Source organism: Salvia splendens, chromosome 5 (genome assembly GCF_004379255.2).
Source record: "Salvia splendens isolate huo1 chromosome 5, SspV2, whole genome shotgun sequence".
NCBI lineage: Eukaryota > Viridiplantae > Streptophyta > Magnoliopsida > Lamiales > Lamiaceae > Salvia > Salvia splendens.
In genome coordinates, this window is record NC_056036.1 from 35189360 (window position 1) to 35259694 (window position 70335).

Below are 70335 nucleotides of genomic sequence, written 5' to 3' on the forward strand. Positions count from 1 at the left end.
TCCGCCAGTAAGTCGAGGACGTACTTTCTTTGGTTGATGAAGATTCCTCTTTTTGATCTCAAAACCTCTATTCCTAGAAAATACTTCAATATTCCAAGATCCTTCATCTGAAATTCTGAAAACAGGCTCTGCCTCAGCTGTTTGATTTATTCTTCATCGTCACCGGTGAGGATCATGCCATCTACATAGATGATCAGGCAAGTGATCTTTTCTTTCCTCTTCTTCAGAAACAAAGTATGATCAGAGTTACTTTGTTTATAACCGTACTTGTTCATACAGGGCGGTTGTGAACGCCCTAGCCATTTCTGTGAGATTGGCTTTAGCAAGATTTGCCATCGAGTACCTGCTCTTAGCTCCAATCTTTTCCGGACTGTATCTTTTTGGCGGAACCCCTCGAGTGCTTCGTTTAGGAAGAATATATCGACCAATATCTCCATCTATGGCAGTGACTTCATCTGTGCCAGGTTCGTCAGAAGCAATAGATATACTTTCAGGTTCTAGTTCGGGAGTTACCTCAGATATCACTAGAGGAGGATTGGACCGTAGCGTGGTTGGCTAAGGAGGGTGTACGGTAGACATGACCTGCTCGGCGGTGGCGCTAGCTTGTTCTGTTGGTTCCGCCTCGGAGTTGCTTGATTGAGGCACCACCCAACTTAGGGGTCCCCTTAATTCTCCTAGGTCATTCCTATTTCCACTACTATCCCCCTAACCGCTAAGTTGAGTTTGATAAAAAAATACTCGCACTCAAGGAAGTTACAATTCATAGTAGTGATTACTTTCCTAGATGACGAATCATAGCATCTATATCCCTTCTGATTAATCTCATACCCAAGAAAGACACATTTCACAGCGCACGCAGAAAATTTTGTTCGTTCGTGTTTCGGGACATGCACATAGACAGAGCATCCAAAAATTTTGAGCGGAAGAGTAAAGGGTTCAGGGATTTTCGTCAATTTTGAAAGGACTTGAAGGGGTGTTTTCATTTCAAGTATTTTTGTCGGAAGACGGTTTACAAGGTAGACTGAGATAGCGACTGCTTCAGGCCACAAAAATTTTGGGACATTGGAGTCAAAAAACAAAGCTCGAGTTATTTCAAGAAGAATTCTATTTTTTCGCTCAGCTACCCCGTTTTGTTCTGGTGTATAAGGACACGAGGTTTGATGCACTAACCCGTGTGATTTTAAAAAATCTTCCATGTCTCTATTGACAAATTCCCTCCCATTATCTGACCTAAGAACGGAGATAGTTTTTTGAAATTGTGTTTGAATCATTTTTAAAAAAATGACAAATTTTTCAAAAACTTCAGATTTGTTCCGTAAAAAATACACCCAAGTCATTCTTGTGCAATCATCAACAAACAATAGAAAATACTTAAAACCATGATCACCAGTAATAGGCGCAGGGCCCCACACATCAGCATGAACTGGGGAAAAAATATTTTTAACACGCGTATTACTGGATTTAAACGATTGTCTATGATTCTTAGCCAAAGCACATGATTCACAAGAAATGTCTTTAAGATGCGAAAATTTCAGAAAAATCAATTTAAAATAACCCGTAGACGAATGACCCAATCTTCAGTGCCACAACCAAGCTTCTCTATTAGCAGATCCGTGAGCAAGCATCGCGGCGCCACCTTGGTGAGCTATCTCGTCCACATAATAGAGGCCTTGACGCTCAGTGCCACGCCCAATTATCCTCCTCGTCCTGATATCATGTAATACACAGAAGTTCGGGTGCATCAATAAAGTACAATTCAGCTCCTTAGTCACATGCCTAATAGACATCAATTTGTGAGATAATTTCGGCACATAGAGACAATTTTTTAGTTTCAGACTTGGAGATATTTCAATAGTTCCGCTTCCATGCACAGATGTTAATTCACCATCAGCAGTTTGAATATGGCTTTTAATTGCCCCATTAAAAGTAGAGAAATCGTTCCTATCATAAGTCATAGTGTCTGTCGCCCCGCAATAAAAAATCCACTCACTTTCAGTATTACACTCCAAATTTTTTGCTATGCATGCAATATGGGTGTTTTCAAGGGGTGAAAATAATTAGGGCTAACAAATGAATTTCTTGTATCTAGGGGGTTAATTTTCGTATTTCCAGTTTTTAGTGGACTCAAACGCATAGTAACATCATGCTGGGGTAGGTTACGCAATTTATGGGATCTGGAGGGCTTATGTGCAACGGAGGTTATATGATGGGGTGACAATTGAGGTTCTATGAAATTGGGGGTAATTTGTGCAATTAAATTAGGACTAGGGTTAGATAACCCCAACCCTTTACCTCCAAAAGTACCGTCGTCTCTCCTGAAATCGGCAATAGCTGCTTCCCCGATTGCTCCGCCTCTGTTCTCCGGCCGTCCCTGAGCGTCGGCGACCTCCTGGTTGCCCGCTCCGGTCGCTGGGAATAGTCCTCCTCCATTTTCGGTTACACCGATCGCCAATTTCGCCTTGGCCTTTTGGTTCTCATCCCACCATTCCGGGAATCCAACAAGAAGGAAACACGATTCCTTGGTATGTTTGTGTTTTCCGCAGTGGGAGCACCAAAGCTTTGACTTATCGGGCCTGAATGGCCAGCGATTCGAGGCATTTGGCATCCCTGTCCGATATGGTGGCGGTGGTCCACTTCGTTGCTGATTTCGGGTCGCAAATCCGAGCCCGATATTGCCCGATGATGATATGGTATCGTTAGTTGCACCGGCTGGTTCGTTGATTGTTGCCGGCATGATTTTCAGCCGCGCGGCTTCTCGCTTAATCCAGCCGTATGCGACTTTCGCTGAGGGCCATGGTTTCTCTTTGAGGACCTCTCGTTTCATTTGATCAAACTTTGGATTGAGGCCGGTCAAAAATTTGAAAAGCCGGTGAATCTCGATGTACTTCCGGAACTGCCCTACTCCTTTGTCGCAGCATGTGACCGATTTTTCTTGACACCGGTCCACGTCAATCCAAGTCCCGTGTAAGTGCCGCCAATATGTTTCGAGGCTTTGTTCCCCTTGTTTAACGTTCTCTGCCTTTTCCTCTAGGTCGAATAGCAGGAATGGATCGTATGTTCCTTCGAAAGTTACGGCTAGACTCTTCCACAGAGCCTCTGTCGTTTGGTGATGGGCGAAATCGATGACAATGTCTGTCTCGATGTTGTCTAGGATCCACGAGAAGACGATTAGATCCGTCTCCTCCCACTCCGTGTAGTCAGCCGCCCCTAGTTCGGGTGGTGGCGTATTGCCGTTGATGTGGTGGAGTACCCTTCTACTCCCAATCTGGATCTTCATCAATCGTGACCATATTGAGTAGTTTGTGCCGTTGAGCTTTACGGCAATAGTCACGTTTTTGCTGACTCTCAACTTGTTGTCGTCTGAGATTTTGGGTTTGTCGTCGTCGGCCATGGCTTATTCTGCCTAAGGTCGAGAGAGGTAAATTTCTAGGCTATGATGAAATTTTTCTGAGCCTTTGCTCTGATGCCATGTTAGAATGGTTTGTTTCATTCAACTAGAATTGTTCATCGATTTACATCCATCTATATAGGAAGGGACTATACAAATAAGGTAAATATTCACCCTAATTCTAATTACCTTATTACACGGTAATTTCCTCAATCACAATCAATTGCATATATTCTTGATTATTTGCCTTGTGATTTGATTCCCTCTTGATTTCTTTCCAACAGCACCCACAACCGTGCTCTTGCCAGTGAACACGGTTGTGGGCTCGGTCCCACTTTTTCTGCCTGCTCTCTGGCAAGAGCACAACACCCACAGCTGTGTTCTTCCGCAAGGACGAGCACAATTCAATTTAAAATTCAATTAAACAAAAACATTTCCATAATATTAAAATTCATTAAAAAAGCCTAAATAATATTACATATGATAAATAAAATAAAAACGAAATAATTAAAATCCTAAAAATTAAAAATTACATAATTAAAATACTAAAAATAAAAAAAATCACTACTCGTTGCCGAATTTCGCCCACATGTGTTTGATTAGGTCTTCTTGTAGCTCAATGTGGGTTCGAGTATCGCGCATTGTGTGCCTTGTCTCAATCCTCTGGCCCACCGTTGTATGCACACCTCGGCGTGGGGGAGACCTCGCGGTAGAGCTTCCGGCTTCATCCTCGTCGTAAAAGCTAGCCGCCCTCGGTCCTTCGTCGGCTATGATCATGTTGTGTAAGATAATACACGTGTACATGATGTCGGCGATATTATTCACGTACCAGAGCCGAGCCGGGGCCTTCACAATGTTGAATCGGGCTTGAAGGACCCCAAAGGCTCTTTCGACGTCTTTCCGCGCGGACTCTTGACGCTGCGCAAAAAGAATCTGTCTCGGGTCGTGCTGGTTACTGAGCGTCTTCACGAAAGTCGACCACATTGGGTAGATACCATCGGCGAGATAGTAACCCATGTGGTATGTATTTCCGTTGATGGTGAAGTCGATCGCTGGTGCTACACCATTCATCACATCATTGAAGAGTGGTGAAGAATAGAGCACGTTCAAGTCGTTGTTGGATCCGGCAACGCCAAAATATGCATGCCAAATCCATAGGCGGTAGTCGGCGACCGTCTCAAGGATAAGTGTTGGGCCGCCGCCCTGTGACCGCTTAGGTGTTGCCCCCTCCAAGCAGTCGGGCAATTCTTCCACCTCTAATGCATGCAGTCAATGCTGGCAAGCATTCCGGGAAAGCCATGGACTGATTCGTGAAGACGAAGCAACCGTTGGCAATCATCAGTGGTAGGTACCCGAAGGAATTCATCACCGAAAGCTGAACGAACGCCCTCGCAAAAAATTTTTAGACAAAGGATTCCAGTGGACTCACCGATATGCAAATACTCGTCGAAGAGGTCGGTCGTTTGCCCAGTAGCGAGTTGTCGGATGGCACACGTACACTTCTGCAACGACGTGATACTTTGCCGGTTGGCTGCATCTGGACCTGTTTGGAAGAATTCAACACGTGCGGACAATGTGTTGACAATTCGCATAAACAAGCGCTTTGACATGCGAAAACGGCGCCTGAAGTAATCTGCCGGAAACCGCGGCTGGTCGGCAAAGTAGTCGGCAATGAGCCTTTCGTGGGCTCCCTCCCGGTCACAATGGATGTAGCGGCGAGTTGATCTAGGAGAAGGAGCGGGGGTATTCGCCGCGACATATGCTTCGTAAGCGACACGATGTTGTTCGTAGTATTTTTGTTCTTCGCGCTCCGCTTCCGCCATAAGATGGATGAAATCCATTTGAGGTTTTGAGTGAGAGATGAAGGTGTAGATAGTATGTATGAGAATTATGAATGAGAGATGAATGAGAGATGATTTGATGTGATAAATGGATGATGAATGTGTGTATTAATAGATGATTTTGGGGGAAAAAATCAAAAAAATCAAAAAAATTTAGAAAAACGGGTAAAAAACGGCCATATTTTTGGGATTTGGAATTTTTTATATTTTTTATCGATTTTTAAAATTAAATACCGAATTTTTTTAAAAAAATAAAAATATTCAAAGGCAACGGCTATGCCGTTGGCCAATCGCGTGCCGCCAAGTCACCTGCTCGCTGGCACGGACGTGATCGATGCATCGAGCAGCGCCGTGTCAGCGGCGCGAGTGCAGCAGCGAACGACCTCCTCCGTACAGCTAGCACGAACGGATGGACGGCGTCCGTTCACCGTTGCAGATGCTCTCAGGTAATTGTCAGAAATTATGCGGCAGTGTTGGTAATTTTTCCAAATTTAAGATTCTTATTTGATAACGTTTTTTTGGTTTACGTGTCTAGAATTATAATTTTACATGCCAATTTTCGTAACCAATGTAGGAATCTGAATATAATACAATATCTTAATTATAGGTTCAAGAAATTCTTAAACTAGCCTATTTGCTAAGACTATATGACTCTATGAGAACGTGATTTACTCAAGCCAGATTAATTTAAATGCTTTCCACTACACAAATATTTATTTAATTTAGTCAATCGTTCTAGGTGTTCAACTGTTCTTAAAATGTAATCGAAATGGCTATACTTACATATGTACGGCTATAAAAATGTTATGATGTGTAGATTATGTATAAATTATAGTGAGCACAACTCTCATCTAGATGTGCCATTTAAGTTTGGGTCGAAAAAATATGTATATAAAAATGTTATGTTATTGAGTATAGATTATGTACTCCTAGTAGGCACAACTTGAAAATAAACATAGGAACTCGTGAAGGAGAAAGTAAAATAAAAGTATTTTCATTGTTTCATTGATTGTGATGCAACAAGCTTCATATATTGTGAAGTTATAGCTAAGCTATGCTATAAAGGATCTAGAATCCATTACTAATTCTTACACAAATGGATTACGGAGCTTAGGCATATCTGAATCACAAAACTTTCTTCTTCGACATTCCTTTCATTCTTACGTCTCTTCATGTACCTTTACAGTCCTCACTCTTGTTTGTAAATGAGTAACAAACTCCTCATGGATGCAAGCTGGAGCACGTATTGCCTCGACCATCTCTCGTGCTCTAGCGGTCTAGCCATCTTCACATGACCACTAGTTACGTCCATTTCACGCATTTGAACATTGCATGCAACCTTAGCAAGATAATTGGATTACTCTTTGCAAGGTTCTCTAACACATTCCTTTAGAGTGAGGCTAAGGATATCACTCCATGTCTATTCCTGAGCTTCACAAAGGATTTCTACTCGCTAAAATAAAATCGTTTTATCTTAGGGATAATATGGCAATTCGAGAACAATAGATGATGTGTAATTTGTCTTGCGGTGATGATGATTTCCCTACTCGCCTTATAGTTTGCGGAAATGATGATTTCCCTACTCCTAAAGTGGGACGGAGGGACGGTCATCGGTTAGTCGGTTAACCAACGACCGAAACGAACACCTCGGTTCTCGGTTAACCGAGAACCGCCCCATTCGGTTATTGGTTATATTCGGTTTCAAATTCTGCATGTCTTGATCATTTATCGGTCTAACCAATAACCGATCAGTTTAACCGATTATAATTAAATAACCGATTAAATATTATTAAATTATGATTATTCTTTTATTTAATTATTAAAAAAATCATAACTTAGATTTTCAAGCCAGAAACTAGAAAAGAAACGGAGCCCTAATTGGCTAATTTGTTCACTCTCCTTCTTCCCACTTCCACTGCGGCGACTTCTCCTTCCCCACGAGTCAAAGACCAGAGTTTAAGCGGCGAGGCGAAGGCGAAGGCGAAGCGAAGCGAAGCGGAGCTACCGGAGTTCAAGCAGCGCTCCATCTTCACACTTCCACCTGCGGCGATTCCTCTTTCCCCACGAGTCCACGACCAGCGGCGCTGCGGCGGTTTCCGTCAAGCTCAGTCAGTATTAATTTTGGATTTTTAGTTGGTTTTAATTTATCCAATTTTGTGAAGCTTTTGTGAGGAATTTTCAATTTTGTGTTTGTTTATGTTTTGAATTTGATTCTGGGACAGTGGGATTATATAGTTTGCGTTCTTGAAATATTGTGGGATATTAGTTTGAGTTTCTATCAAGTATCAACTTTCAACTGCAGTGAGCTACCGATTAGTTTGAGTTTGAATTTCTATCAAGTATCAAAAAAGTCAATAACAGATGTTGTAAATAGAAAAGGCTAAACATAGAATACAATCTTTCAAATAGGGAAACTGTGGGGTTTCTTGGTTAGTGTTTGAATCAATGAATTAGACAAGATTGGTGATTTTTTGGTGAAGTTTGTTGCTGAGGGAAGAAGGTTGATTTATTGGAAAATTTTGAGTATTGAAGTTTGTACCAAACTATGATCAAAGTGGTGTATTATTTTTTTTAGCTCTGTTTTAAAAGTTTGTTTTAAGCTCTTCAATTAGATGCTGAAAGTTAATAGCATGTTTTATTATGTGAACAGCGTGAATTGGTAGAGATTGGTAAAACAAGGGTCTGCTATATACTCATGATTTATTAATATCATATTAGTGATTTGTGGCAGTGGGATGCTTATCAGAATGAGATTTTAAGCACCAAAATTGTAACAATTATCATCGTGCAGAGTTGAAGATGTCAAATTCAGGGTCTTTCACCCAAGACATAGGGAGCAGCCACTCAACGACATGCTTGAAGATATTGAAGTTGAAGAACTAGGGCTCGAGGGAGAGGGAGAGGGAATGGCGCCGCCGGCATCAAGAAAGCGTAAACACGTAGTGAGGTCGGATATATGGAAAGAATTTGATAGAGTGGTTGAAGATTCAATTCAAAAAGGAAAATGCAAAAGGTGTGAAACGTTGATAGCTGCTGATCCGAAAAACAATGGCACATCTGCTATGTGGAAGTATCATGCTTCATGTTTGAAGAAACATGAAGCGGAAAAGAATCAAACACCACTCAGCCAAGATGAATTGCGGCAAGACATCCAAGAAAGGGGTAGATATGCTTTATGCAGGATGATTGTTCTTGATGAACAACAATTCAGATTCGTGGAACGAGAGAGATTTCGTTTATTCTGCCGTGATATGTTACCAAACTTTAAGATCCCGAGCAGATACACGATAAGATCAGATTGTGTGGAGATGTTTCTAGAGAAGAGGGAACTATTGAAATTGGTTTTCTCCGGACCAGACATGAGTAGAGTATCAATTACCACCGACTGTTGGACTGGAGTTAATAATACAAGCTTTATTTGTGTTACATCACATTTCATCAACAAGGAATGGAGGTTGCACAAGAAAATAATCAGCTTCTTTGATATTACTAGTCATAAGGGGGATGATATTGCTAAGGTGTTGATAAAGGCTCTTACGAACTGGGGCATTTAGAGGCTTTTTTGTTGCACCATGGACAATGCTAAAAACAATGGTGTAGCAATCAAGGAAATGAAGTTCACCTTTAATGCGAGAGGTATGCTTGTTTCCAATGGACAATATTTTCATCAGACGTGTGTTGCACACATACTTAACTTGGTTGTCAAAGACGGCATGAAACAAATAGGCATGACTGTTGTATGAGATAAAGAAGCCGTGAAATGGATAAAGGATTCATCAGCAAGGTCTAAGGCTTTAAGGATATTGCCAAGGTATGTAAGGTTGATACTAAAAAATTCTTGTGTCAAGATGTATCTACTAGATGGAACCAGTGTTGTTAGGGTCGAGGGTCGCACCGGGTCGATAAGGTGAAAATTCGGGTCGACGAGTCGACTGGGTCGAGAGACCCACTAATCTAGGCTATTTTTTTTGCCTTTTAATATTAAATCAAATAAATATATTACTCTAATATTTATAATATATTAAATAATATAAATGTAGACGTAATTCATGTGAATAGAGATAAAGTGAAAAATAGAAATTATCAAAATATCAAAACAATTCATAAGTCATTAGTATAACACAAAATAAATAATTGAAACCATTGTCTGAATATGTCAAAAGAAAGTTATATATCATCTTCACTTAGATGATAGTCATCTTCTCCTTCATCAAATTCTGCTCCAACCAAGTTTATATCTTCATTCTCTTCATCTTCATCCACAAGAATACGAATAGACTTGGAGCTTGAGGCATGATCTCGAGTATTTGTGTTGCCTCTAGTATTGTGAGATGACTCCAACACACCAGAAGCTCTACTAACATCTTTCCATCTGAGCGACTCATTTTGGAAGACAAAATCATCACCCCCGCATCCTCATCCTCCCCCTCCATCCTACCCATTAACCATTCATTACTATCGTCAATGTCACTTAGGAGTATAGGATCAGTGACGTTTTGTATGTTGAATCTTCCTCAAGATCCCTGTTGTACTTCACAAACACTAAGTTGTTTAATCGTTCTTGTGCCAAACGATTCCTCTTTTTGCTATGAATCTGTAAATGAAAAGGTAAAAATAACATATATTAGCTTCTCACAAATATAAGCACAAATTTCAAGTCTTACATGTTGAAAAGTACTCCAATTCCTCTCACGGCCAGTAGCACTACAAGTTAGGCTCAAGACTCGAATTGCAAAGTTTTGCAAATTTGGTGCCTTAGACCCATAATGTTTCCATCATTCAGCTGAAGAAAACAAGATAGAGAAATATTTAGTATATCATTTATCAATCAAATAAATAGTTTAATGAAAAATATGATAATATTTACCTGGTGCCATTTGATTTCTATGTCGAATAGCTAAAGGATTTTCGAAACAGGAAACAACGTCCCGATACAAAGCCGTTTCCTTTTTCATGATCTGATCTTGCATATTTATGTCGGGAACCAGTGTTAGAATACACTCGTGCAAGCCTTCGATAACCTCTGAACAAGCCAAAATACCTTTCACGTCTTTATAAAAGACTGTTGGATTCAAGTAATGACCTGCAACATGCAATGGTTTGTGCAATTGATCATTCCATCTAGAGTCAATTACATCAAATGCTCTCTTATACTTGTCTTCGTTTCCTTTGAATGACTTGGAAATGGTCTCTTTACAACGATCCATAGCCTCATAAATATAACCCATCACGGGCTTGCGCTCTGCATCAACCATTCTCAATACCTCAATAAGAAGAGAACCCAATTTGAGTGCATGGACAATATGTCTCCAATAAGCATCATTCAACACAGTAGTAGTTGCCTGTTTTCCGGATGCCTCTTTGTACCACTGACTAGTAGTCCATTCATCACTGGTGAACATTTTTCTGAGATTCTGCCACTGGTTATGGATGGACCTCAAAGTGATGAAGGAAGTAGCAAATCTAGTGACTGCCGGCCTAAGTAACTCTCTCTTATTCGTATATCTTCTCATCATGTTCAGCACGCCCATCTTACTGTAAATATAACCGGTCAAAGCTATTGACTTTTTTATCACACCATTGATAAGCGGTATTTTACCAATATCTTCAAGCATCAAATCGATGCAATGTGCTGCACATGGAGACCAAAACAGTGAGGGTATCCTTACTTGCAGCGTCATTCCAGCTTTCTTGTAATTGGAGGCATTATCCGTCACGATTTGGATCACTCCAACATAATCAATCATCTCTTCGAACATTGCTACCAGAGCGTTTGCATCTTTTACAATGTCAGACACATCGACATACTTGATGAAAATTGAACCTTTTGGCGAATTCACTACGAAGTTGATAATTTCTTTATGAGAAACAGAATCACGCCACCCATCAGATATAATTGAACATCCATAAGTTGCCCAATCATCTCTATGCTCTTTTACGAGAGCACTCACACTCTCAACTTTTTTCTTCAGCAAAGGCACTCTCAGTTCATGATAACTCGGTGGCTTCATACCGGGACCATACTGTCCAACAGATTCAATGGCAATCTTAAAGCTTTCGTGCTTAGCAGCATTAAATGGTATTCCGGCTTCATAAAACCATTTAGCCAATTTAGTGCAAGCCCTGTCATGTAACTCTTTTCCCTGAACATCATTTATCGTCTGTTGTTTTCCCTTGCTCAATTTTTGTACTTGGACTCCTTTTGCTGGAACGCGGTCGTAATATACATCCAAAGCACCTTTCGTCCTCGGCTTCTTCGATTTAATTGTTGTATTACCAACATCATCCTCTTCGTCATCTCCAAAGGTTAAATCTTCAAAATCCTGCCTACCTTGTGATGCTGACGGAAGATCTTGATCCAGTTTAGCACTCTTTTTTCTTCATGAACTCTATAATCTCATCTCTCACATGTGATGGACATTTAGGGCATGCCGTGACATTTTTAAAACCACCGACCAAGTGTTCCTTGACCCTTCGAACCCCTAATGTTATATTCTTTGAGCAAAAATTACACGTAAATAAATATCTAGTCTTTGGATTTGGAGTTGCGTATTTTCTTGCAGGATCTTGAGCCATCTTATATTGACTGTGATAAAAAAAATATACATGTTATGATGTATGGATAAGAAAGCATGCATTTACTACTAAAAAAACATTTGGGAGTGGTGTTGAAGAATGCAGATATTCATCGTCACAAACATATGTTACTATGTCTTAGAAACTAAAACTCTCATTTTGACCAAAGAAAAACAACTAGCAAACTGCATGGTACAACAAACGATTCAGGCTTTAAGAAATTCTACAAGTACAACAGACGATAGTCATGATGAATCTATATTCCATAATTCAAAAAAATATTACGTGATCAATGATGTTCAAATAATTTTTGGCTGTTATTAATTATACAATATACATGGATCTACAATTAAATTTAATTATACAATATACATGGATCTACAATTCAATTTAATTATACAATATACATGGATCTACAATTCAATAAAATATTACATGATCTATAGTTCTATACAAAAAGTAGGAAAAATAAAGTTACATAAAAAAATTAAAATTAACTCCTCATCTAGACTCAAGTTTCAATACATATAACATATAGGTAGGCATGCACAAGGGTCGTAAACCGCCGGTTCCGGGCCTGAACCGGCGGTTCAAGGGTCGAGAAATTGCCGAACCTGAACCGGCCCGCCTAGCTCCCGGCGGTTCCGGTTCCGGTTCAAAAAATCGGCGGGTTACGCGGCGGTTCAAAACCGCCGGTTTTCGGCTTGAACAGCCGGTTCGGCGGTTCGACGAATTTTTTTTTTTTTTTTTTTTTTGCATTTTTCAACTTTTCAATTTTAATCAAATTAAATTACACTTTTCAAGTTTGTTTTTGTATGCAATGTGAGTAAATAAAATTGAAAAAAATACGGCTAAAGTTGCAATTTTATTGAAATTGCATGTTTACAAATTACACGTTACAAGTTACAACAATTACAAATTGAAAACATATGGCGGTCTTGAAGTCTTAAACAAAATTTAAATACAAATGAGACTACTAGTGAAGAACTAATTACAAATGACAAGAAATGACGTTGAAGTTCTTAAACGTATAAGTGTATTATATATATACTCTTAACCGGCGAAGAAGATCTTTCTACATAACTAAATTAAGGACACCTTTAGCAATTCAACTTTAAATGTTGAGTTTCGTCTAACAATCAACAATTATAGTAGAATTGTCAAAAGTTTCCCTCATTTAGCCGTATAGAGAAATATACTTCATCGACTAGAGTATATACAAATACAATTATGTAATTGTATTTGCATATTTTTAAAGTAGGAATTAATGGGAAAAAAAAAGAAATAAAAGAAAAAGGACTTGAGCTCAACTTAAATTAAAAAATTTAAGTTGAGGTGCCTACGTATCCCAATTGCTCATTTGCATTAGGGAATCAAAGTCCACGTAGTTCTCTTACCTTCTTGTAGTGTTTGATAAAAATGTCCGATTTCAAAGCTTTTGCCGTGTTAGTGGGTGCAGGGGGAGGCATCTCCTCATTTCCGCCGGTGCTAGAAGGAATACGAGAATGCGATCTATCCTCGTTGTTGTCCGAGTCCGACGATATAGTAACGTCGAACTCCTCATCTTGTTGGGAACGACCTCCCCTACCCCCACCTTGTTGCATTTCAGCGAGTAGCATGGCGGTCCTATGATCTTCTTCCATCTACAAATATTATGTACGTAGAAGTTAAAAGTATGAACGCAAAAAAAAAATTAATGAAATTTTGTGCATGTGAATTGGAAAACAAATTTTTCATTACTTACTTGCATGCGTTCGGCTGCCAATCGGGAAACCTCTTCCATAACATCTCGACGACTAGGTCGTCGAGATTTTGAGGGACGCGTAGTGCTTTGATCTTGGGCTATTCCCTTGCCCCGATCACCACGTCCCGATCCACCACGAGAAGAAGACATATTGAATATATTGATAAATGAAAAGTAATATTGACTTGGAATGCAATATGTATAAAGTATAAAAGAAGTGGTAAATTATGAGCACAACAAATATAGTAGTGGTCAGAAAGTGTAGAATTAAACTTGCGCAATTAGAGAGAATGAGGAGAGAATAGAGAAATGGAGATTGAGAATGAAATCCTTGTTAACACAAGAATGAGGTAAGGAAATATGAAGGAGAAGTGGGGTATGTATAGGAATAAAATTGGAAGAAATAAAAAAAAAATTCAAATTTCAAATTTTCAAATTTTCGGCCGAACCGCCGGTTTACCGCCTGAACCGGCGGTTCAACCACAAAACCGGCGGTTTTTCCACAAAACCGGCGGGTTGGTCCACGGTTTTCCGACACAAACCGCCGGTTTCTGACCTCACCTAGCCACTACGCCTGAAAAGCTTCCGGAACCGGCGGAAACCGGTCGGAACCGCCGGTTCTCGTCCAAAACCGGCGGTTTTCGCCCAAAACCGGCGAACCGCCGGTTCATACCAATCCTTACTTTGAACCCCTACGAACCCCTACGAACCCTATGCCGTTCGACCCTTTGAACCGGCGGTTCGAACCGCCGAACCGCCGGTTCACGGTTCAAGATATTGCCGAACCTGAACCGGCCCTTATGACCCTGCGACCCTTCTGCCGGTTCAACCCGCCGGTTCCGGGCCCAGTTCCGGTTCATGAACCGGCGGTTCTGAACCGCCGGTTAACCGCCGGGCCGGGTCGGTTTGTGCATGCCTACATATAGGTAGATAAAGTGGTACAAGTTGCAATCATTTGTAGGGTCCGACCTAAATTTAAAATTAACTCCTGCACACAAAATTCTAAAAGAAGATGAAAGTTAGAACAATACCTTGATTAAACAAAGGAATATATAAAGAGTGGCAGCAAACACGATCGTTGAATTGTTTATGTGTTTAGGAATGCAGAGGAGGCAGAATTATGAAGTGTAGAAAGTAGGGTTTGAGTTGAAAATTTTGATGTGTGCGTGCATATATAGAGAGATTATTGAATTGAGATTGAGAATGATCCGTGTGAGATATTTGAGATATCAAAGATTTGCAGATTTTTAGGTAAATTTACTTTTATATTAATGTTTAATTTAGTAAAAAAATTCAGCAGCAAAAAGGAAAAGATTTACATAAGAAAATATTGGGGAATTACCTTAAAATTTTAACTGCGAAGCATGTATTAGCCGTTAGGGCGACCCACCCGAAACGCTCGACCCAGCCGACCCAGCGCGACCCATGCATCTCGATCAACCCACCCATGTTGGGGCGGTGCTGGTCTCGACCCGGGCGACCCGAACGCCAAATTAACAAAACTGGATGGAACCCGACTTACTTAATGCTAGAGGCGGCATTGCCATATGAGCCGACTATGAAGCTGTTCAGCAACGTCACTCCCCAGTTTGGTAGGGATTTGAGAAACCTAAAACACAACGACCTCACAGTTGGCGTACCTAGAGAAAAAGATTGGATTGAAGTGAGGAAGATGTGTAGTTTTCTCCAATCGTTTTATGTTATGACTCGTCTTGTCTCTGGCACCACATGCTACATCACATTCATTTTTTATGGAGATGTGTGACATATTCCTTATCATTAAAAGGTTGGAGATGATGAAGATGCTGAGGTTAGATACGTGGCCAAGAAGATAATGGAAAAGCTTGGTAAGTATTGGTTAGAGCAAAATGAGCTAAATCCAAACATGAAAAAAATTCTAAACATTGTTGCAATGTTGGATCCTAGACAAAAGATGAAGCATGTGAAGTTTTGTTTGAAGAAGGTGTATGGTGACGCACGGGCAAATGAGTTCGCAGATTTGAGAAAGTCAATCTTTTGACTTATTTGAGTTGTACAAGAAAGAATTCACTCCAGTGGCTGACCAAACACAACCACGAACAACTTCAGCTAGCCAAATGTCAAATAGATCGACTGATCTGCGATTCTTGGTTAAAGTTCTTGTAACATTCTCTGCGTTGCTAGTGAGGAAGATGATGAAGATGGTAGCTCAGAGCTCACTCGTTAATTTGCAGAGAAGCAATATAAGGCAAATGAACATGAGCCTTTTGGCATTCTTTTGTGGTGGAAGACATATAGTATTTACTTTCCTATTCTATCAGAGATGGATAAAAATATCCTTGTTGTTCCTATATCAAGCGTTGCTTCTGAGTCGGCATTCAGCATGGGGGCGTGTGCTGTCGATATTTAGAAACTCTTTGGCACCCGAAATGGTAAAAGCTTTAATATGCTCTAAGGATTGGTTGAGGTCTAGTTCAAGTTCTGCCGATCTCATGGAAGAAGAAGGAGAACCAATACCATTTTTGAGAAAGCAATACTTTGAAAGTGAGTAATTCATTGCTATTTACTAATATATTTATTTATTCTTCATTTTTAACTTCTTTTCTTTAATTCAATATTTTTGATAGCGGTGGAGGCACTCCATAAGGATGGCAAAGTGACGTGGCCATTGGACGATGCAGAATTGGGAGAATTGGAAAGAACTTATTCAAGTGATCATGATGAAAGTTAAATTTATCGTGCATTTGTTTTGGAATTTGAAAATATTGAACCGGGAGGGTTTTTATTTTGAATATTTGAACTTTGAATGGTTTTTGAATTGAGTAGGTTGTAAACTTTGATGGATTGACCTTATTATTTTGGAATTTTTTAACTTGGAATTGTTTTTTATTAATATATCAACTTTTGGATTGAACATAATATTTGAACTTTTAGATTAAGCATATTATAAGTAGGTTGTATATTTTGATTAATTGACCTTGTTGTTTTGGAAGATTTGAGTTTGGAGTTATTTGAGTACTTTTTTAAACAATTTAATTTTTTGGATTGAATAGGTTGTAAACTTTTTTGTTTCGTCAGATTAAGCATATTATAAATAGTTAGTTTTTATTTTTTTTTATTTCTAATACAAAGTATACACATAATTCTTTCTACAAATTTAAATACCAAAAATGCAATGTAGCGCAAGTGGTGGCTAGGGTAGGAATTTTTCGTATGCAATGTCCAAGGATCGATACCTATGAACCACATTTTTTTTAAAATTCGGTTCCGGCTATTCGGTTAGGAAGTGCTTCTATCTCGGTTAACCGAGTTGTCAGTTCGGTTAGTGCCGAACCAACCGAGTTCCCATCGCTAGGAGGGAGTATATGTTAATATTAATGCCACATTTTGTTTGTGCTCTCAAAGAAAGCATTTTCTAGTTGTAATTGTTTTGTAGGTAAATACTCCTATATAATGATGAGAAGTCCAATGAACAACTGATGTGTAATTATTTGAATTATAAATGAAATGAGGCCGATTATTATGATTATGAACACCAAATGAACAACTTTTGGGTAATCAACTATGTGGTGTTCGGTTTGCAAGATTGAATATCTGATTAAATATGTACTCTTGTGTTTGGTTCATGAGATTCAATTCAACAACTCAATGGATAATCATGAGATAATTAGTTATAACTAACTCTCTATGACTTAAATAATCTCATAATTCAATTATAGATTATATCTTGATATTATTTAATCTAGCAAACCGAACCCCACTACTAGTGGTACAAAGTTTGGAATGAAATATAAGATGAATTAATTCCATAATATAAAGTTTGGAATGAAATATAAGATGAATTAATTCCATAATATAATTAATTTATTTCTATACGTTGATTACTAATTTTGCAAGACGAGGCATATTAAACACGTGCGTGCGTGCGTGCGTGCGTGGTCGTGAGGGTTGAGGTTGGAATCGGAATGCGCGACGCCGAGAAACAAATTCCGATGAATTCCCCATCTCTGGCCGCCTTGATTTCCTCCCTAATTTCCCAAATCCTCATCATAATCTTCCTCTTCTTCCCTCCCTCAAACACCCTCTCCATCGCCACACCCAATCCCTCACCTCACCACCATCCCCTCTTTCCCTTCCTCCACCACTTCCTCGCCGCCGCCGCCCTCTCACTCTCCCGTAAACGGAAGCGCCCCCTCCCCGACACAGACGACGGCGCCGCCGCCTCGCGCGTCGGCCGCAACCCCGACTCCTTCAAGCGCCTCTTCAACATGAAATCCGCCACTTTCGAGTGGCTCTGCTGCCTCCTCGAGCCTCTCCTCGACTGCCGCGACCCCGTCGACTCGCCGCTCGACCTCCCCGCCGAGACCCGCCTCGGAATCGGCCTCTACCGCCTCGCCACCGGGGCCGATCACCGCGAGATCTCCGCCCGCTTCGGAGTCCCCGAGGCCGACTCCAAATTCTGCGTCAAGCAGCTCTGCACCAACTACCGCTTCTGGGTCGGGTTTCCCGGCCCCATCGAATTGGAATCCGTCTCCTCTCAATTTGAAACCCTCACCGGCCTCCCCAATTGCTGCGGAGTCGTCAGCTGCGCTAGGTTTGAATTCGATATCAAAAAGGCTAGCAGAAATTCAATCCCTAATCATTGGAAACAGAGCATTGCCGCCCAAATCGTCGTCGATTCATCATCCAGAATTCTAAGCATTATAGCCGGTTTTAGCGGCGGTAAGACTGATTTAAACATCCTAAAATCGACCAATTTCTATAAGGACGTTGAGAAAGGGAAAATCTTGAACTCACAGAGGGTTGTTAGAGTGAATGATGTGGATGTGCCTCAATATCTAGTTGGGAGTGGGGAGTATCCGCTGCTTCCATGGCTGCTAGTACCCTTTGTCGATCCTAAGCCCGGATCAGTTGAGGAGAATCTCAACAAGGCTCATTCTTTGATGCAAGTTTCCTCGTATAAGGCGATGGCGAGTTTGAGGAATTGGGGTGTTTTGGATAGGAGGCCTATCAAGGCAGAGTATAAGGCTGCAGTGGCTTGTATTGGTGCTTGTTCTATACTGCATAATATGTTGATATCAAGGGAGGATTACTCTGCATTTTGCCACGAATGGGATGATGGCGCTTTTCTTCATGATCAAAATGTGGCTAGGCTCGAGGGGAACTTGGTTGAAGAGAACGCATTTGTTATTCGAAATGCATTGTCTACGAGAGCCAGAAGCTTAGATTGTTCGAATTGATTTGAGTTAGGTGGCAATGTGAAGAGCATGGCTGACATTTTTGGGTTATTCTTCTGGAAGAAATGGCAAAGTAGCTGTGGAAGAAAAGCTGTTTTCTCCAATTCTTGATATTGTAAAGTGAGCATTCCTTTTTCTTGGTTCCATTGGTTTATTGGTTTAGAGTAGGAAGATGCATGCTCTGTAAATGGTATAATAACTTCAATAATATTATTGGATCATTGTTGAAATAGGATTGTGGATGATTCCCTTTAATTTTAGTGATCATAACAGTTTTTTCTAGTTTAGTTAAATGGAGGGTCACATTGTCATCTTTGAACAATGTTACCTGTATGTGGTATTGGATAGGGAAATCAGTAACCCGAGAAACCACTGAGCAAATCTCTGTGTGTTTCTTTCCTTGCAATATAAATGGATTAGAATTGCTTCTGCTTGTATCGTTGGACAGTCAATTATATGTTGTGTTATCTATCTCTACAAGTTAATCGATTTAAAGAGGCTGCACTGTTTGTGGAACACAAATGCTGTTCAAGATTTCAGTTCACAAATGGCGAAAATATTGCATGGGGTTATTGAAAGTGTAACAGGAAGAACTGAAATCTTGAACAGCATTTACTGTGTTACCAGTTGTTTCCTGGATAAAAAACTTTCTAGCATTCACCTCTTTTACTATGCTATCAGAAAACCATAAGTTGAGCTGAAACAGTTTATCTGTGAGAGTGAACTTGTAGTGGGAATCTAGAGATAGGATCAAATGATCAATAACTAGTGTTGGAAGGCCTTCACTATAAGCTCATGAACTACCAGATGCTGCCTTGGGAGTTAGTGTTGCTTTTTAGCAGGTGACTAAAGTCACTTTCCAGCCACTGATTCATGATTTGCTCTGTGCCTTGTTTATATACATGATTCAAGACTGAGCAACTTGATTAACGAGGGCATCAGAATATGACCCTCGTTGATTATCTGACTGTCATGTCATGGTATGAACTCCTGCTTGAGTATAATCTACGAGTATGAAAAACAAGATATGAAGGAAAAGAAACAGCCGACAGATAGAGCACATGGATACACGAATGACTTGGACTAATAGCAGAATAATGCGATCTTGGCTATTCACCTTTCTGCTACTGATAGTAGAGCAGTAAGTTCTTCTGCAATATATATGCATACGTATCTGCTTTGCAGCCAGTCTCTCAAATCTTGCTGCTCGATTTTCTGGAAACAGAACTAAGTCAATCATGTATGTGTTGATATTTTACAGGGCTGTTTACTGTCAAAGACTTTGCTTCTTGGAATAGGTCCTGGTTTTGCTTTCCCCTGCACAAGTATTTGACATGGTTGATTATAATTATTTATTTAGTGTAAAAGGAAACGAGTAATAGTATGGTTCTACATTCTTCTACTTTTTTTTCTGAAGGATGGATAAAGAGAAATGGACAGGGTCCAATTCATATAGTCGAATCTTGTGCAAACTGTTGGCATGTTGGACTAGTCAAACTTGATTTTGACCGACATACTATTTTGTAATGTTTTTTTAGATGGGTTAAACTTATAGAATTTGATAAAAGTTTATATGTACATATTTGGTAGGTACTGTATTAATTAATTAACTGTTATAGTATTATATTTTGACATGATAAAACCAAAACGCATAGATAGTCTTTGTTGTATAGGTTGAGTTGATTAGGTCCACTGAATTTAGAAAGTTGACTTTGATGATTGGTAAGTTATGGAAGACACGGATGCTAGTCTAGTTTATGTAGTCTCTACGTCTCGTAATAGATGTTATATTTGGAAAATGACATGAAATTCTACGTCTCGTATTAGATGTTATATTTGGGAAATGACATGAAATTTTAGAAGATACAGTATTATATTGTTTTGTGTTAGGTGAAAAGAGAAAATAACATATTTATATCAATGGGAGAGGTTTTTTTTCAAAAAAAAAATTATGACATTTTTTTTGTGAAACAATTTTTTTTTAAAAATATGACATATATTATGAGACAAATGAAATAGTAATTTGTAATTGTATCGTCTTGTTGGTACTGAGCTTATATAGTGTGGTGAATATTTTGTTCGCCGGATTTGAGGTTTTACACTTGCATAAACACATAAATTTTGTAACTAAAAGATACTCCCTCCGTTCTGTGTTAATAGAGTCGTAGTATTCCTTTTCAGGACGTTCTAATTATATTTGATAAAAAGCAATTCTTTCATACTTTTTCATGTCTCTTATTTTGTTCTCTCTTCTTCTCTTACTTTAATCTCCCCACTTCACATGTACTATTAAATATTTATTCCTTAATCTACGTACCGAAAAGATATACTCCCTTTGTTCTATTAAAAATGAAACATTTGAGAATTTGCACGAGATTTTATGTAGTGTTCTTTGTAAGTTAATGAAGAGATGATAAAGTAATAGAGATGAAAAAATAGAGATAGAGTTGTTTCCATTTTAAGAAACATTTCATTTTTAATGGGACAATCTAAAAAATAAAACGTTTCATTTTTAATGGGACAGAGGGAGTACTACCCAAAGTGAACAGATAATAGTGATATTTTTTAATATATTTTCATGATTTACTCAAACTCCCCAACATATTTGCTTTACTTTTTCTTTTAGATAAATAAAATCATATGCAGCTTCAACTAAATTATTCTAATACTCCAGATACAAATACAAAATTCAAAACAATGAGAATGGTTACGCCATTCACAAGCTTTCCTTTAAATTTCATCTCTTTTTTGATGCATTAAGAAAGGCTCAAAACCATAAGAGGCGAGCAAAGGTCCAATATACACAGGAGAATCAATAAGCAAGCAAAAACAACATAATAACAACTAACACAAGAAGGCCTACAAACCACAAATGAGAAACAAACAAACCAAGCAGCAACACCCCAAAGACGCAACCAAAAAGAGAAGAAGAGATAGAAAAGACAAACCCCGAGCTTCACCAAGCAACAAACCTGCTACTTTAATCTTCATTCCAATATCTGATATTTCTCAAATCTTCAGTTGATGAGGTGAGTGAGAGTGCAAACCTTAGGCACCAACTCCTAATCCACGAGTGAAGTCGCAAGATTAACATTTTCTTCTTGAAGTCTCAATTTGGTTCAAAACCTTGAAATATCATTTTATTCCGAATAAACCAAATCGACCATGATATCACATAAATTAAAGAGATCCACAACTTTTTGTCAAACTTGTGGAAAGGAGTGCCCAACCAAGAAAGGAAGCATGCTACTGGTTCTTTGGGTAAGCAAAAGGATATATTCCATCTGTTGCAGCAGTAATACCATAGGCTACTAGAGACTCTGCAGCTGAAGAAAATGTGTTCTAAGGTCTCCGGCTCCTCCTTGCAAAAAGTGCATCGATCATCTTCAATTTCTGAAGAACCAAATCTGAGTAGCTTGTCCTAGTCATGAGTCGCCCCTGCAGAACGAACCATACGTATAGTTGTGCTCTCGGTGGTGCAACCTTTCTCCAGGCAAGACATCCATTTCTCCCGGCAGCATCGTCACTATCTAAATTCCGAGCAACCTGCAACACAAAGTTAGAAACAGAAAAGCTATTTGATTTGTCAAAGACCCACACTCTCTCAATCACTCATGTTTGCTCTCAACTTAGTTCGATTCACAGATCCCCAACTAGTTCATCTTCCCAAGCAAAAAGCTTCATTCTCCACCTGAATTACCAACTCCATGTTCCATTCTCCCACTCTCCCATCTCCACTATGAACATATCTTTCTGCATAGATAGCAAGAACAGCTTCAGGAAGAGGTTCTTGGCTCTCTTCCCCGTCCAAAAGTCATGCCAAAACCTCGTTTGAGCCCCATTTCCCACTCTCATGTCGATCCCCTTACTAGCTACCTCTCGGATCCCTGTATTGAAGCTCTCAAAGTTTATTATTTGCCTCCATAAACTTGTTTGTGCCTTCCCAACCATCCCGTGCAGATCTTCAAAGTAGTGATTGGATCTGACTATCGGCCTATGGTTCTCTGTAAACCTCCACCACCATTTATATAACAAGGCAGCGTTCTTGATGTATAGATCCCCTACTCCTAACCCTCCTTGATCCATAGGCTTCTGGATGAGATTCCAAGCTACCAGACTACTACATGCATTTCCTTTATTTGTCTTGCCCCAAAAAAAGTTTCTCTCCAACTGTATAAGGCGTCTTGCTATTTTCTTGGGCATTCTGAAGAGACTGAGGTAATACGTCGGTAAGTTATTGAGGACCGACTTGATCAGAACCAATCTACCTGCTTTTGACAATGTTCTCGCTTTCCACGTTGCGAGTCTCTTCTCCACTTGTCAATGATAGGTTTCCATGCTTCCATCTTGCGTGGATTAGCACCAAGGGGAATACCTAAATAAGTAATTGGCAGCTTGGCAACTTCACACTCCAAACTATTTCTTGTTCCTTCAATCCATTCATCCTCGCAATTAATAGGAATAATCACTGATTTTCCATAATTCATTCTTAGGCTAGAGAGCAGCTCAAAGCACTTCAAGAGTTTCTTATAATTCTCTAGAGTAGTGAAATCAGTCGGGGTGAAGATGATTGTATCGTCCGCGAATTGGAGATAAGTGATTGGGATATGTTTTATTCCCACATCAACTCCTTTCAGGATACCAAGATCTTTTCCTCTGCAGACAAGCCTACTAAAATCTCTGCCACTAATAAGAATAAGAATGGAGATAAAGGGTCTCCTTGTCTCAATCCTATCTGCAGATGAAAAGATGAAGTCGGCGAACCATTAACTAGGATTGACATAGAAGCTGTTCGAACACATTCCATGATCCAGATAATCCATTTTCTTCCAAATCCCATACCCACAAGAGTCTCTTCAAGGAAGTCCCACTGCACTGTATCGTATGCCTTTTGGAAATCAAGTTTCAAAATTGCTGCCTTTTGTCTTGTCTTCTTCAGGCACCAGACTACTTCGTTGGCAATCAGTGCCCCGTCGAGGATTTGTCTGTTCTTGACAAAGGCAGATTGCGTCTCACTTATCAACTCTGGTAAAACATTGGCTATTCTCTTAGCCAAAATTTTTGCAATGATCTTATAAATGCTCCCGATCATACTGATAGGCCGGAAATCTTTTATGTCAATGGCTCCATCCACTTTAGGGATCAGCGTAACCCAAGTGTGGTTGATCTCATTTGGCAGCTTACCCGTGTCAAAGAACTTCAGAATAAAGGTAGAGACCTCTCCTCCAAAATCCTGCCACATCTCCTTAATGAAGTTAAAACCATCGTAATTGGGTGCTTTAGAGCCATCGCAATCATCAAGTGCCTTATTAATTTCATCCACTGTTGGCCTTTTCTCAAGAGGGTTAGCCTGCTCCCTCGTGATCTTAGGTAACAGTCCTTCAACTAAGTGGATTCTCGGGGGTGACCTTTGCTTGTATAGCTCTTTATAAAATTTCAAGAGTTCCATCTTGATTGCTCTCGGCTTCTTGAAAATTCTGTTACCGTGTCTTATCTGTTTGATCCTCTTTAATCCATTTATCTTTGGCTAACTGTTTCCAATAGCTCGCTTTTCTATCCATCCACTTAGAGCTAACCGAACCGACAAGTCGGTTAACCGACCATGTTTCGGTTCCAAAACAAAAACTGAAACCGGCACCGACAAAGAGTCGATTATTTCGGTTAGAACCGAACAGTTAATCGCTAAACAATGGAACCGAAATTACATAAAAATTTTCACTAAACTATGTTGTTCATGAGATTTGAACTCAGATACATCCAATCACATTGCATCAACGGATTATTATTAATTTAAAACCTTTTTCCATTTTTCTTCATTTTATAATAGCCTATTCTCTCCTTTCTTTGTTGTTAATAACGACGTGGGACAATGGTAAGTTTATGCTTACATTTATATACTACTACTACAAATAAAGTTTTTGTACGAACAAATAGAAAAGTGGCATTATACTTTTACGAGTACTATAGAATTAAAGAAAAACAACATTTTTTTGTTTACCTTTTAGCAGTAATATTTGCGGCAGTGCACTAAATTAAATTAAAAGGCTATCACAACAAAATAAAATACAAAAATTATTCATTGTGTGTTCATCGTTATTGGGTGTATGTAAACTTTACTCATAGTTGTAAAAATCTTGACTAAATTATTTTTTAATCTAATCTACTGTACTAATATTTATAGAATCTAGGATTTTATGGAAATATTATTCCAAGAAAATAGAATAGGAAATTTAAAAATGAAAAAGAAATTAACAAGCAAGGCTGAAACTATTTGCCAACATCTCATAAAATAAAATAACAATGAATTTATAAACTATATAAAACAATCTTATTAATCTATTTGTATTATTTAAATAGAAATTTAAATTATGCCTCACCTTCGAGTTCACCTTCATTAAAAACATAATTTAAGAAAATTGCATAAACCCACAAAATCACTTATGTATCTTAAGATTATCCCACATCGACTTTTACATAAGAATACAAAACATTGTTATAAAAGATAAGTCTCTTCCTTAGTGAATTTAATCATGGCATTTGGGCTTATATGTGGCTCGTGGCCCATATAAATATGAGTCTAAATATATGTGGCTCGTGGCCTTTGGGCTTAATCGGTTATCTGTTCGGCAATCAGTTTAAATTGATAACTGACGTCAAAGCTGGACTCCTAACCGGGACCCGAACCGTGACCGACATTTTCGGTTATTGGTTAACCGAAAACCGACATTTTCGGTCTCGATTAACCGAGAACCGACAAACCGAATACCCAGCCCTACTTGATCCACTTGTTCAGCTGAGCTTCAATTGCCGTTATCCTGGCAATGTCACACTCGTCTCCTATTCCACAATCGATCTTATTTTGGGTACGAGCCTGGTCTTCTTCAAGCCTCCTTATCGCCGCGTCGATGTTCCCAAAACAATCCTTGTTCCATTTCCGTATCGGTTGCTGAAGTGCTTTTAGCTTTCTTGTAACAGGTTAGGTTCTTCCACTCCGATCCTCCCTAACGAGCTTGATGAAACCCGGATGAGAGAACCATGCATTGACGGATCTAAAAGGTCTAAATTCAGTTGTCCTTTTGATCAAAGAGAGTGACAACGGGGTATGGTCTGAAATGGAGTTTGGCAAGGCATGTAAGGACGCATCAGGGAATTTGGTTGCCCACTCAACGTCAAAAAACATTCTGTTCAATCTGCTTCTTGAGTTACTCCTTTTCTTCCAATTAGCGGCAGGTCTTCAATCATCATCTCGTTACTCCAATCAATGCTTTCCTCAATGCTCCTTACCTCATTAAAGTCCCCCATCACCAATAGAGGATGTAAAGAGTTGGTTCTGGTACTAATCAATTCTTCCCATAGCAACCTGCCACCCTCCTTATCATTACCAAAATCTCACACTCGAAGCCCCAATCTTTCAAAATACCATGAATCATAATGAATCTTTCTCCTTTCTTGCTTCCTTTCCTTTCAAATTTATTCAAATCCCAACATGTAATCACCCCTCCTGCTCCATCAATTGCCACTGCATCCTCCCAACCCACATCTGATCTAACTTTAAAGCTCTTTGTGTTTAGTTTCAACCAGCCCAAGGAAACCACTCTTATCAGGTCTTTATTAATTGCTATATCCTTCTTCCTATGCCCCACTCCTCTACAATTCCAACATAACACATTCATAGTTAAAGTACACAACCCAAGGGAAGCCTTGATTACTTGAAAAGCAGCTAAAGCTTTAATTTCCTGGGTCGACCCCTCTTTCTTGGTTTATCTGCTTGCTCCTCCATTTTCTAGCTCTCGAAATACCGCTTGCTCATCATCTGCTAACATTCCACATCTTTTCCCAACTGCCCAAGTTTTCTCTGCTTCCATCTTCTTAAGTTTTACTGAGCTTCTAGTGAGCTTCTAGTAACTCTTCTGCTGCCTTCAATGGAATGTTGTAGAGCTTCCGAAAAAACAAGCTCTTTTGACATTTGTTGATGTGGGCTCATGGCACTATCATGCTGTGGCTGTAGATCATTCTCTTCTCTATCATGCCGCATATGAGTCTCTTGTCGCGGCTCAAACCCTGGTGGAAAGACCGGATCACTCAAGTATCTTATCAACCTCTGGTTCAGATTCTATATAAGAATACAACAGGGTGGGCGGACCTATGTGAGAAAAGCATCTTTTGTTTCTTCCTCCCTTTGTTTTCGTTTGGTTCGTTGCCTCCATCAAACAACCTGTTGCTTTCGGCATCAACGCTGATAGACCCTTGATCTATCCGACTAGAGCACCGAAACGAAGAACATGATAAACCCTAGTTGAAGTGCTAGGGGGCGATTTCCGCCGGAACCGGGAATGAGAATAAGTTTATACTTTATTTCTCAATAAAAGAGTACATAGACCTCTAATTTATAGAATACTAACTAGACTCAATAAAGATAAAGATTGCATAAAAATAACTAACTAAAATAGAAGATATACTAAATAAATAAAATCAAGAAGATATGTTGGACGAGATATGCTTGACCTGATTCACAAGAACGAGGACCCTATCAAACCCCTTCAACCCAGGATTCTCCAATTATTTCATCTCTTTCCATTACGTCTCTCCATTTTGAAGCCACGTTGTGATGCTTTTATATATCCAAATCTCCTGAACTGTACCAAATGTTACTGGTTACCTAGCTTTGAAGTTCAAACAAATTTTTTTACCGTTGTCCACCCCATTAATTCTTAAAACAGTTATTTTTCAACACAATTTCATTAAGATTATTCAATAAATTCCACTCAACATAAATCATTACACTTTATATTACTGATCCGCTAGAAAGAGCGGTTCAGATCAATTACAACAAGCCCACACTTTATATAGAAACGAGCAACAAACAACAAACGTATCATGTACTCTCGTAGTAGTATTCTATTATATTTGACTCTCAAATATATAGACATATATAAATATATTGTGAGCGGGGTATGATCAAATACTAACTAATTTATAGTAATAACTAATATCAATTTTGTATGATAAAAATATCAACACAAAGACATAAATTTATCAATATTATTGTGTTGATAAACTTATGTCTTTGTATTGATATTTAAATTTACATGATGTATTGATATAATTATGTCTTTATGTTGATAATTTTAATACACATACTTGAAAGTTATTAGTTATTACTATAAATTAGTTATCATGCTAACGCAACCCGTGAGCATGTGAGAACATAAGAACCCAGGAAAATCTAGCATTAAGCTAGGAGGGGCTGCCCCTGCTCATATTTCCCTATGTATATATGTATGTATAACTTGCTATAAAAATTTATTTTAATTTTTCATTAAATGCTTCTCTTTCAATTCTTAAAATTTGTGTGTACATATTTTAACACTCATCATATGAATTCCTAGCTCCGTCCTTGGTAAGAACAATATATTTATTTGTTCATTTCCAATGGCATATTTAGGGGTGGGTGTGAGAGGATGCGACCAAAAGCCTAATGATCCATTAGAGTCAAGCCGAAAAATACCCTAGCGATCTAGACTAGTAATCCCCTTCGTGTAAACATATAAAAGTACAAGATTTGGATACAAAGGTCCGTATCAAAACGAACCAAGTGGATGCAAAGGTGTGCACCAAAAGGAAGCCTTCAAAAATTTTATGAGATCTAAACTTTTAATATATTACTTATATTATTTTTTATTTATTTATGAGTTGAATATAATTTTTTATAGTACTAGTACTCTATTTTACCTCTTATTTATCCTAAAATTCTTCATTTTTGTGATTCATATTGCATATTAATCTATGGGTACCTAAATGAATATTTAAAATATTTTATAAGTATAATCTGCACATTTACTTATATTGCTTTTTTTGTACTTATTTTATTTTTAATCAAAATCAATTCATATTTATATTTATATATTTTAGTTATTGTAAAATCGTATTCCATCTAATTATTTTCATTAGCAAACATATATGTATGATACGGAATATATTTATGCATTTCGATGATAACTCAATTATTATAATTCTTATGAAATAATTATGTACTTGATCTGACACTATCATCTCCTATTTATGCTTATGCACATTTGTCATTTGTCAACTTAAATACGATTTTCATTAAAACCGCTCATATTAGATACTCCTATGACATAACCATAGACACGTAAATAATGCATTTGCATATAACTATATAAGTAATAGTAGTATGTCTTAACAATGGTTGGTACCATGTAAAATGGTGATAGTTTAACAAAAATAAAAAATAAAAAATAGACAAAGCAAACTATAACATCATATAGAATACAAATAAAAATAAAAATTAAATTAAATATGATAATGACTAATTCATCCATGGGGTTGTTGGTAATGGTCTAATGGATAATGGTGATTGAGCCCACTCTCGATTTTATTCTAATTTTACCAACCTTTGTTCCTGTTGAAAATTTCCACGATTAGTTGGTAATGTGGTGGAACTGTTTTGCCAACCAATAACAATTGATTTCAATTTACTCTATATTTTGATTAAATTGCCAGCAAGTCAATTGTAAATTTATTTAAATTGGCGAAATTTAACAGCGCAACTATTTGTTTCTCTCCTCTGTTAACATTTTGAAAACTTGAAAATAATTAACATGCTTAAATTGTGTTGTTTTGATTCACTTTTTGAAAAAAAATGTACTCCGTATTAATTTGATCCTACCTCTTTTATTGTTTGTCCGTTTTATGCCGTTTGAAAATTTATTCATACTTGAGAGTTAAGAGGGACTGATTTAGACATTTAATTTTAATTTGATGTTTTATGTTCTCTCCAGTCTCCACTAGAAGACCGGGAATATGACAGTTTCATGAAATAGACTATATTTTTTATGATTATTTATCAAAAACATCTAAAACGCGAGAAAATCTTAAGTGGACCTCCGTGCCAAACTGATATTAAGAGCATCTGCAATAGCGGATTTCTCGGTGGACGTCCGCTATTGCAACGTTTGAGGCCGACACGGACGTTCCAATTTCCGATTTTATTTTTTTAAAAAAAAACTCTATATATATACGGCTCGTTGCAAACTCTGTATATACAATTTTTTTAAAAAACTCTAACGCATATATTATCGTCGAAAATGAAGGCCTAAAACAAAAACATCTGATATTAAAAACTTTAACGCATGTATTATCATCGAAAATGAAGGCCTAAAATAAAAACATATCATACTGTCGGGCCGGAGGCACTCCGCGCCCTCGGCAAGGGGGCGTCGCCCCCCTTGACCCCCTGACTGGGTAGCGAGACCCCCGTTCGGCTAGCGGCAAACTATACAGATTCAAGGCATAACATGTACTTTGTTTGAATCGTTTTTTTGGTTTATGATGGGTTTTTTTTTGGTGAACTATGTATTTTTTAAAAAAAATTAAATATATATGCTTTGTAGAAATTTTAATTCTGTAATTATTAATTTGTGAATTTTTATTATTGTGCTTGTCCGTCGGGATGTCCGTTATTGTGCAGTGGGATGTCATTATGACGTGGTAGAAGGTGTTTTTGGGATGTCCGTCACGACATCCGTATTTGATAAATAGAAATATATATAATTCACATTCAAGGAGAAAAAATTTCTTAGTCTATACATGCCAAATGACATATAATGAATTGATATGCCCAGTAAATAGTTAGTATTTGATAAATGGATCTCTAAAAAAGTTATATTCCAATTATGCATAACCATACATGGAAAGTAATGAATGTAAATCTAAATTTAATTATCACTTTAAATTATGGAAGTTTCTCCGACTCATTATGCCATTTGGTGTGTTTATACTAACAATTTTTCTCGTCACGTCTCTAGACATACCAACTACTAATAGAGTTATTTTTTTTAAGATATTCATTTAACCACTTTTATGGAATACATTATTTCATAATCTTAAAATATGAAAATTGCCAATATATTTTTCCTCCTATAAATACATTTACATACTTAACGAGGAATGATATGCTACATACCTTATGTTAGCTCCTTATGTGAGCACCACTCTTGATTGATGTATGTTTAACGTTGTTCGTTTTGATTTATATATTTAGTTTGATTTTAATACATTAAAAAATGATATTGAAAATTTTATTTACCAAAATTCATGAAAATTTATTAATTTCAAATAAATTAATAAAATAACAAATCAAGCTATGATTTTTATGAATTTTATGAAGTTAAAATTTTCTATATCATTTTTAATGTATTAAAATAAAAACGAACAACGTTAAACATACGTCAAACGAGAGTGATGCTCACATAAGGTATGTAGCATATCATTCCCTCCATATTTATATAGTTATAATTTAATTTATATTTTCATATTAAATTACTAAGTCAACATATAACCATTTAAATGCATTAAAAATAGAAGTATAAGCATTTTCATTTATAAAAAATTATCACCAACTCATTATTCATATACATTAATTTAGTTACAATTTATATTATTGCCACTATAATTCACTGAACATTAATAATAACGCGAGTTTCATTATCCACAATATTATTTTAACTATTTTATTTTCAATTCTTTTATATTATTAATTATATAGAAATATTATTTCAATTTTAAAAAAAGAGACTAGTTGAACAATTCATAAGGTGGATGCTTTTCAAAGCACCCACCGCACCAAATTACCACCTCCCATACTCAAACCCCAAATCCTGGCCGCTCATCTTGCCACGTGTAGCAAAGCATGTCTAATTTTGGTGACCCCACTCAACAACTTCAGTTGGGTCCCACTCAGGGATTCACCAACCACAGCCCGGCCCGGCCCAAAGCACCCACCCACCACCTATTATAATTTTATAAATAAACCTCCATCTCCCCACCTTCAAAATCAGGCCACTATTCCCAAAAAAAAACAAGAAAAAGAGAGAGAAAGATGGCGCAAACTGCTTCTGCTGCAACAGAAAACCATGCCGGCCGCCAGCATCAGGAGGTTGGCCACAAGAGCCTTTTGCAGAGTGATGACCTCTACCAGGTATGCATATATTCCATTTCCAATTCTATTTTACTAGTAGTAATAAAAATTGGTTGATTGATTGATAAGTGTTATTTTTGCAGTACATTCTTGAAACCAGTGTGTATCCAAGAGAGCCAGAGCCCATGAAAGAGCTCAGAGAAATAACTGCCAAACATCCATGGTTAGTTAGTTAATGACAATATTAGCATTCTACTCCATTTATTTAATTTTGACTAAAATTGTTGTGAATTGAAATAGGAATTTAATGACGACATCTGCGGATGAGGGCCAATTCTTAAACATGCTTTTGAAGCTTATCAATGCCAAAAACACCATGGAGATTGGAGTTTACACCGGCTACTCTCTCTTGGCTACCGCCCTCGCCCTTCCCGACGACGGCAAGGTACTACTACTACTACTACTTTATAACGATCTCTCCACTATTTTATTATTAATAGCATGTGAATTTTGTGTTCAGATATTGGCAATGGACATCAACAAGGAGAATTACGAATTGGGTCTGCCAGTAATTGAGAAAGCTGGAGTTGCCCACAAAATTGACTTCAAAGAAGGCCCTGCCTTGCCTGTTCTTGATCAAATGATTGCAGATGTAAGATTTTTTTAATCGTATAAACCAACTTTCTTCTTTTATAGAAGAAAATAAAATTGACGACCAAATTTGAAAAATTGCAATGGGCAGGGGAAGCACCATGGGTCATTTGACTTCATATTTGTGGATGCTGACAAGGACAATTACTTGAACTACCATAAGAGGCTGATTGAGTTAGTTAAGGTTGGTGGCGTGATCGGGTACGACAACACGCTGTGGAATGGGTCTGTGGTGGCCCCACCGGATGCGCCATTGAGGAAGTATATTCGGTACTACAGGGACTTCGTGCTGGAGCTCAACAAGGCTCTCGCTGCTGATCCAAGGATCGACATTTGCCAGCTGCCCGTTGGCGATGGGATTACCCTGTGCCGCCGCCTCACCTGATCTCATCACATAATTTGTTCATGTTGCCGCATTCAATGCAATCTACTCTCTTCTTTTTTTGCAATTTTCTTTACCATTTTACAAAAGTGAAAATGTTAGATTTGTGGCTCGCACTGGTGAGATGTGAACAAATCTAAGTATATTATATGCCCCTGAAATATGAGATATTGATTATTTTAATGGGATTGTGCTTATGTTAAGAAAGATGGATGTCAATTACAACGAAACAAGTGGAAAAAATAAAATGTGACGGAAATTACAACAAATATTTTACTCCAGTAAATGAAATCAACTATAAATTGTATCGATGAATAATACTGTTGGTACTCCTTCCATTCCATAATAATGAAGGCATTTCTTTCCGGCACGGAGATTAAGAAAATTTTTGTTAAGTGAGTTATAAAAGAAGAACAAACTAGACAATGAAAAAGGTAGAGAGATGAATAGAGAATAAAGTAAGTGAGAAAAAATATATTAACTTTTACTAAAAAAAAAGTGAAATGACTTCATTATTATGGAACATAACAAAATGATAAAATGACTCTATTACTCTAGAACGGAAGAGATATAAATTAAGCCATGATTGGTAGTTGAGACTATCCGAGAGGTTAAAGTTCTCGTCTAATGTGAAACGCTCTTTTCTCATGTTTATCAAACCAATTTAATTTCTAATTTGGGAAGAACCTCAAGTTGTCATTTTAAAAACAAATTTAATACCAATTCAGTTTTTTTTTGGGCAATACACGTTATTGTAGCTTTCCAAAATTTTTATTCGGTCAATACACATTATTGAAGATAAAATTGTAATGATTATAGAGAAAAGCTTTGGTAAAAGAATGCTCTTTACCGTTTATGCGCCATTAACACGGTAATAATGGCCTTAATTAATGACATTTTTAAAAATTAATTACAGTACATGGCTTAGTTTCCATGTCTGTCTACCATTACAAATTCGAAATACTTTCACAATTCAAGATATTTTTCAGGTTCTCTCTTGAAATACCATACAGCGCAAATTTTAATTTATTTTAAATAATTAAGAATTCCAACCTTTAGCCATTATAGTTTTGGACTTTTGGTCTTTAAAAGAAGTTTATCATTTTCCGTGTATTCATGCATGTCAGTCCAAATATTAACTGGATATTAATTCGTCCAGACTCCAAAGCGATACTTCTAAATAGAATTTGAAAAAATAGTCATAATATTTTATATACTACACCCTCCGTCACAAAATAATTAAAGTTTTAATTAGGATGTGGTAATCACAATCAACATGCTTAAGTTGGTCAAAATAGAGATTAAAATAGTTGACCGTTAAAATTGACGGAACAGTTAGTATATGAATGATTGTGATTCGAGTTAAAAATATTCGAGATGCAAAAATTCAAAAGATAAATTTTATAACTAAAATCGTAAAATAAACATATATTCATGATCAATTTTGACCTTATTAATGATAGTGTACACGTTTGAGGACAGCCTACGAAACACTACAACTAGAAATAGGGCCCCCCTGTAAGGCCCAGATAAAAAACGGCCCAGCCCAAATATTAACCTTATTTCTTCCCTTTCCAAACTTCTCTCCTTTCTCTCCGCCATTAGGGTTAGGGTTTCAGCGGCAGCCGGAGAGAGATAGAGAGAGAGCCATGGCTACACCGACCGCAACCGAATCTGTTCAGTGTTTTGGGAGGAAGAAAACTGCAGTAGCGGTCACGCACTGCAAGCGCGGCCGTGGTCTAATCAAAATCAATGGCAAGCCGATCGAGCTGGTGGAGCCGGAGATCCTCAGGTACAAGGCGTTCGAGCCGATCCTCCTCCTCGGCCGCCACCGATTCGCCGGGGTGGATATGCGCATCCGCGTGAAAGGAGGCGGTCACACATCGCAGATCTACGCCATCCGGCAGTCCATCGCGAAGGCGCTCGTGGCGTTCTACCAGAAGTACGTGGACGAGCAGTCGAAGAAGGAGATCAAGGACATCCTCGGTAGATACGACAGGACTCTGCTCGTCGCCGATCCCAGGCGCTGCGAGCCGAAGAAGTTTGGTGGTCGTGGTGCCCGCGCCAGGTTTCAGAAATCCTACCGTTGATCATTTCCTTTTAATCGTTGAATTAGTATGTGTCCACACTAAATTGAACTTGAGCTGCTGAGACTGTTTGGATTACTTCGTCGTTTTCTTTTTGTATCACAGTTTTGTTGTTAGTGAATCGTTCCTGCGTTTTACCCTTAATTTGGAGTATTGTTTCATTCCATTCCAATGTGCGTTTTGTTATTATTGTTATTGTTCTTTCAATTCTTTTATTGTCCTTGCTAATTGTGTTGTGTGCCTCACTTAGATGATAACTGTTAAATTTTAAATATACTTCGAATTATTATTGTTTTTCTAATTCTGTCGGAAGCATCGAATCTACTTCCAGATTTACATAGTTGGATAGAATTGTCATGAATTTGGCTGTAAAACAATCTAACAGTACGAGTGGTATATAAATGTGAAATGTCGATCTTCTTAACCCACAGGTTATTTTCTCCTAAATTATCTTAGGCTTAATGTATAGCCTTGATTTATCAACTTCATTTTTTGAAAATTTCGTGTTTTTAAACTGATACTATACAAAAGCAAAGGTTTAATCAGGTTGACTTTATCCACATTAGTTGTCATAAATCATGGGGTGATGATCATTCTTGCTGAAGCCAGAGTAATATGCTTAAAGAAATTAGTAGCAGTATTACTTTTTTTACATCTACATTAGATCATGCATTAGAAGCAAACGTAAGGCTGGAGAAAACCACTCGGAAATTGAAGATGTCACAAATTTATTGCAATATTTGCCTTGCCATCTCTAGTTCATTTACCAAAGTAAATAGAGGTATTCTTGCTGCTACTTTTCTTCCTCCGAATGAGCAGCTTCCTCAGTAAGCCAATTCCTCCGCCTCCTTTCTTCTTACTTGGGACTATGACTAGAGCTCCGGACTTGAGATATGTTGCTGGTGTTACAACTTGGCCATCTGGGAAAGAGATGGCCTTGTAGTTGCATGCAGACAGCACACTCTCCTCTGTCGTGCTGATGATCTGTTTCGTCTGAGGGGAGTCCTCGGTGTTGACCTGCCCATTGTCCTCTAACATCATCTGATCGCGCAGAGACGAGGGTTGCTTCGAATTTTGCTTCTTGCTGTCACTCATGTCTAATTCCTTTGCCGAAGTACCTAAGGCCTTTAGCCGTTTTCCTAGCTTCACTATGGTTTCTTCACACTCTGCTAACTTAGCAGATGCTTCTGCAGTAATCTCCATCCCCTGCCATATTCAAAACTATCTGTTTTAATCATTTCTAATATTAGTAACTACTCCATTACCACCTTAAAATGCTAAAAATATAAGAAACTTACAGTTTGCAGCAGCCCTCCTTGGTTTTCATGATTCTCTGCATATGGATTGTTTGCAATGCTGTTGATGGAAAAATCACAAATCAAACACAGATATTTACAATCTTATGTTAAAGGTTAGGATCATTCAAGAGAACACGAGATACCTTTCGAGTTGTAGTTGAAGCTCAAGGCAGGTTCCTTCTAGTTCTTGACAGCAGTGGCTTTTATCATCCAGCTCAACTTCTGCACAAGATAATTTCTGGAGAAGTTCATGAAGTTTGGCTTTTGTGACAGTGAGCTGCTTCTCGAGATCTTCGTTCACTACCTTCAGATTCTCTAGCTGATCCTCGCTCACCCTCTTTGACCTCTTTAGTGCTTCAATCTCATTTTGCTGGCTTCCAATGCCTTGTTGTGACAGCGCTAGTTTATGCAGCAGTGCCTCATTGCCCTTCCTACCCAACAACGGGCTACTAACTCGGCTTGATGATTTGGTGAAAGTCAGCTCATTCTTCAACCCTTTTATCTCTACTTTGCATGCTGAATGCATCTTCTCCATTTCAAGCATGAGATTCTGCACAGATTCGAGCTCCAGCGCCGTTCCTGGCCCCTCTCCACCGAGGTGCTTTCTGAATTCGTCTGTCACGGTGGAATGGTCTTGAATCGAGACACAACTGTTCATGACCCATTCAAGAATGTAAGCCAAATCTACTGTGAATTTCTCAAAACTGATCTTCCCATTTAGTAGCTTGTTGCAACTGTCGATAAATTCTTCCAAGACTGCAGTTAGATCACTCTTTTTCCATCTGAAAGCACGAATTTCGTAGACCCCGTCCACTTTTGATGAATTCATGTCAACAGTAAGCTCTCTCAATTTCGTGATGGATCTGTTCATGTCGGGTTGAAGGGAGTCCGTGCTCAACACTGCTGGGCTTGGAGACGAAGGTGGCGATTTCCATGTGATGCATCCACTGATGGGAAGCTGCTGGGACGCCTCAGGGTGTCTGATGTTGCGCGAAGACACCCTGATGTCTTCAAGAAGCTCATCAATGCTTCTTTTCGAAAAAGAAGCATTGTGTTGCTCCAAGATCATGTTAGTCACATTCTGTAGCCAATCATCATCAATTTTCTTGCAAAATGTATCTTTGGCCTTGATTAAATCATTACTCGTTTCACTATGGGTGTCACACGCCTCCAGAGCAAGGCTGTTCGACTCCACATCAAACGACCCCCCACATGGAGGTTTGACGGAAACTATAGCAAGTTTCTCCATCTCCACAAAGTCATCCATTAGGCTCATTTCAGAAGCTCCAATCATTTGACAATCAGAAACTAATGCAAGAGCCCTCGAACCGATCTCATCTACTTCAACAGTATTCTTCACCAATATATGTTCAAATTTCTCATGAGACTCAGAATCCTTTAGTTTTCTAAGATGGAAGATTTCCTCATCTTTCTTGGCCAAAAACTCCTTGAAAACCGTGTTCTCTTTCTGCAAATCCTGCACCTGATCAATCAAGAAACGGAGCTGCTTACTTGTGTTTTCAAGGTCAAGGCCGTATACATCACCGTGGCCTTGCAGAGGTGAACCCCCACATGTGGCCTTCCTCCGACTACTGATCTGCTTTCTTCCTTGTGTCTCCATATCCCGTGCCAACATAGTCGGACCTTTACGTATGAGGCCACGCAATCTTTGGCATTCCACTTCCAACTTCTTGATTTTCTTGACATTCTCCATATGCTGCTTGAGGGAAGATTCAGCAGAACGACGGCTGTATTCTATTTCCTTGTTCTTGAGCTCAAGTTCCTTCCCAACACTCCGATTCTCATATTTCAGAAAAGCATTTTCCTTTACGACAGAATCCAATCTCGCCATCAGAGCCTCCAACTCAGCCTGTGTCTGAATCTTGACACTATTGATATCCTCAATCAATTTCTCCTTCACAATTACAGCCTTGCTGAGATATGTATTCTCAGAAGTTAGGCTTGCTAGCCGCTTTCTTGTCTCATACAGCTTCTCCTCGAGCTTCTTGTGTGATTTCTCAAACTCCTCAGATGTCTGCATCACAGCATCACGCATTCTCTGCTCCTGATCTTGCCGAGCAAGATTGAGCTGCTCCATGCAGTTCTTCAACGTCGAGTTCAAGTGGCCTAATCTCTCATTTGCAGCTGACCTCTGCTGTTGAGCCTCATCGAGCTCTTGTCTCAGATGGCCTATTTCTTCCTCCGCCTTACGCCTGCCTGGAGTAGGATAGATTCAAGTGCAAAACCACTTCATTCAACACCAGAAACAACAAAGACCCCCAAGGCTGCGAAAGCAATGTAAAACGCGGAATATATATACCTGCTGCAGCAACCTCAGCCTCTCTTTTGTAGCTCAACACAAGTTCATCTTTGGCTGAGCACTCATCAGCAGCAGAAGCCAACTTCTCATTCAACAATTTCAATGAATTCTCGAGATCTACTTCTTTCTCAATCGAAACTGTTTGTGCCTAAGTAAATAACATGTGTAGAATCAATTAGAGTAATATAGCATGTCTAAGTAAAAAAAAGTGTGCCTTACTTCATCTAAACTTGCAAGAATGGTCTTCTCAGATGATTTTCTCCTCCATAGCCATGTTTTCTGATCCATTATTATTCCCTCTAATCAAGAACAGAAATTCTAAAAACCCCAAAAAAAATTAAATGCTGAATTCTGCCATAGCGACCCTTTCCTGCAAAAGCTGTTAAAAGAAACACAAAGTCTTGAGTATTTTTATGTAGAAAAGTTCACTTCTATTCTGAAAAAAAAAACATACTAGCAACTTTTGCATCAGGGAACAAGAAAATCATCTGAGTGGGTTAAATTTGTTGAAAAAAAAGAGCAAATGTTATCTTAGGGAATAAATCTGTAACAACTGAGCAAGTGGAATATGAATATGACAGCTGCATTTTACAGTTATAACAGAGAAGAAAATTCAAGAAATTGAAAGAGATAGTGCATGCTTGCAGTATGGTCAAAAATATTATTGAACATGGCAAGACCATAACACATGGTAGTGAATAGAGGTGACATAAAAATGCAGACAAAACTCTTGGATACAAGATTTATGTCCGAAGCCTAGAATTAGATAGCTTGCAATAATGTGTTGGTGCAAATACTTACTTGAATTAGAACTGCAAATGCCTAATCTCACTTCTCTGCATTCATACTTTGCTCACCACTCACATTATGCATATATATGATTGAGTGTGTGCAAATAAATTAAAGCATGAAATAGTAGTAATAAATGCAGCTGGTGCGCAGGCTTGAATTCTGCAGATGAAAATAAAGTGGTGGAATTTTTGGAGTTATAAAACCACCAATAATATCAAACTTTGAACAAGAAAAGAGAATACATGGATTTAATTTTAGTAAATAAATGCTACAAAGCTCCACCGACAAAACCCTGAGCTGTAAAATAAGTCTAACCAAGAGTGAAACAATAGTGGTATGTGCATCAAATGCAAAGACTATGCATTTTAATATAAAAAAATCATGAGCTAAATGGGTTGGTAAAGAAAGTGAGGAAAGCATCTCTATTAAGGAATTGACTGACCGTTACAAAAATATTATAGAAATTAAATAAAATATATATGAGAGATTTTAAATTAACTGTATTTAAAATAGGAACAGAAAATCATTTTTAATCCTTTAATAATAAATTTATATATGTTGGCTGGATATACATCTCCATAGTGGATGAGTGCAATATCAGAATGAATTCGAAAATTTGTTTTATTTAATTTTTTAGTACAATCATTAAACATAGTATGATGTTGTGTTAGAATATTTGCATTGATGGAAAATAGAAGCGTTACAGCCTAACAAATTCAAAAAAGACATGCATGATGCAACGTGTTGAGAGGTTTGTTTCATTTCCGATTTTACCTGGATCCATTGTATTCATAGTTTCCTTCAATTTTGATGGTAATGATTATTTGCGATTAATTATGTTACCACAACTCTTTGAATAGCAACATGTATATAGTCTATGTTTGGTTCTTTTCATTTGTGTTTCTATTTATTTTGGAGGAAAAGAATTGGAAAAATGCTAATATGTCTTTTACAATGCTTACTGCCAATATCTCTATTAAATTATTAATGCATATTGTATAAATTCTAGCCTAACCTTGTCATATAATATATGTGCTATCAAGAAACAAACTAAATTACTTTCGTGCATAAAGTAATCTTTAGTTTCTATTGTTCTACCAAAACTATGTAAGGCAAAAACTAAATTGCTATTCTATTTAATGTTATGAATAACTTATATTTAAAATTTAATTTATAAAACATAAAGTTAAGTATCACCATTGATAGATATGTTTATTGAAGTCTGGAGCCAACTATAATCATATGTTAGATTTAATTTCTCGACTGTTGAAATCCTAATTAAATTTCCCGATAAATTAAGAAAGGTATTTGTAACCACATCATAGTTTTAGATTAAGTTAAGCTTTCGAAAGTCTGAAAAAATGAGGTAAATCGAAGTATTAAAAAATAAATAAGCAAATAGAGTAATTGTATTTGTAGTAGACTTATAAACAAGAAAACAGTGTAGAGTATCCCAGTAATAATGGACAATGGGTAGGTTTTTCTTTAATTTTAGAAAATGTATTTCTGCATTTATTGTTGTGGACCTGGAAGGCCGGCACAAATGTTTAAATTCAGCAAATAATTAAATAATCTCAACTAAATTGTGACATTGTAATTGACGACCATGCAAAATAAGCTTTACTGATCAACAATGAGTCAATATTCATGCGGTTATTGGCAACAATCGGGCATTTTTTTTATACATCCGAATATTTTATAAGATATCGAGGACTCCCATCATTTTATTGGATAATCACAAATCTTTTAATCAATTATACTTACTTCAAAATTTATTTAGTTACGTAAGTAATAAATTATCAAATTACTAAATCATATGAAGAGAAAATATCACAAGAAAGCAACTAGAGGAATTCCGAAAATTTGATTTATTGTCTAAATCCAGATTATATAATGAGTACTCATTTTTAATTAAATTTATTTTCTATGTTTAAAATGTTTTATATCCATTAATTATCACATGCTTGTTGCTAGCTCAATTTAATTAATTTCATTTTACTATTCTGGAATAAAATTTTAACTTATATATAAACTTGATCATTTAATCTCTTGGAGAAAATATAAACTCAAGCATAGCCTTGACACGATTCTATAGAGTAACAATATTAGTCATTCTCACGTGCTGATCTCCACCACCTAAGATAGCAAGGTATTAGGTTGCAAAAAAATCAGATATATTGACAAATAAAAGTAGCATATAATTAACATTGTATGCTTGATAATCACTAAGACATCAGACATCATGCTTGGTTAGCTAACAAGAAGTACTTATGTCAATGTGGTGCATTTGGTATTTATTATACCACATGCTAGAGTATCAGTCATCATCTAAGATAGAAATAACTTTGGAGAGACACTAGCAATCATTTACGATAGATGTTCATGTCTATTTTGGCCGATAATATCGATTACTTACTTATAGCAACGCTACACGGAGGACTATATATTTATGATAGATACCATTAATGATAATTGAAATTATAAAATCTAAGTTTATTTTAATAAATTAATAATTAATTACCACCCAAACATTCTATTCCAACCCAATTAAAAAATAAATTAATTCATCATCCAACTTTGGAATTTGTAGTTATAAACGTTGAGTCAGTTGGGACCAAATAAACTGGGTCAGCGTCTTCGATCGGTTCTTCGCCGGGAGAGAACAGTAGCAACGCCGTCGGGGATAATGCTAAGAGCAGGCTTGATTTGTTGGATGATGATGAGGAGGGGGATGTTTGCCGGATCTGCAGGAATCCTGGCGACGCGGGTAATCCGCTGCGAATCAGATGGCGGATCCAGGAACAAATTATCGTGGGGTCGAACAAGATAGTAAATATTTATTTAAAATAATTGTTTAAATTAATTATTTTTATAAATATATTTTTTAATATAAATAATTCATGCGAGTATCGATATTCTTAAAACAACATACTCCACTTTCTTCGTCCCGTTATAAGCGAGACTCTTCTTTTGGATACAAAATTTAAGAAAAAGACGTTTATGGAGCTAACTGAAGAAAGAATAAAATATGATCTTAGATAAAACAAAGATGCAAATAAATAATAAAGTAAGAGAGAACAATTATGTTATATTACGTATTTTGACAAAAAAAAATGACATACACATATCATAATTTTTCTGTAACATACCATATTTTTAAAGATTAAAAAAATTGAATATGAATAATAAGGTTGAAAATTTAAATTATAAAACTAAGAGTAGAAGAAATTAAGAAATATTTACTTTATATAAGTAGGTGGTTAATTTAGATAAGTTGATTTTGATATACTGTAAAAAAAATTACTACTACTACTATTTAACATTAATTGATAAGATGAGAAAATATTTTTAATGGACTTCTAAGAATTAATTCAAATAAAGAAAATATTTCAAAGCCCATTTTACAATTAGATAACATATTTAAGATATTTAATCTTTTAAACTTAGTTAAATTTATTGATGCCGGTTTATTCTATTTCACGAGTGAATATAGGGATGAGAAAACAATAATGACATCGCCAATACCATTCCTCTTTCTCTTCGAAAACAAAAACCGCGTTCTCGACAACAGTCTACCCATCCGGCTGCCTCACTTCCTTCCTTTCTCTCTGATCAGTCTCCTCATCATCTCACACAGCGTGAGGACGTGAGGTGGGGGCGGAGACGTGAACGCCGTAGGGTCGGAGGCCGAAGAAAGTAACTTTCCGGTGCACTCCGTGGCAGGTGGTGGGGTCGGCCGACCCCGCCCGACCCCACCTGGATCCGCCCTGCGCCTGCAGTGGCAGTATCAAGTTCGTTCACCAGGATTGCCTTCTTCAGTGGCTGAATCACAGCAACGCTCGCCAATGCGAGGTTTGAGCTATGAGTGCCGCGATTGATGCATTTAATTTCTATCGAGCTTTTATTTTCTTTTTGGACGTGATTTTGTTCTTGTGATCTCCTGAATCGATTGATTGATTTGTTTGTGGAAATAAAATGAGCTGACTTAAGCGGAGTTTCTTATGATTGGTTCATTCGAAGGCAAACCTTAGCTGAATTAATATCTTCAAGTTATTCACTTTTGTTCTATCCCTGTGAATCATGTTTCTACCTCTCATTGTTTTTGTTTGATTGTCGGTTGTTTCTTTGAAAGCGCTAGACGGTTTTAGAACGTGGTATTGGAACTTGTAAGAACTAGTATAAGAATGACTTATAGAAGTGTGGTTGATGCCTAGGCTAAGCTTATACGAAGTGAAATGCCATGTAATCTTCTCAAAGTTATTGAAGAGTTTGTCAAATTCCGTCCTCCAACATGCTTGAATCTTAACAGCCTCTTGCGCTCAAAGTATTTTATATGGCGATTGTTGTTTGGACTCTTTTGTTTCATGAATATCAAAATTGTTATAGTCAATATATTTCCTAACACTATGCCAGAGCTTTGCTAACCTTTTTCTGCATGGCAGGTCTGCAAACATCCATTTTCATTTTCTCCAGTTTATGCTGAAAATGCCCCCACGAGACTTCCGTTTCAGAAATTCATTGTTGGAATAGCTATGAAAGCCTGCCTTGTTCTGCAATTCTTTTTACGGCTCAGTTTCGTACTTTTTGTTTGGCTTCTCATCATCCCATTCATCACATTTTGGATTTGGAGGCTGGCATTTGTTAGAAGCATTGGAGAAGCCCAGAGATTATTCTTGAGCCACTTATCTACAACAGTCATTCTAACTGACTGCTTGCATGGATTTCTGCTATCTGCTAGCATTGGAATAAGGAAATTAATTAATTGGAGAACAAGAAGGCAAGTGATGAAGATATGGCAAGAATAAAGAAGGAAATCAATGAAGATTATGGAAAATCAAATAAAAAGGATATTAGTATAATTAGAATATATTTTCCATGTTTAGCTAGAATTAGAGTCTATATATAGTTGTGTAACCATGGAGAGAATAGAATTTAAGTCATTCACAATGTAGTCTTTAAAGTTCTTCCCGTCTTTTACTTTCCGCAATAATCTTTTATTTTCCGCATTATATTTTCTAACGTGGTATCAGAGCAGGTTCGATCACTAGGATCGATCGCTGCCTCTATAGCAAAAAAAAAATCCAAAAAAAAACCCCTCAAATCCCTAATTCCCTTTCTAAAGCAAGAAACCCCTAATTCCATATTTCGTATCATTCTGAAATCCGCAATGGGAAGAATTTCCTCCGCCGTAGAAATCCCCGATCGTCGCCGCCGCAATGGTGGATATTCACCGGACTCCCGCAGCTATCCTTGGCGCAATCGAAGCTGCAGCCCTAGCCCTATCCACAGGGGAGGTCCGAGCCGCAGCGTTCGTTTCAGCCGGAGCCGGAGCCCCACCGGAAACGGTCATAACAGGTACCGTCGTTCTTCTCCGGATTACTCTTACCCTAGTATCAAAGGCACCAGAAATTCGGGCGAGAGAAGGAATTATAGCTATGATAATAGGAAAACATCTCATCTAGATCGAGATAATAGAAACGAACAGCATGTTGAATCTGATTCTGATGAGGAATTGAAAGGCCTCCCCTACGAAGAGTACCACCGGCTGAAGCATCAAAAATTGAGAAAGTCGCTGAAAAATTGTATTTGGAATTGCACTCGGAGCCCCCCTAGGGGACCAGATGAAAATTCGGATGCGGATGCAGATCCGGAAGAGGATTTTGGAGGTGAAGATGAGAAACATAGTAAGGTGTTGAAAGCGGAAGTTAAAAAACCGAGAGAGAGAGTCAATCTGAATTGGATGTTTCTGCATCTGAATCCGATGATTCTAGGTCGAGGAAGGGTAGGAAATCTGTCTCTGGGAAGAAAAGCAGAAGATCTCCATCGTTATCTGAGAGTGGAAGCGAATCCGCATCAGAATGCCGATGAACAGGCAGGTAATTGGAGTTGGAAAGAAGGTGAAACCAAAGAGGCCAGATCGGCCCTGTTGGAGAAGGGAAAGGTGGCTGCATGCCCGACACCTCTCCTCGATCAAGTTAAGAAAATAAAAAAAAGAAGTTCACGGTTTGTCCGGCCGAGGGGGAGAGGAAGAATGCGACCGAACAACTCCTCTCCAAATCTATAATAGTCGTGAAGGCCAAAGATGACCCAAAGGCGCAGCCCATATTCGGTGGAGCCAGGAAAGATTGGTAGCAAGACAACCCGGAAAGGTAAAGCAGTCAAAGAATTATCCGGCAGAGGGGGAGAGGTTAGCCCCAACCGGATAATTATTCGAGATGATTGGAGTAGCGCCTATGCCAGAGAGGAGAAGATAGCTTCAGGCAGAAATGGTCCGGAGAAGAAGAAGCAATCGAGAAAGGAGAATCTACTGCCGAAGAGGTGGCAGCCGTGAGAGGCTGCGAACTCATGTTATAATGGATGAAGCGTTTGGCTAGGGGGAGATATCAGCCACTGCCAAACGATTCAATCTCCGAATCAAGGAGATAATTGCCGAGGACGAAGGCGGCGCCAATGTCTGCGCAACGAGGGAGAGAGAGCTAATGTCGCCGCCACACAACCACTGTAAAGAGTTGGTGGGAATGAGATGTCGCTAAGAGGACGTTGAGAACCCATTGCCATGAGATGATGTTAAAGGAACAACCGCGGGAAAAGCCAAAGCCAATAAGAGAAGATGAGGCCTTCTAAAGATGAGGCCTTCTTAAAGGAACGCACAATGGGAGACAATAGTGTCGCCACACATAGATGGGGGACGCACAATGGCCGCGAAGCGTCGAAGAATCAGAAACCAGATTGAAGGAGTGACGGGAGAATTCTCACCGTCGAGAAAGAGCAGACTTTGGATGGACGACCAAAAGTATTGTTAGAGAAGTATTCTCACCACGGAGTTCGGCAATAACTCGGTGGAGGTGGCATGGTTTGAGAGTATGTCACCGGGGGAAAAAACCCATGAAGAAACATAAAGGAGACTGATGGTTTCACGTCTTCATTTTTAGAGAAGTAAATTTGGGCCATGTGGTTATTAGGCTCAAGAAAGAAAACAAATGAAAATAATGGACTCATAGTTTGAGTTTGGAATGGACCGAGAATGGTCTGAAATGGCTCCTAGATACGAGCAAAAACTGTCAGATAAGCTCATCGACAAGAGTCAAAACTGTCAGAATTAGCTCCTCGACAAGAGTCAAAACTGTCTAAAATGACTCCTAGATATGAGTTAAAACTATCTAAGATGGCTCCTGGATACGAGCTAAAACTATCTAAGATAGCTCCTAAATATGAGTAAAAACTATTTAGACAAGCTCCCGGACACGAGTTAAAACTGTCTAGATTGCTCCTTGACACGAGTTAAAACGGTCTAAATTTGCTCCTTGACACGAGTTAAAACTGTTTAGATTAGCTCCTTGACACGAGTTAAAACCGTCAACGAAAAATTGAAGAACTCCTTGAAACGAGTTTAAACTTTCAATGATGAATGAAGAGCTCCTTGAAACGAGTCTAAACTTTCAATGAAGAAAAAATAACTCTTTGATACGAGTATAAACTATCAATGATGAATTGAAGAAGCTCTATGATACGAGTCTAAACTTTCAATGAAGAAAAAATAACTCTTTGATACGAGTATAAACTATCAATGATGAAATGAAGAAGCTCTATGATACGAGCATAAACTGTCAATGGAAATTGAAGAACTCTTAAATACGAGTATAAATTATTTATCAAATTAAAGATCGTGCAAGTTAAGTGTCGAAAAACTCGATACTTAACTTGAGGGGGAGTGTTGGAATAAGGAAATTAATTAATTGGAGAACAAGAAGGCAAGTGATGAAGATATGGCAAGAATAAAGAAGGAAATCAATGAAGATTATGGAAAATCAAATAAAAAGGATATTAGTATAATTAGAATATATTTTCCATGTTTAGCTAGAATTAGAGTCTATATATAGTTGTGTAACCATGGAGAGAATAGAATTTAAGTCATTCACAATGTAGTCTTTAAAGTTCTTCCCGTCTTTTACTTTCCGCAATAATCTTTTATTTTCCGCATTATATTTTCTAACAATTTTCATTTTTCTTGGAGCAACTTCCTTGAGAGATTACTTTAGACATATACGAGAGCTTGGTGGGCAAGATGCAGACAGAGAAGATGAAGGAGATAGAAATGGAGCCCGTGCTACAAGAAGGATTCCAGCTCAAGCAAATAGAAACATTCCTGCTGAGGGGAATGGTGAAGATGCTGGTGGAGCCCAAGTAATTGCTGGTGCTGGACAGTTGATTCGACGAAATGCAGAAAATGTTGCAGCTAGGTTAGAGATGCAGGCAGCTCGGCTTGAGGCCCAGGTTGAACAGATGTTTGATGGTTTGCATGATGCTGATGGGGCAGAAGACGTACCTTTTGATGAACTGGTTGGCATGCAGGGGCCTGTGTTTCATCTGGTTGAAAATGCATTCACTGTGAGTCTTATGACTTTTATTTTCATTTGATCTGTTGAGTTTTGAGGTCCTAAATGGGCCCTAAAGGTCTCTGACTGGTATGCTCTTTGTGGCTTACGATTTTATTCTACATATTGTTATTTTCTTTCTAATTGTGTCAATGCTTTTGGTTCCCTTAGTAAGCTATGATTGGCTCATTAAATTTTTTCACATGCTAAATCATCTGCTGCATTTTTTCCCCTAATATATAATGCACTATGTAATCAACTGTAACAAGAAACAAATGTGTATTTGGATATGTTCCCATGCGGATAAATATTCAAATTTACTAACTGTGTTTGGTTTTTCGGGAATCAAATTGTTTTCGTGTTTGGTTTCAGTATTTTAGTTAGTAGTCCCCTTGTCATCGATTCATCTCCAAAATTTCTTATTTGGTGCTGTTATTTATTCATGAGATATTGTGAAAATACCTTCCGTTTTCTTGTATGCAGCATGGTTGAGAAAATCAAACTTTTCCTGCCTGAGTACTTTGAATGGGATATCAAGAAAGTCTTCATGTTTTCTCTATGCAGCATGATTAAAAAAATTAACCTTTTATCCTGTGTGGATTTTATGCATGACCATCGGATACTTTGGATGTTTTTGTCTTTTATATGCACCACCATTGAGAAAATTAATGTTTGCACCATTGTCTCTTGCAGGTTCTTGCAAGTAATATGATATTCCTTGGAGTTGTAATCTTTGTACCATTCTCATTGGGACGGGTTATAATATATTACCTATCTTGGATTTTGTCATCTGCTACCAATCCAGTATTATCCACAGTTGTTCCACTTTCTTTGGCCAATATCACTCTGAAAACTGCTCTGACTGCTGTTGTAAATCTGACGTCTGATCATCAAGACCATAGGATGCTTGGCCAGGTTGCAGATGTACTAAAATCAAATGCAACGGGACAAACTATCTCAAACAACATAAGCTCTACGGTGGCAACAGAAATCTTGAAAGTACAGTCAGTTGGGGCATCACGTCTCTCTGATGTTACTACACTTGCTGTTGGCTACATATTTGTATTTTCTGTTGTCATCTTCTACCTTGGGATTGTTACCTTAATCCGGTACTCAAGGGGAGAACCTTTGACAATGGGGAGGTTCTACGGTATTGCTTCCATTGCTGAAACTATTCCATCTCTCTTCAGGCAGTTTGTGGCTGCAATGAGACATTTAATGACTATGATTAAAGTTGGGTTTCTCCTGGTAATTGAACTTGGCGCTTTCCCTCTGATGTGTGGTTGGTGGTTGGATGTTTGTACTATAAGGATGTTTGGGAAGTCAATTTCTCAGAGAGTTGATTTCTTCTCAGTCTCACCATTAGCAAGCTCCTTGGTTCATTGGGTTGTGGGAATTGTTTACATGCTGCAAATAAGTATCTTTGTCAGCCTTCTTCGAGGGGTATGAATCGTGCTCGACTTATAATTATAATTTTTCAGCACTAGCTCTTTTTTTGTAACGTCTAAATGTCCATATGCTGTAGGTCCTGCGCAATGGGGTTCTTTACTTTCTACGAGACCCTGCTGATCCTAATTACAATCCATTCCGCGATCTCATTGACGATCCTGTACACAAGCATGCTCGTAGAGTTTTGTTGTCTGTTGCTGTATATGGGAGTTTGATAGTCATGTTGGTATTTTTGCCTGTTAAACTTGCAATGAAGACTCTTCCTTCCATTTTCCCTCTGGATATCTCGTAAGATTGCTTTTGACATTTCTCTGCAATCTTCTGTAGTCTTTTTGGGTCTTCATGTTATGTACTGTATCTGCTCTAATTTACGGACACGCACTTTCTTTGGCAGTTTATCCGATCCATTTACTGAAATTCCAGCTGACATGCTCTTATTTCAAATATGCATTCCTTTTGCTATCGAGCATTTCAAACTACGCCATACTCTCAAATCCCTTCTCCGGTATTGGTTCAGTGCTGTTGGCTTGGGCTCTTGGCTTAACAGATTTTTCTACTCCCAAAGCCGGAGGATAATGGTGGGCATGATAATGGGAATGCTGATATGGGCAGACATGAGAGAGTACACGGACAGGGAGTTGGTCAGGAACAAGTGGTAGCCCTTGAAGATGTGAACAGGCCCCGATATTTGGCTGCAAATGCTAACTCAGCTGAGGAGCTTGATGATGAGCTAACTGACACAGAGTAAGTTTAATAGTTGTCAGGTTATATTTCAGCCACCAAAGGATAAAGATAAACCCAGTAGTTCCCAAAATTCAGGAGGTACGTACTGAGTGAGAGATTTTTTGCCTTGTCTTGAGTGGTGCACCGTGCACATATAGTTCTGTCTTGAATAGCTCTATTGTCACTCTTGTCGTTTTGTGTGCATCTTTGAATGATGTGGCGTAGCCGCCTAGATTGAATAACACTAGGCAGTTTTGGAGTTTTTCATTGCGCAGCCATGTTGTCACAAGGTTGAAAACAGTCATTATTGTCTGTGTCTGAAGCTATTCCTTCTGGACATAGCTTCTTGGTAGCTGAATTTTGGTATATATTTGTGGTGTAACTGTATCATCACCTTATATTATCTAGTTATTCCTTCAGCAGGTGGGCTTTTGTATTTCGAATTGTGCTATTGTTGGTGGTTGCTTGGATGACTTGATAAGGCTTATTTCATGCATTGGTTTAGAGGATAAAATGTAGGCTACTTGATCAGTTTTAAACGGAAAGCGAGTGTTAATTGTACAGGAATACCGCTTGACCAAGGGCAGCAAGGCCAAACTGATCATGCTGGCGCATAAGGCAGAAAATGCTAAAAAGAGTGTGGGTTGATCAAGTTGACGGTCAAGCAGCTAGCCGGGAGACCACTGCGAAACTGAAAGAAGGCACGTATATCCGATGCGCTGGCAAGCGAACCTCAATCGGTTATCAAGGAGCACTACATTCTAGAAGGACGACACGTATCGACGGATGAGACGCGCAATTCGAGCAAGGACGAAGATTTGCTGCCAAATTTGTTATCACAGCTGGAGGTCGTTACGAAGGGCCTATAAATAGAGGGCGCATCGCCATAACTGGAAGTAGTTTTTTTTTATCTTCTTTCTTCTTCCGTTTATTTCTTTTCTTTTATCAGTAGTTTTAGTTCCGTTTTCCAGTAGAGAGTTAGAATGGTTAGCTAGAGAGTAGAAGGGAGCGCGACAGAAAGATCCAGATCCGTTCGCCGCCGTTTCAGTTTCCGACCGAGGATCTCTCGGATCTATCACTTTCTTTCATTTCAGTTCTAGTTACTTAGTCAAATTTCGTGTTTGTTAAGTAGTTGAAAGCAATCGCTCTTGTTTTGTATTCCGCATTTTCCAAAATCTGTTCTGAGTTCTGTTTTAAATCAAAGTTGTTTGTTTTCGGAAATCTAGTCGACTGTTTGAGCTTAGTTTAGTCTTAAATACCCAGATCCAAAGTTTGAGCTTGCATAATGTTGAATGGAAAAGTGTTTCGTAGATTCGTAACATGTTAAAGTAGCTAAGTCTTTTATTTTCAGTATGTCGCTTACCTGATCAGTTTACGGTTTTCAGCATGATATGTTCATTGATCAAGTAGATAGTTACATTCTACCTAGTTTAATCCAGTAGTTTAAAACTCCCAACTTAAAGCGTGGCCGCAGCCAAACCTTGTTCACTAAACACATACCCAACGCACCAGTTTCTCTGTGGGATCGACCCGGTACTTGCTGCTTTACTGTTAAAAGTATGAGCGCCTTGATCAAGTCGCAACGATATTACAAACTGATCCACCCAGTCGGTTATTTTTCCATATAACTTGATTTGCGAAATTTTCATCTTCCACCATGACTCTACTTATGTTCAATTCAGCGTTGATAATTGTACCAATATCCCTGGGGAGAACGCTCTTCGATTCCCTCCCACTTCTCCCATAGACTCATGGCATCAGGTGCAATGGTAAGAAAATTGTAATGAAATATAATGGTGACTAAATTATGTTTACTCCAGAATGAAGTGAAACTTAGAATTTTACACTTGGATTCTTGTACATATATATATGCTTTTGTCATTGGAAGCTATGTCATTTGGACTGGTTTGGCTGGAGCAAGATACTGTGCTGACCTAGTTAGAACTAAGACAACTAAAGTATTGCTTTAGTTGTACGCCAGTGGCCGGGATTTTTTGGCCCTATTGCGGCTGGCCTAAATTCGTCCATCCTGATCCCATAAATAAACCTACTCCATGTTCAATTTTCACAAATATTAACAAAATATATTTCGTATTTTTTAAAAGTATAATTTATTATGTAATTGATTTATTGTATTGATTCATACTTCTCTTCACTATATTCAATAATACTCCCTTCGTTTTTTAAAAATAGGAACTATTTCCATTTTGGGTTGTTCCTTAAAAATAGAAACTTTAGAATCTTTCTATTTTAGGACATAGACCCCACAATCCACTAACTCTACTTTCACTATTTTTTCTCTTCATCTCTCTTACTTTACTCATTTTTCCTTTGACCTCTCATACTTTACCAATTCTTCTCATTTACTTTACCAATTGTGCATTAAAATTCGTGTCGTTTCAAATGTTTCTATTTTTTTAATACGGAGGGAGTATGAATGTTTTTAAAGAAGATTTTTATGATAATGTGGGATGCTAGAAATAGTGTAATAACTAGGTGGGAAGTGGGATGAACGGGGTACATAATAATTAAAAATTTTATAATTAACGGAATTAAATTGTAGTATAGCTTAATCAGGTCCAAAATTGGGACTATGGCATTGGTTTCGAAGATGGAAGACCCACGTTCCATCTTGTATTGTTTAAAGAGTTTTTATAATCAAGTGTCCATTTGAAATGCCTATTCTTTACAACTTAAAACATATAGTAGTAAAAAAAACTACATTCAAGAATATCATGTCTTTCATAAGTTTTCAATTTGTTCAAAACGGCTGCTAGACCGTAATGATTTTTCAGCATAGATATAGATTAAAAAAACACTATACTTAATCATTTTTAGAAAATGGGATTGAAGTATTACTGTATAGAAATATTATAATCTTGATCTAAGCATAAATTAGCACTTGGCCGAAAGAAAATCATTTAGTTACCAAAAGTAATAAAAATAGTTTCCAAAAATAAAGAAATTGAAAGGATGGATCCACCAATAGTGATGAGGGAATAACAATGAGTTAGTATATTGGATGTGAACGATTCAATTGAAATAACAGAGTTTATGGGCCGTTAATTATACAAATGAAATAGTGGTAGTCCATTTCGAATAAGGCCTTAATATTCTCTAAATACAACAAACGATATTTACAAATTACAATCATAGTAAACTCGAACTTATACATGTTATTTGATTGTGATTGACGTTTACAGCCCACATTTTATCAATAATATTATTAATTATGCAGATATGGTTAATCACGCGAGCTTATCTTAGTAAACTTACATAAATTAATAAATCTAGTTAAAGTTCAAATATTATTTAAATATTCAATTATAATAATTTATCATTATTTAAAATTTAAAGTTTAATTATCTGTCATTCGTTTATGTAGAAAGATATATTGTGATTGTGTATCATTACTCTGCACTTATATTTACAATTGAATTACACACAATTAACACTTGGCGGTACTAGAAAATAAATTTTCTAAAATTTATAATTATGTTCTGATAAAAAAATTTAATATAAAAATTTTCTATTCATTTATTCAGATAAAGGGCAAAATCCCCCTAGACGAAAAGAGAGAGAAAACTCAAGCCTTATCACATGTGCATCGCCATGCATTTTGATAGTAAAGCATGACTATGTGAGGTAACGAGCACGCGGTGCTCGTACGCCTGCACGTGCTTGAGCATGAGAAATGTGTAAAACTCTATACATCCATTTCTATCCATTAATGAGAAGATTTTTTTGTCACACTGTGTGTTTTGCTTATCGACATATATTTGTCTTTTTTATAAACAATAATGTGGAGTAGTATTTACGTAAGACTCAACTAAGCATTTTGCATTGTAATTTGAATGATGGAACTTGTCATCGAACTCAGATAGACTTTGACTACCTATCATAAAAGATATAGTGTTAATCCAAAAAAAATTCTTATCTAAGAAAACTAATGGACACTTATGTATATGATATAACAATAGATCTAAAGTTAACAATAGTTGCTATTTAAAGAAACACAAAGTCACATTTAGGGAGTAGTATTATTTTTCAATCTTTGTTACATTGAACAACTTAAACTTTTCATTAAGTTTTAACATATTATTGTAAATCTTCGGATTCAATTGTAAAATTGCAAAATGTATTTTTCTTGAATTTCATATCTTCTAGTGTTTACTTTATGATGATTTTGGGATATTATATTGTTACAAGTTCTAAATAAAACTTTAATTAAGTAAAAATCAATTAATTAAACTCTTTAAAAAAATGAGATTCAGCATGTATCAGTCCTAAATAAAACACTACAATAAATGAAAATATCAATGCTTGGTTTTTTGAGAATCTTATAAAAGCTGCGCCTAATTAAAAAATAAAATCCCTAAACAACTCTGCTTGATTTTGTAGTATACTCAACTTGAATTGTTATATAAACCTCACCTTCATGCATGTAGATTTAGATTCAAGTATTTTGTTTTGATTCGTTAGATATGGAAAAAATATAAATATTGAATGTGCGGTGGACATGGAGGAATGGATCAAGGCATGGGCATCAACACTTCGCAGTCATATTTTTGTATCTACAATCACACATGTTAGTAGAATCTATTTTAGGTAATAGCAGTATCTATCATCTAAAAAAAATATAAAAAAATTCCTATTTGTGATTTACTTTTTTTAGTTGTTTGTATGTAAATTACTACCGTTTAATCAATTTTACAACTTATCAATCAGTACATTACTCCAAAATTGATTTTAACAGCAACCACAAAGGATTCTCATATATACCATGCCATTATGGATAATAGTGGAAATTACATGCATAATTGATGATTAATAAAAAGGATATTGGCTACTAATTTCATGGAATTTTCAAAAAGTTGGGTTTTTTCCCACGAACTTTCTACTTAGCAATTATAATATCACGAATTTTATCCTAGTTTGTTATTTTCCAACGGTAAAAAAAAATTCTAGCAAATAATATCAAGATACAAATTTTTTTTCGTTAACAACAACTTTGAGAGCTTCAAGTTCTTCAATCTTTGATGATAGTTTTTCTTGAAGCACACCCTCCAAAATTGTTCTGCAATCTAATATAGTCAAAATCTTTTGTTAGTGGAAAATAACAAACTCGGCTAAAGTTCGTGATATTATTAATTAAATTTGAAGTTTGTGGAAAAAATCCAACTTTTAAAAAGTTCCATGATACTAGAGGCCAATACCCCTTAATAAAACGATTCATGTCAGTGCGCATCAGATCGATCTCCTTCCATATCAATTTCTCATCTATACTCCTTTTATATATGTAAGCACAAACATTAACCTACTTATTAATTTTTCATTAATTAATTAAAGACATTCATTAGAACGTGTGGTTATTCCTGGAGTTTGTAAGGTATATAGTGTCAAAATGAAAATATATGCCCATAACTTGAAATTTTCCTTTTATGGAGTATATTCTTAGATTCTATCTCCAGAGCCAGAGGGATCTAGATTGGTTCAGACTTCTGAATATCCCAACAAATTGGAAATTGGGCACATTATAAACAATATCCTCTTCGAATTCTGAGTCAAGAGATATTATTTTCTACAATCAACTGGCAAAGAAATTGTGTAACGATTAAAGAAAATTTAGCAATTAGCAAACAAAAATAAACTAGTCTAAACAGAATCCTCATGCATTAGCTTGTTTTTCTACTTCTATTTTTAGCCCGACTATTTTGACTCATAATTTTCACCCTAATTGGGAAATATTGTTGTTCAAGATGTCTTCATATTAGTATATCTTTGCTTTTAAAAAAAAAGGCCACATATATAGTTTCAATTTCTTTTAAAGATGTTTTTAATGAAAATTTCTTATAGGAGTAACTGTTAACTCAACATACTACCAAGGCACTAGTGACGGATGCAGTCAGAATAAGGGAGGAGCTTAAAGTTCCTATCATTTAATTTATTTTTGTTTCTAAAAGTTTTGGAATTGAAAACTATCTACCATCCTTACTTAGCTATTGTTGAAGACTAAATTCATCAGAAGTTGACTGATAAGAAGAGGCTGAATTGAATAAAAAAATCGAAAACCATCTTGGATGCTCCAACAAAAACCAAAATAATAATATGGTAATCGTTAATTAATTTACTCGTATGTCGAAGTTACATAACATAACTATATGCTATGCTTTGATCCCCACAAAGATTATAGATTTATAATGGATTTCCGTGTAATTTTATTATGCACGAATTAATAAAATACTATTATGTGATAATCCTGAAATTATTACTAGTATATATTTTGAAAAAGATTTATCTTCAAACAAAAATAGCCAACCAACTCTACAACAGAAGTTGACGAAGCTCTGAAAAAGTGAAAATGCCACAACTGTTCCCTTCTCTTTCGCAAACGCTTATTGCTAATCTTCGTCGTCGTCGTCGTCTCCACAATCCACCAAAACCTATCTCCATTTTTCTCAAAATTCATATGATTTCAGCCCATCCCCCATAATTAATCCACCCCATTCCCATCCTTTTTTTTCCTATAAGAATCCACGGAACCAGCCTCTTCTCTCCCGTCTCCAACAATGGCTTCTCCTCTAATACTTACCATTTCCCTCTCTCTCTTCCTCCTATCCTCCGCCCTCGACATGACTATAATCCCCTACGATCAGAAGCATCACACGACTACTTCACACGAGAATCTGGTGTCGGTGTACGAGTCCTGGCTTGCGAAGCACGGAAAGTCCTACAACGCCATTTCCGAGAAGGGTGACCGCTTCGAGATCTTCAAGGATAACATGAAGTTCATCAACGAGCACAACTCCGTCGACCGTCCGTACAAACTGGGGCTCAACCGCTTCGCCGATTTGACAACGAGGAGTACCGCTCGATGTTCGTCGCTGGGCGGCTGCACCAGAAGAAGCGGGTCATGAAGCCGCAAGCGAGTCATCTCTACGCCGTCAACGCAGGGGAGAAGTTGCCCGACTCTGTAGACTGGAGAGACAAAGGCGCCGTTGCTCCCATTAAAGATCAGGGACAGTGCGGTATGTTTTTCTAAAACCCTAAATTGAATTGTTTCTCAGCATCATCACCAAAAGCCCTAAATTCGAATACTATCAATGCGTTGCAAAATTTGAAATTCATTGCTTTGGAGCTCTAATTTTAAGAAAGTTTTTGTTTTGTTAGATTGGGGCTTTTCGATTTTGGATAGTTAGTTGATTGTGTTTATTTGATTGAAGGGAGTTGCTGGGCTTTCTCAACGATCGGTGCTGTGGAAGGGGTGAATCAGATAGTCACCGGAGATTTGAACGTTCTGTCGGAGCAGGAGTTAGTTGATTGTGATACATCAAGCAATCAGGGTTGCAATGGTGGATATATGGATGATGCTTTTGCTTTCATCGTCAAAAATGGTGGCATTGACACAGAGATAGACTACCCCTATAGCGGTGTTGATGGCACTTGTGATATCAACCGGGTCTGAATCTCTTTGCCTTATTACTTATTTACTAGTATAACATAATTTGATTCATTAGCTTGATCAATTGTGTTTCGATCCTTCAGAAAAATGCGAGAGTAGTCTCCATAGATTCGTACGAAGATGTCCCTGAGAACGATGAGAAAGCCTTGAAGAAAGCCGTGGCGAATCAACCAATCGCTGTTGCTATTGAAGCAGGGGGCAGAGCTTTCCAGCTCTATGAATCGGTATGCTTTTGACAAATGTGTTTAAAATGTATAAGTTGAGTAGATGCTTATGTTATGTATTGTATTTGCACATTAGGGTGTCTTCACCGGTCACTGTGGGACCGAGCTAGACCATGGCGTGGTTGCTGTTGGATACGGTACTGAGAAGGGAAAAGATTACTGGATCGTGAGAAACTCATGGGGGACGAGCTGGGGAGAGGAAGGGTACATCAAGGTTGAGCGCAACGTGGCTAATGTGAGCACGGGGAAGTGTGGTATAGCAATGGAAGCTTCTTACCCTTTCAAAACAGGGCAGAATCCACCTAACCCTGGGCCGTCTCCTCCCAGTCCGGTGAAACCGCCTGTCGTATGTGATGACTACCAAACGTGCCCAGAGGGGAGCACCTGCTGCTGTGTGTACCAATATGGCAGATTCTGCTTTGGCTGGGGCTGCTGCCCATTGGAGTCTGCCACGTGCTGCGATGACAGCGAGAGCTGCTGTCCACACGAATACCCTGTCTGTGATGTTGATGCAGGAACTTGCCTAATGGTAAATCCATTTTCATTCTTCATTATTTTGCTCATTCTTGGAGTGCTGACGTATTGACATGGTTTGAGCAGAGCAAGGACAATCCGCTGGGGATACCAGCGCTCAAACGAGGCGTGTCATCGAAGCCAAATTGGTCGAACCGTGTGTTTGGAAGGAAGGCGAGCAGCAGCAGCAGCAGTGCTTGAGATTGCTGGCTGCAAGGGAAGTTATTGTTTTTGAGGAGTAGAGATGGAAACCCTTTTCTCATCCTCATCTTATTCAATCTGGAACACTTTTTTCTGTATATATTTATCCCTTCAGTAATTTGATATATTCATGAAGTTTTACTTCACTATTGTTAGTGCTTTAAAGAATTACTCCATATGTAAGGCTGCTTTTTTCTTGTTGAAAGAAAATTTGTGAACAAGTGTTTTCGATTAACATGAGTAACTGATTTAGTTTCTTTGGAATTACTAATTTTAGATGTTAATTTTCCTTTCCCTCTTAAATTGTATTCCTCCGAATCCAATATAAACACCACCTAAAGAATGTATTCTCAAACAAAAAATATTATTGCAACTAAGTGACTAAAGAATGAGCAACATAACTCAGTCTTTCACCTCTAATATTAAATGGTAATTTTAACGAAGTCGAATGGAATATATGGATGATTTTGACTTTTAAGCAACCTTTTCTTTATTTAAAGGATGAGAATGTGGACGGAATTGCGAATTTATTCCTCATGAGGATAAAGCATAGAAAAATGTAAATTCTAAAAGATTTCACACTCTACAATAATATACTAAGTTTTTTAATTATTACTTTATAAATTTATTCTCAACAAATTTGTAGAAGTCCTCTTACGAGCATCAGCAGTGGCGCGGAATTCCCGACAGAATTCCCCGCGGAATTCTCAAAAACACCTCCTGTCACGTCATACGAACTTCCCACTGCACTGCCACGTCATACGGAATTCCCACTGCACAGTGGCGGAATTCCCCGCGAAATTCCCACAATAAAAAAATTCACAAATTCACAAATTAAACAATTTTCGGAAGTAAGAAATTTACGGAATTAAATAGTCGACACAAATAGGGAAAAATATTCCATTAATAAAAAAAAAGAAAAGTACATTTCACCAAATTAAAAAATACATTTCAATAATGCCCACCCTCACATCAACGACGACCCCTCCGCTGCCATACTTCTTCAATAATATCGTTCTGGAGTCGAACATGAGCTTGTTTTTGGCGCATGTTGGCGAATGCACAGACTCGATCAACATCGTCGTGGGGTATCCCCATGCGGACATTTCCAGTGGCCACGCTATGGCTTAGACCCGCAGCATCCGCATCATCGTTGGTCCAATCAGTCAGTGCTGGACCTTCATCTTCGACAATCTTGTTGTGCATGATAATACATGCGTACATGATGTCGGCGATGCTGTTAACATACCACAGCCGTGCGGGACCCTTCATTGCCGCCCATCGAGCCTGTAGCACCCCGAATGCCCGTTCCACATCCTTGCGCGCTGCCTCTTGGCGACCCGCAAAATATATGTTATTTTCATCTACTGGGCACCTGGTCGTCTTCACAAAGATGGGCCACATATGGTATATCTCATCCGCCAAATAATAGCCCATGTTGTGTTGGTTGCCGTTGGCGACGAAGTTGACGGTCGGACCAACGCCCATTGTAACGACCCGCTAAATCGTTACCTACACGAAAGAATAAACCACGTATCAAATACACTTTCGACAACAAATCGAGACGAAAAGTTGGATAAGAACCGCGTCACATCAGGCACGTTTTCCAATTGGATAAGAATCGCGTCACATCAGGCACGTTTTCCAAATGGATAAGAATCGCGTCACATCAGGCACGTTTTTCAACGCCACATTAATTACGCGTCACATCGAAACGAAAAGACGTGAATTTTTGTCTTTTATGATAATTTTTTTTCTATAAATAGCACCTCCTTTCATTTCATTTCTTTGACGTCAATTTAGAAATCCGAGAGAGAGAAAACGAGAGAAGGAAAACCGAGAGTTAGAAGAGAGAGAGAGCGCCGCCGGAGGCGGCGACGGTGGACGGCGACGCTGCGGACCGCGACTGCGGATTCGTGGCAGCGGCGGCAGCGGTGAAGGGAGAGGGATGAATCGTGTCAACGTTTGTTCTACCGTTCGTTTTTCTTGATTCAAGAAGGTATAACTAAGATTTTCTTCTCATCTCCTTCATTGAAACTTTATTCTTGAATCCTACATGCATATAGAGGGTGTAGGAATCATAAATCGCAAAGTTAATCGGTGGGAAAGTGAGTTTGCTTGAGAACTTTGATAGTTATGCGATTGTTGATTAAGTTGTGTGAAGTTTGATTTGAATCCTTGGTAAATGATCTAAGTTTATGTGCAAACATGTTAAGAGAGTCTTATCAAGCATGATTGTGTGTTATAAGCATGAGAAAATTTTGTTTGGATGATTGGGGAAGAAACTCAAATTTCGAAATTTTGAGTATGAAATTTGTGGTGTTCGGACAGTGGATTCCGACGTGTATTTGACTAACCAAACGGTCGAATTTTGATACGAAAATTTTACTGAGTAAATTTCAAGGTGATTTCTGTGTCTCGTATAAAATTCAGCCCTTTTTGTCGAAAAATGAATTTTTGAAAAATATTTGAAGTCGACTGCGCAATTCTGCCAGTAACGTGTGCTCTCGGCCAGAATGTTTCGAAATCTGTTTGACCAACCAAATGACCTCCGTTTGATGTGATTCTTGAACTAGATGAAAATTTTAAGTGTCTTCTGAGTCTTGTGAAAATTTCAGCCTTATTGGACATCGTATGAATTTACGGTGAATTTTTTTCAAATGAACTGCGCAGTGCTGCTAGAATTTTATGTTCCGATCAGAGAGTTGCATAAATGTTTTGACTGACAAAATGATATGATTTCGGTGTGAAATTTTAACTGGGTGAACTTGAATGTGTCTAATATGTCGTGACCAAATTTTAGCGTCATATGAGGAAGGATGAATTTTTGGTGAATTTTTGAAGTTGACTGTGCAATTCTGCCAGAAAATGTTTTCTCGACCAGTAGGTTACGTTTCCGAATTGACCGACCAAAAGGGGGTATTCTGATATGAAATTTAAACTGGAAGTTATTTGATGAGTCTACTGCATTTTGGTAAAGTTTTAGCCCCAACGGAAGTCGGGTGAATTTTTAATAATTTTTACAAAATGGTTGCGCAGTTCTGCCAAATTCTTATCTTTACAAGATGACTATATTGTTATGTTGTAAGTGATATACATGATTTATATATGGGTAAGAGAATGATAAAAGGAACGATAGGACATGCATGATAATATAAGTTTACGAAAGGCTGATCTGTTTTGTCGTTGGCAAGGGTGATTGAGTATACGTGAGCTCGAGGAACGAGGGTTGCCTTAAATGGATATTGAATGGTTTAAGCAAACGAGGTGGGCTTTCTTTTATACAACTCTTTTACGCTTTCAAAAGTATGATTATGATGTAATAAGGGTGGTTTAAAATGTTATGTCATGCCATGTTTGTTTTGATGATGAGATTGTGCCTGATGCCTAGTTTGTGAGTGCGCTCCATTAGGCTATAGGGCTATGTTAAACGAATTCGGGTCTGAGTAGGGCCGCAAACCCTATCAGGCTAGTGTACACAAGTGGGATCGTGAGCCGTCCTTGCTAGTCGGCCGGTCTCGTGGGCGAATAGTGTGGCCACACTTTCGTCGCACTATGGAAAGAGAATGTGATTGAATGATTGATGAGAAAGTGGGGAGATTGATTGTCTGGCCAGACTTTGAAATATTTTTGTGTTCTCGTGATATTTCTTAACTACATATAAAACTCGAGATCACTGGTATGGATGACATAACTGTTTTTATGAAAATGTTTTCGGCATGAGCCCATTGAGTACAACAAGTACTCAGCCCTGCATGTGTTTTCCCTATGTGCAGGTTGAGCGGGATGTTGCGGTGGATGTTGAGTCGGCTTAGGGAATATGGATGCGTTGTGTCTTCATACACAGGCGTCATCCTTGACTCTCTTTGAAACCTTAATTCCGCTGCTATATATATATTTTGAACTAAAATTCTTTTAAGCTAATTGAGTCTTTCTTATGAACTGAAATCCTTAAATGCTATTCTTAAATGTTTGCCCCTTGGTCACGATCGCCTCGTTTGTAACACCCCTAGCATGGGCGGTCGTGACAGAGTGGTATCAGAGCTTCGTTCTTTTGCTCTGGTCCGAGAGTCTTCTTTCACCTTAAGTCTAGAATAGTAAACCTTAAACTGGAAGTGTCACGAAGGCTCAACATCCAAAGCATCACGCTCAACCAAAGAAAGTGAGGTATGTTTTAAGTTGTTGAAAGAATGTGAGATCAATGTATGAAATTGATGATGATATGATGAGGATGTTTTGGCAAGTGTACGCATGTGAATGAATGTTATACGTGAAGATGAATTTTGATGATATGATTATGTGGAATATGAGTACGATTGACATGAAAATGTAAGCACGTGTTATATATGTGAAGTATGCGCATGATTGACAAGATGATCTAAGCACGTGTGGTATGTTGATCATGATATTGTTATGATGTGATTATATGGAGCATGAGCAAGACTAGTATGATGACTAAGTATGTTTTATATGTGTGAAAGTACTACGACGTGAGCATGTGAACATAGGATGATGGAGTGTTTTACATGAAGGACGAAAGTTGATGAGTTGTTTTGAGAATGTTAAAATTTTTTTTAGAAAATGAATGAGTAATTTAAGAATGTTGTTTCAAACATATATATGAAGTGCATGAGTGTTTTGTTTGGAATACAAATGTGTTATGATGTTTTGTAACATTAATGGCTCGTTGTTCTAGTGGAGTTTGATTGAGGAAAAATGTTTATGTTGTGGAAGGTTGTTGAAAAAAAAAAAACTTTAAATGAAAACATGTTAGTTCTTTCTTTTAGGAAAAATTAATTGATCAATGGAAAATATTATGTTTAAAAAAAAAAAAACCTTTTCGATTGGAAAATTTAGCCATGGAAGTGTGATGTTATATATGTTATGGGGTGCGAAGTATGAAGCGTTATTCTATGGAGTGTTTTATACGAGTGATGAAAGTTGATGTGAAAGTATGTTTTGAGTTTTGAGTAAAAAAAAAACTTTTACTCTAAAGTTGAAATTGAAATGTGAAAATTTAGAGGAAAGTGTGAGAGTCTGAAGAAAATTTTATTTCAAAAGTTTTGAATGATAATGTGAAGTGTGAAAGTGTTTTGCTTTGATATATGAAAATGTTGTGTATTATAGTACTTGTTGTGATATTTTGTTCTCTACGAGATGATGAAATGTGTCGTGAACTTAGAGTGCCGAAGATGTAGACTAGTTGACCACGCGGACCGTAGTTCTAAATTGAAAACTTACCTATTGCTTTCCCGAGCGATGCAAACGAACGAGAATGGAAAGTGGGGAGAAATTTCTAAATTATCGAGATAGAGGATGGAGACCGGTGGACCATGAAACTTTTTCTATTTCTTGGAATGACGCTATGAACTTTGTATGCGAACATAGAGTGCCTAAGAAGTATGTTAGATTAAATGATATCGAATTTAGTTTTTGACAACTGCAATATCACTTTTCCGAGTGATAGGACAAATGGAAAAATGTGGTGTGAACTCGAACTTTATCGAATGATTACAAATTCAGAATTTTTTTTCTGAATGACGAGAACAAGGAGAATGCGAAAAGACGTAGCATATGATAAAGAGTTTAAGAAAAGAAGAAGTGCAAATTGAAGAGATGTTCCAAACGAGAAAATGTTCGAGGCAAGAAGAGATGCGAAATGATGTAATCCTACAACGGATGTAGAGATCATACTTGCGATCTAGTAGATAAATCCGATCTTCGGTCAAAAGTGGCGATGCGGCGAAAACGACCGTTATATCATGTTGAGAGCGCGAGTATAACTACAACGTTTTAAGAAAATGACGATTATCACGTGCAAGGAATATATGAAGATATGGCTTTCGACTACTGTTATTAGTTGTAACGACACGATGAATCTCAACTTGGAATCCGCAGTTTCGTAGAACGATGTTACCATGTTCGGCCTCAGAAAGATGAACGAGAGAGTGTGACCCTCGTGGCTAGAATGAATGATTTTAATCAGCAGTACTTACTTGGATTATAAGAAATTCTTTTTGGAATCTTTCAATTAACGGTGAGCCCTTGTCTATTTACGACCCTGTTTGACTCACAATTCGCAATTATTGCACGTTATTTCTTTTCCTATATCGAATCATGACTCACTTTCAGTTCTTGAAAATTTGTGTTTGCCTTCGTCATTTTTGGACATCTTGATTAGTAGTCTTCTTTGATTCATCTTTCGTAAGGACAATATTTTGAATTTATGAACTTCCGCCTTTGAACTTCATTTCTAAAAGTTGTTTGCAGTTATGACCTTCAGTACGATCCCATTCCCAAACATGTTTCTTCAAAGGATGGAATATTCTTCTTGAAACTTTTGTACACCTTTTTATTTCGTAACTATGCATGCGGCAAGTTCTTCCTTGCAGAAGTGAAATTTTTAGCTCAGTTTCACTACACATATTGTTTCATGCTCAATGATTTTCTTTCTGCAACACCAAGTTAAGACTATTGTGTCTCTTTTTTCTTAATGTGGTTGATTTAGCCGATCTTCCTAAAAAAAGTTCACTTCACGTTGGTTGCAACCCTGTGAATCCATTGATGTGACATCATTATTCAGTAACATGATGTCGTCGAACCATGATCAGTGCTACCTCATGACATTGTCTATGCTTCTAAATCCTTACACGATTGACCATCTCATGTCATGACATGTTTGAACCATCATTCATTGATGCCAAAATTTTGCAAATTTGATTTGACAATTGAAATATCTTAATTGGCAGCCTACTATGGAATTTGAGACCTGATTCAGTTTCATCCTGTTTTCAAGGCCTATCTCATATTCTTTCGAGCTCTCGTCAGAAGTAAAGTCTCAATCTTTATGAGTTTATTTGAAACCTTAATTTCCAAAATGAACATGATCAAGATCAATGAAACTTAGACCCTGCCATATTTTTTTCGAACCAATTTCTGCAAGTTGGTGATGAGATCTAAAAGAGTCAAACTAGAAGTGTTGTTCTTGTTTCTTGATTAATTCTGCAACCTTTCTGATTAAGACACCTTCAGCAGTGTTGCTACAATTTTGAATTCATTTCATATCCAAGTAAGACTGCTTGATCAATTTTCGAGTTCTTGATACTAGACTTGGAGAAAAGGGTGAGGTTGAGCTTTTCGAATGCACACGGGGAAATAAGTTTCTATACTCAGACATGCGTAAAAGTGATGCACCAGCTAGAGGTAAATTTCTTTTCAAACCCCTGGCGACGAGCCGACTATTTTTTTTTTGTAAGGGATTTCTTTAAATCGACAAACCTCTATAATCTCCGCATTGCGAGCAACCATGATGATAAGGAAAGGGCGTCCGGCGTATCTTGTGTACTTGAACGGAGAGGAAAGGAAGGAATTGAGAGTGGCGACGGTGTTGTTCGTAAAGAAAAAAGGATGGAACGATGAGAATGTGCATCGACTATCGTGAGCTCAACAAGATGACCTTGAAGAATAAGTACCCACTGCCGAGGATTTATGATTTGTTTGACCAACTTCGAGGAGCGGGCATATTTTCAAAAATGGACTTGAGGTCGGGATATCATCAACTAAAGGTCCGACGAGAGGATGTACTTAAGACTGTTTTTCACACTCGTTATGGCCATTATGAATTCGTCGTGATGCCATTTGGGCTGACCAACGCCCCGGTCGTCTTCATGGACTTGATGAACCGAGTTTTCCACGAGTACCTTGACAAGTTCGTGTTAGTCTTCATCGACAATGTTTTAGTATACTCGAAGAATGAGGAGGAACATGGAGGGCATCTGCAAACTGTGTTGGAAACGAAGGGAGAAACTTTATGCCAAGTTTAGTAAGTGTGAATTTTAGTTGACTCGAGTGAACTTTCTTGGTCATATCGTGACGGCAAATGGGATTCAAGTAGACCCCGCAAAGGTTGAGACTGTGCAAAATTGGAAATCGCAGAAAACGCCGAGTGAAATCCGCAGTTTCTTGGGATTGGCGGGATACTACCGATGCTTCATCGAGGGATTCTCTAAAATCGCGAGACCAATGACACAATTGTTGAAGAAAGGAATCAAAGTGGTTTGGACGCCGGAATGCGAGGCGAGTTTCCAACTGTTGAAAGAAAAGTTGACCACAACACCGGTTCTAACGGTGTCGGCAGCCAACAAGGACTTCGCCGTCTCTAGGACTTCGCCGTCTCTACTGATACAAAAAAAAACTAGGACTTGGATGCGTGTTGATGCAAGAGGGGAAAGTGATAGCATATGCTTCCCGACAGTTGAGATCGAATGAGCTGAATTTTCCGACCCATGATTTGGAACTAGCAGTAGTGTACGCACTGAGAATTTGGAGACACCATCTCTATGAAGTGAGATGCGAGATATATACGGATCATAAGAGTCTCAAGTACTTCGAGCAGAATGAGCTAAATATGCGACAACGACATGGGTTAGAAGTCGTGAAAGACTATGACTGTGGTATTCACTATCATCCGGGCAAGGCGAACGTAGTGGCAAATGCTTTGAGTAAGAAGAACCAGCCTCAATTGGCTTTGTTGCTAACTCAGGAGGAAGCATTTATCCGTGAGTTCGATAAGATGCAGTTGGAAATAGTAAAAGCGCCCGAGACAGTAGGAGAAAGAATAGCGACGCTAGTGATTGAGTCAGATTTGAGAACCAAGCTCATAGAAGCCCAACGACGTGATGAGAAGTTGGAAGAATTACGTGTGAAGGTGAGAACCGAGAAACATGACCATTTTCGTGAAGAGGCGAACAATGCTTTGACGTTCGATGGACGATTATGTGTGCCGAAAGACGAGGCACTGAAAGATGATATTTTGAGTGAAGCATATGACACACCTTACACTGCTCACCCTGGAAGTACGAAGATGTATCGAGATTTGAAGCAACGTTTTTGGTGGAATGGGATGAAAGGAGACGTAGCGTCACATGTGGAACGATGTCTAGCGTGCCAACAAGTGAATGCCTTACACCAACGGTCATATGGGAAGTTGCAACCACTCGAAATTCCCGAATGGAAGTGGGAGCATATAGCCATGGACTTCGTGATGAGTTTGCCAAAGTCACAAAAGGGCAACACTGCGATTTGGGTGATTATCGATCGACTGACTAAAAGCGCGCACTTCTTACCGATTAACGATTTCCTATGGATCGGACAAATTAGCTAAGATCTACGTGAGTGAGATTGCACGTTTGCATGGAGTGCCAAAGACTTTTGTGTCCGACCGCGATACGAAGTTCACATCAAAGTTTTGGATGAGTTTGCAATGGGAATTGGGCACACAACAAAACTTCAGCACTGCTTATCAACTGCAATCGGACGGACAGTCAGAGAGGACGATTCAAACGCTTGAGGATATACTACGAGCAGTTGTCTTAGATCGAGGGGAAAGTTGGGAAACTGTTCTACCGTTGGTTGAATTCGCCTACAACAATAGCTACCAAGCGACGATCGATATGGCTCCATATGAAGCTTTATATGGCAGGAAGTGTCAATCCCCACTATGTATGGATGAAGTTGGTGAGAGGAAGATGTTAAGACCCAACGCTATAAAGGAAATGACCGAAATTGTGCATCAAATCCGCGCAAGGATCAAAGAAGCTCAAGATAGGCAGAAGTCGTATGCTGACGTGCGTCGAACGGAAATCAAATTCGACGTTGGTGACAAAGTGTTCTTGAAAGTATCCCCGACGAAAGAAGTTGTGAGGTTTGGAATGAAGGGCAAGTTGAAATCGCGCTTTGTAGGACCGTACGAGTTTATCGATGAAGTAGGTCCTGTAGCGTATCGTTTGGCGTTACCTCCCAGTTTGAGAATGTGCACAACATGTTCCAAGTGTCGCAGTTGCGCAAGTACGTGTTTGACCCTAAGCATGTGATTCGTCAAGAAGAAGTGATCCTAAACCCCTACATGAGCTACGAGGAAAGGCCAGAGGCAATCCTAGATCGGAAGATACAAGAGTTGCGAAACAAGTCGATAGCATTCGTGAAAGTGTTGGAAACACCATGGTTCCAAGGAAGCCACGTGGGAGTTAGAAGATGGAATTAAAGAAAAGTACCCCGAGTTGTTTATGTAAGACGATCAAATTTCGGGACGAAATTTCTGTTAAGGTGGGTAGAATGTAACGACCCGCTAAATCGTTACCTACACGAAAGAATAAACCACGTATCAAATACACTTTCGACAACAAATCGAGACGAAAAGTTGGATAAGAACCGCGTCACATCAGGCACGTTTTCCAATTGGATAAGAATCGCGTCACATCAGGCACGTTTTCCAAATGGATAAGAATCGCGTCACATCAGGCACGTTTTTCAACGCCACATTAATTACGCGTCACATCGAAACGAAAAGACGTGAATTTTTGTCTTTTATGATAATTTTTTTTCTATAAATAGCACCTCCTTTCATTTCATTTCTTTGACGTCAATTTAGAAATCCGAGAGAGAGAAAACGAGAGAAGGAAAACCGAGAGTTAGAAGAGAGAGAGAGCGCCGCCGGAGGCGGCGACGGTGGACGGCGACGCTGCGGACCGCGACTGCGGATTCGTGGCAGCGGCGGCAGCGGTGAAGGGAGAGGGACGAATCATGTCAACGTTTGTTCTACCGTTCGTTTTTCTTGATTCAAGAAGGTATAACTAAGATTTTCTTCTCATCTCCTTCATTGAAACTTTATTCTTGAATCCTACATGCATATAGAGGGTGTAGGAATCATAAATCGCAAAGTTAATCGGTGGGAAAGTGAGTTTGCTTGAGAACTTTGATAGTTATGCGATTGTTGATTAAGTTGTGTGAAGTTTGATTTGAATCCTTGGTAAATGATCTAAGTTTATGTGCAAACATGTTAAGAGAGTCTTATCAAGCATGATTGTGTGTTATAAGCATGAGAAAATTTTGTTTGGATGATTGGGGAAGAAACTCAAATTTCGAAATTTTGAGTATGAAATTTGTGGTGTTCGGACAGTGGATTCCGACGTGTATTTGACTGACCAAACGGTCGAATTTTGATACGAAAATTTTACTGAGTAAATTTCAAGGTGATTTCTGTGTCTCGTATAAATTTCAGCCCTTTTTGTCGAAAAATGAATTTTTGAAAAATATTTGAAATCGACTGCGCAATTCTGCCAGTAACGTGTGCTCTCGGCCAGAATGTTTCGAAATCTGTTTGACCAACCAAATGACCTCCGTTTGATGTGATTCTTGAACTAGATGAAAATTTTAAGTGTCTTCTGAGTATTGTGAAAAATTCATCCTTATTGGACATCGTATGAATTTACGGTGAATTTTTCAAATGAACTGCGCAGTGCTGCTAGAATTTTATGTTCCGATCAGAGAGTTGCATAAATGTTTTGAATGAACAAATGATATGATTTCGGTGTGAAATTTTAACTGGGTGAACTTGAATGTGTCTAATATGTCGTGACCAAATTTTAGCGTCATATGAGGAAGGATGAATGTTTGGTGAATTTTTGAAGTTGACTGTGCAATTCTGCCAGAAAATGTTTTCTCGACCAGTAGGTTACGTTTCCGAATTGACCGACCAAAAGGGGGTATTCTGATATGAAATTTAAACTGGAAGTTATTTGATGAGTCTACTGCATTTTGGTAAAGTTTTAGCCCCAACGGAAGTCGGGTGAATTATTAATGATTTTTACAAAATGGTTGCGCAGTTCTGCCAAATTCTTATCTTTACAAGATGACTATATTGTTATGTTATAAGTGATATACATGATTTATATATGGGTAAGAGAATGATAAAAGGAACGATAGGACATGCATGATAATATAAGTTTACGAAAGGCTGATCTGTTTTGTCGTTGGCAAGGGTGATTGAGTATACGTGAGCTCGAGGAACGAGGGTTGCCTTAAATGGATATTGAATGGTTTAAGCAAACGAGGTGGGCTTTCTTTTATAAAACTCTTTTACGCTTTCAAAAGTATGATTATGATGTAATAAGGGTGGTTTAAAATGTTATGTCATGCCATGTTTGTTTTGATGATGAGATTGTGCCTGATGCCTAGTTTGTGAGTGCGCTCCATTAGGCTATAGGGCTATGTTAAACGAATTCGGGTCTGAGTAGGGCCGCAAACCCTATCAGGCTAGTGTACACAAGTGGGATCGTGAGCCGTCCTTGCTAGTCGGCCGGTCTCGTGGGCGAA

The 70335-nt window shown here is 38.1% G+C and overlaps 5 protein-coding genes and 2 pseudogenes across 5 annotated transcripts; 5 read left to right on the forward strand and 2 right to left on the reverse strand.

The window, feature by feature from the left end:
- Window positions 1–9280: 9280 nt before the first annotated feature.
- On the reverse strand, window positions 9281–12340 carry LOC121803649. The gene has a single exon (XM_042203281.1). It carries the CDS (start codon window positions 11238–11240, stop codon window positions 10071–10073), a length of 1170 nt encoding a protein of 389 aa, XP_042059215.1. The 5' UTR covers window positions 11241–12340; the 3' UTR covers window positions 9281–10070.
- Window positions 12341–17442: 5102 nt separating this feature from the next.
- Window positions 17443–19042, forward strand: LOC121801883 (protein ALP1-like). Its single transcript, XM_042201335.1, has one exon. The coding sequence runs from the start codon at window positions 17494–17496 to the stop codon at window positions 18766–18768; it is 1275 nt and encodes a 424-aa protein (XP_042057269.1). The 5' UTR covers window positions 17443–17493; the 3' UTR covers window positions 18769–19042.
- A 12588-nt stretch (window positions 19043–31630) lies between these two features.
- On the forward strand, window positions 31631–32921 carry LOC121805966 (caffeoyl-CoA O-methyltransferase-like). The gene is made up of 5 exons (XM_042206022.1): window positions 31631–31765; window positions 31849–31928; window positions 32006–32150; window positions 32226–32357; window positions 32448–32921. The coding sequence occupies exons 1-5, from the start codon at window positions 31667–31669 to the stop codon at window positions 32739–32741; spliced, it is 750 nt and encodes a 249-aa protein (XP_042061956.1). The 5' UTR covers window positions 31631–31666; the 3' UTR covers window positions 32742–32921.
- Window positions 32922–34309: 1388 nt separating this feature from the next.
- Window positions 34310–34969, forward strand: LOC121802215 (40S ribosomal protein S16). The gene has a single exon (XM_042201829.1). It carries the CDS (start codon window positions 34388–34390, stop codon window positions 34826–34828), a length of 441 nt encoding a protein of 146 aa, XP_042057763.1. The 5' UTR covers window positions 34310–34387; the 3' UTR covers window positions 34829–34969.
- Window positions 34970–35532: 563 nt separating this feature from the next.
- LOC121802752 (filament-like plant protein 7) lies at window positions 35533–39439 on the reverse strand. The gene is made up of 6 exons (XM_042202447.1): window positions 39245–39439; window positions 38663–38822; window positions 38444–38591; window positions 36267–38340; window positions 36124–36181; window positions 35533–36031 (listed from the first exon to the last, which is right to left on the reverse strand). The coding sequence occupies exons 2-6, from the start codon at window positions 38729–38731 to the stop codon at window positions 35585–35587; spliced, it is 2796 nt and encodes a 931-aa protein (XP_042058381.1). The 5' UTR covers window positions 38732–38822; window positions 39245–39439; the 3' UTR covers window positions 35533–35584.
- Window positions 39440–40704: 1265 nt separating this feature from the next.
- LOC121804187 lies at window positions 40705–51752 on the forward strand (annotated as a pseudogene).
- A 4355-nt stretch (window positions 51753–56107) lies between these two features.
- LOC121802066 lies at window positions 56108–58417 on the forward strand (annotated as a pseudogene).
- The last annotated feature ends 11918 nt before the right edge of the window (window positions 58418–70335 follow it).

Coding starts and splice junctions, on each gene's coding strand:
- LOC121802752 (XM_042202447.1), bottom strand. CDS start 38,731: ATGGATCAGAAAACATGGCTATGGAGGAGAAAATCATCTGAGAAGACC. Junction 38,592..38,662: donor TTCTTGCAAGTTTAGATGAA/GTAAGGCACACT, acceptor TTATTTACTTAG/GCACAAACAGTTTCGATTGA. Junction 36,182..36,266: donor CTTCAACTACAACTCGAAAG/GTATCTCGTGTT, acceptor TTCCATCAACAG/CATTGCAAACAATCCATATG.
- LOC121805966 (XM_042206022.1), top strand. CDS start 31,667: ATGGCGCAAACTGCTTCTGCTGCAACAGAAAACCATGCCGGCCGCCAG. Junction 31,929..32,005: donor ATAACTGCCAAACATCCATG/GTTAGTTAGTTA, acceptor GAATTGAAATAG/GAATTTAATGACGACATCTG. Junction 32,358..32,447: donor TTGATCAAATGATTGCAGAT/GTAAGATTTTTT, acceptor TGCAATGGGCAG/GGGAAGCACCATGGGTCATT.
- LOC121801883 (XM_042201335.1), top strand. CDS start 17,494: ATGCGCGACGCCGAGAAACAAATTCCGATGAATTCCCCATCTCTGGCC.
- LOC121803649 (XM_042203281.1), bottom strand. CDS start 11,240: ATGAAGCCACCGAGTTATCATGAACTGAGAGTGCCTTTGCTGAAGAAA.
- LOC121802215 (XM_042201829.1), top strand. CDS start 34,388: ATGGCTACACCGACCGCAACCGAATCTGTTCAGTGTTTTGGGAGGAAG.